The 70,020-nt window shown below is 36.8% G+C and overlaps 5 protein-coding genes and 2 pseudogenes across 13 annotated transcripts in view; 2 read left to right on the plus strand and 5 right to left on the minus strand.

Moving 5' to 3' along the window:
- LOC142607286 (uncharacterized) overlaps positions 1 to 3,292 on the plus strand; it is a 3,975-nt gene extending 683 nt beyond the window's left edge. Inside the window, exons 2-8 of one of the 9 annotated variants that reach the window (XR_012839283.1) lie at positions 1,146 to 1,168; positions 1,270 to 1,359; positions 1,492 to 1,609; positions 1,730 to 1,879; positions 2,037 to 2,139; positions 2,323 to 2,386; positions 2,490 to 3,292. Coding sequence is in view for 2 of the 9 variants with exons in the window: in XM_075778730.1 (XP_075634845.1) it covers positions 1,146 to 1,168; positions 1,270 to 1,359; positions 1,492 to 1,609; positions 1,730 to 1,879; positions 2,323 to 2,386; positions 2,490 to 3,145 (1,101 nt within the window). In the remaining 7 variants the exon portion in view is untranslated. Of the gene's footprint in view, positions 1 to 1,145; positions 1,169 to 1,269; positions 1,360 to 1,491; positions 1,610 to 1,729; positions 1,880 to 2,036; positions 2,387 to 2,489 lie in introns of all 9 variants that reach the window. The other 8 variants (XR_012839282.1, XR_012839286.1, XR_012839284.1 and 5 more) reach the window with 8 other exon arrangements.
- A 362-nt stretch (positions 3,293 to 3,654) lies between these two features.
- On the minus strand, positions 3,655 to 7,902 carry LOC142606175 (alpha-glucan phosphorylase, H isozyme-like; annotated as a pseudogene).
- Positions 7,903 to 18,455: 10,553 nt separating this feature from the next.
- On the minus strand, positions 18,456 to 22,740 carry LOC142608273 (auxin efflux carrier component 2-like). The gene is made up of 6 exons (XM_075780019.1): positions 21,705 to 22,740; positions 21,089 to 21,242; positions 20,208 to 20,293; positions 19,929 to 20,086; positions 18,744 to 18,820; positions 18,456 to 18,605 (listed from the first exon to the last, which is right to left on the minus strand). Exons 1-6 carry the CDS (start codon positions 22,738 to 22,740, stop codon positions 18,539 to 18,541), a joined length of 1,578 nt encoding a protein of 525 aa, XP_075636134.1. The 3' UTR covers positions 18,456 to 18,538.
- Positions 22,741 to 33,045: 10,305 nt separating this feature from the next.
- Positions 33,046 to 38,521, plus strand: LOC142606177 (putative glycosyltransferase At5g11130; annotated as a pseudogene).
- A 4,394-nt stretch (positions 38,522 to 42,915) lies between these two features.
- LOC142607477 (alpha-glucan phosphorylase, H isozyme) lies at positions 42,916 to 51,885 on the minus strand. Its single transcript, XM_075778986.1, has 15 exons — positions 51,271 to 51,885; positions 50,233 to 50,412; positions 49,548 to 49,724; positions 49,385 to 49,470; positions 48,874 to 49,063; positions 48,402 to 48,494; positions 47,731 to 47,915; positions 47,475 to 47,592; positions 47,205 to 47,333; positions 46,617 to 46,835; positions 46,189 to 46,392; positions 45,927 to 46,085; positions 44,798 to 45,061; positions 44,209 to 44,399; positions 42,916 to 43,259 (listed from the first exon to the last, which is right to left on the minus strand). Exons 1-15 carry the CDS (start codon positions 51,478 to 51,480, stop codon positions 43,133 to 43,135), a joined length of 2,532 nt encoding a protein of 843 aa, XP_075635101.1. The 5' UTR covers positions 51,481 to 51,885; the 3' UTR covers positions 42,916 to 43,132.
- Positions 51,886 to 54,087: 2,202 nt separating this feature from the next.
- On the minus strand, positions 54,088 to 60,556 carry LOC142606663 (calmodulin-binding receptor-like cytoplasmic kinase 1). Its single transcript, XM_075777993.1, has 7 exons — positions 60,257 to 60,556; positions 60,035 to 60,114; positions 59,259 to 59,482; positions 58,890 to 59,058; positions 58,242 to 58,331; positions 57,692 to 57,990; positions 54,088 to 54,722 (listed from the first exon to the last, which is right to left on the minus strand). Exons 1-7 carry the CDS (start codon positions 60,433 to 60,435, stop codon positions 54,405 to 54,407), a joined length of 1,359 nt encoding a protein of 452 aa, XP_075634108.1. The 5' UTR covers positions 60,436 to 60,556; the 3' UTR covers positions 54,088 to 54,404.
- A 1,732-nt stretch (positions 60,557 to 62,288) lies between these two features.
- Positions 62,289 to 68,182, minus strand: LOC142605489 (putative anion transporter 4, chloroplastic). Its single transcript, XM_075776886.1, has 9 exons — positions 67,680 to 68,182; positions 66,230 to 66,456; positions 65,669 to 66,035; positions 65,141 to 65,185; positions 64,896 to 65,042; positions 64,145 to 64,282; positions 64,020 to 64,053; positions 63,031 to 63,210; positions 62,289 to 62,639 (listed from the first exon to the last, which is right to left on the minus strand). Exons 1-9 carry the CDS (start codon positions 68,142 to 68,144, stop codon positions 62,632 to 62,634), a joined length of 1,611 nt encoding a protein of 536 aa, XP_075633001.1. The 5' UTR covers positions 68,145 to 68,182; the 3' UTR covers positions 62,289 to 62,631.
- Positions 68,183 to 70,020: the final 1,838 nt, after the last annotated feature.

Raw genomic sequence — 70,020 nt, forward strand, 5'->3', positions numbered from 1 at the left:
AATATAAATGGTTCACTTTTATATAATTTGGTTAGATAAAGAAAATCATTCTATCTAATTAGCTAAAATAATATAATTCTAACTATAATTATTTTTATTTTTTAGTAGAGATTTGTGAGGACTAAAAAAATTTAGTCAAAAAGAATAAGTTAACTTTAACCAAGCAGATCAGCTTTGTTTAAAATAAAATTAAATGAAAAGTCCGGAACTTTTAATACTTGGTCCGTTTACCGCCCTAAATTGATGTCATGAAAAATATAATTCTTTGAGAAAAAAGTTAAATGATTACTCTTTCTGTAAAATATATTTTCTTTTGTAGGAAGAGAATTGAATTGATTCTCTTCTATATCATATTACTCTCTTTTTGAAAAAAAAGAAAAGGAGAGAAGATTCTCTCTTTTGCTCAAGAAGATAATGCAATGTAGAAGTTTAAGATTTATAAGTTATTATTCACTTTAAGTTGTCGACAATTTGTCATGAAATTTTGAATTCATACGGCTTTGATTGTTCTAAGCTTTTCTCTACTGGATTGGCCACCACCTTTTGAGTGGCCAATGGATTGATCGGATAACTGGACAGTGGACACCCAAAATGGCTTGTTAAAAACCCCTGGCTACCATTATCCACCACCATAGAATTGCTCTATCAATAAACTCTCACAAATCCACTACAGGATCAAATAACTGTACATCGCCACAACACCATCCCAAACACAACCCACATGTCCATTCTTGACAGAGTTGTGGGAGGATAAAAGGAGGGGAGGGAATTCTGGGTAAAATGAAAAATGTGAGATAGAGGGAAGATAAGGGATTAAGAATAATTCATTGGGAATGTGTCAACATCAGGTGGAAAGTAAATTTTAATAACCAATGCATTCGTGACATGTTGAACCTATTAAGTGTAACAGTGCTGCTATTAAGAAAAGATGTCATTGTAAATATTAGGGGAAAAGAATTTTTTTTTTGAAACAAATTTCCAGGAATTATCTGGACTTATTTTTGCTGAATTTGATATTTGGGAGGGTTATATTCATTGGTTATGGATGCATGTGTTTGTAATTTCTGTTCTTTTCTTTGGTAGTATTTTTTATTCATATTGTCCTCTTAGAACTAATTTTTGCTTTCTATTTAATGGTTTCACAGATGTCGTACTCCAGAAGGTCAAGGTATGTTTTGTTCTAATATGCGATTGTGGTTTTATTGATACGGTCTTGTTACTGTCTTGGTTTCTAATTGCTGTATATTTTACTTGTAACAAAATTTCTAGGTATTCTCACTCTCCTTCACCATACAGGCGATACAGGTCTGTCTCGAGGTCATTGTCAAGGTCAAGGTCAAGGTCAAGGAGCCGGTCAAGGTAGTTCCATAAGCACCCATTACCTTTGCTTGTGGATCCCATTGTGTTGCTCTTTTATTTTTATTTTTCTGGTTATTGTTTTATATGATCATGATCTGACTGACAGGACTCCTTTTTTATTTTTTGGGCTAGGTATGGTAGGAGTCCTTCAAGTGATGTGGAAAATCCTGGCAACAATCTCTATGTGACAGGATTGTCACCTCGGGTCACAAAGAGAGAACTTGAAAAGCACTTTGCAATTGAGGGAACGGTATGATCGAAGCTAAACTTACTAAGGAATTGTTATGTTTTTGTATGCGGTCCTATTTTGTTGGGTATAGAATGTTGTGAATAATTTGTGGGATCTCACTTCTATGAGTGGCTATTTTAGGTTGTGGATGTTCATCTTGTAGTTGATCCCTGGACCAGAGAATCCCGTGGCTTTGGGTTTGTTACAATGGGCACCTTAGAGGAGGCTGATCGCTGCATTAAGCATTTGAACAATTCTGTTATTGAAGGCCGTGTGATTACGGTGGAAAAGGTAATAGTTCTTTACATTTTCTTTTCTGTTGACCACTTGTTGCTTCACTAATTCTTGGTCAAAGCACTCCATTCAACATTGTATCAGATTATTCAATATTAGATGGTTTCTACTGGTTCTTTGAGTTTGAAAGTTGTTTGCTTCTTTCCACTTGAAGTTTTTGTGGCAGCAGGTTAGCTGTGTGTAGCAGCTCTTCACCAAACTCAAACTACAACTAAACAAACAAATCAAACACTTCAACAAGTATCAGACATGGGGTTGTATGCCCTGCATTTCTCTCTTTTCTAGCAATTAAATCTTGCTGTGTTTCAATTTCTTATTATATTCTTATATCATCTCTTTCTGTCCACCACATTTTTTTATATACTATCTTGCTGTGTGCCTATATCTTGATTTGTCTTGTATTTCGCTGATCTAATGCTTTGATTTTTCATTTGTTGCAGGCTAGGAGGCGGAGAGGACGCACTCCTACTCCGGGGAGGTATCTTGGACTCAGAACAATCCGAGGTAAGAATCTTCTTACTCTGAATAAGTTTCTTAATGGATCTGTTTTGTCTTGTTTTGTGGTCTATCTTGGTCTTATTTTCTTCTGTGACTTGTCTTGGCATAGTGCGCCATCGAACACCTAGCCACTCTCCTCGGCGATCTCCAAGTTACTCTCCTTACCGAAGGGGCCGAAGTCGCTCTCCACGTTACTCATCTGAACGCAGTAGGAGCAGATCATACTCTCCTTATTATGTCAGGCAGAGGTCATACTCTCCGTACTACAGCCGGTGGTCAAACTCTCCTTACTACAGCAGGCGGTCATACTCAAGGCGCAGAACCAGATCTCCTTACTACAGCCGACGCAGGTCCTACTCTCGGTCTGCCTCTCCTTACAGTCAGTCACCTGTTAGCCTGCGTGATCAGTCTTACTCTCCTTATGATTCAAGGTACCGCTACCGATCTGTCTCTCGAAGCATGTCACCTAGGCCAAGAAGGTCAAGGCGGAGCTACTCACGCAGTGTCTCACCCAGGCCTAGGAGGAGCTCTAGGAGGAGCTACTCACGCAGTGTTTCCCCAAAAGGAAGGAGGACCTCCCGGAGTTATTCTAGAAGCATTTCACCTAAACCAAGGAGCACAAAGAGTCGATCGCACGGTGGTTCGGCCTGGCATGGATACTCTAGAAGCTACTCTAGGAGTCCAAGTGTGAGTGTGAGTCCAAGTTCTAGATCGATTTCAAGGTCAAGGTCTGCGTCTGCTAGTTCTAGGTCTCCTTCCCGGTGAAGAGTGAAATGTCCTGCATGTTCGCATTGAAATGTTGGCGTGGACAAACTAAGTTACTGTATATTGGGTAGTTTATGGTTTGTATGTTGACTTATGAGTTATATGACTCATTTTCTAAAAATAATCAGCAGCTTTTAGTTTTGCGAATGATGATCTTTGTTCAAATGGATGTGAAGTCCATTGATACAAAACTTATGCGACACCTTTGTTCCCTACTTGCCGTTGACATGTATCTTCATCTCACAATTTCCCACCTTGTTAGCGCGTTTACAATGTTTATAACGTCACAATATTTTTATAATAAATTTTAAGTGGTAAATTGTTACTAGTTGTTATTATTAGGGTAAAAAAGTAATCTTAGTGTTAAGTTCAAATTTGAACCAATAATAACTAGCAATATATGAATTATTGTGAAAATATTATAAAAATATTGTGAACGTAACACATCTCTTTTTAGAATATTGTTTCCCTATTTTTATTGGATCATATCCAATTGTCAAACCAGGACTTAGGTAGTGTTGGCTTGTTAGGTACATATCAAAAGGAATATTTAACTGGGTTTTACAATTACGGAACCGATTAGATTTAGTTTGGGACATCAACCTTCTCACTGTCATCCATATTTTACGATACGTATCCACATCAGACCAACCGAACCAGCTCATTTGGATCCCCCATCCACACATCAGACCAACCAAACCAGCTCATTTGGACCCCCGATCGCAGAGGAAAATCCATTGTCTGAAAAGGAGGGGAAATACATTTGGAAACTTAAGATACTGCATGAGAGGTTCAAAAAGCTCCTTTGGGAAATCTGCAGTGCTAATATGCCGTGACAGCTCACTTCCTGGAATAAGTATTTCTGCTCCAGCTACATTGTAATTTGGTACAAAAACTACCTGGAAAATGTTGCCAGTTATGAGCAGATTAGTTTAGAATAGACCTTGATAGCAATGTGTATGTATAAATAAACACCCATACAACATGCAGAACATAATAAGAAAGATTATAATATTAAATTAAGCGACATATGGCCTGCCAAAATTTTTGATAGCAACATGTCTTAAAATGTCTGATATTGCTTTACAAGGAATGCTCATTTATAGTTCAATTTTCACGTTAATTGACTTTCGCTGAGTTCTAAAATCCCAATGGAGAAGGTATTTGCTAATTTCCAAAAGGAAAAAAAAGAAGAAAAAAAAGGTGAGAACGAAGTGTACTGCAGCTGCTTCTATGCCAAACGCAGGTAAAGAGAGAATATTAGGGTCCGTTTAGTTAGAGGAGTGAAAAAGTGAGAGGATGGAAGAGAGAAGAGAGCTTGGACCGCTGGACGTTGGTGAAGGTAAGATGAGAAGAGGAAAGTGATACGGATGATTTGTGGGCAAAAGTCATTAGGTGGGGTAGATGAGAGGGTCATCAGGTCATGAATGAGGATAGGTGGGAGATGATATTTGTGTAAAAGTGTTGTGAAAGCACTTTTCTCCCTAGATTTTCCTCGGGAGGATAAAAAATGTGGGCCCGGGAGAGAAAACTTTCTCCCGGGTTTTCTCTCCTCCCTATTTTCCTTCTCCAACCAAACCGTGGAAAACAACATTTTCCACCCTATTTTTCTTTCTTTATTTTCCATCCTCCCTATTTTCACTTCAAACGAACACACCCTTAAGGGTTGTGAAAATCTGAGAGGATATTACACTTGTATTTTATAGATTTTGCACTCTACTTTCCAAATAAACCATTTGATTAAAAAAATCCAAAAGTGTAAGTGTTTGTGGAGTGAAGAGGGCAAGAGTTGGAGTTCAAGTCTCCAAAAGAGAGTTTCACACCTATGTACACTTAGATTAAACTAAAGTAGAATTTCTATCTTGTAAAAAAAAAAAAAAAAACTCCCCATGCCTTACATTGATATCAATGATCATCTTGACTATGAATGAGTAAGAAGCATCATAAGCATACCTTTAAGCAGGTTCATAACAAAGCTCTCTCTCTTTCTCTCACACACACAAATGGAAAAATGAAAAAAAAAAAAAAAAAAGCATGGCAGAACATCCCCTTCCAAAACATCTAAGCAGTAAATTCTCTTTCTGGAGCCATAGAAATGCTTATACATAGCAATCCCATCAACAGAAAGATCAAACCCTTTTTCCTAGACAATGCTAGGAATGAGTATATTCTGTATATTTTAACCATCCTTGTCAACAGTGCGGGAGTGATGATTTTATATGGAAATCAAATTTAAATAAAATTACCTTCAAGTAGCTATTGACCTCAGGATCATTGTTGACAACAGCACCAACATCATTCACCAGCTTGACTATTCTTTTAGTATTTGTATATGTTGCAAATGCCTTTCCATCAATCATGATGGTGCGTGAAGTTGTCTTTTTCCGCTCTTCAGGGCTCATCTCCTATCATATTCAGTTTCAATAAAGTTCTCAGAGATAGTACAAGAATTATGCTAAATCAAGAATGATAACTACATTCTATTTAATCATGAGATGTCTTTTATACCTTTTAAGTTCTTGTATCTATAAATTGCTCCCAGAATATTCAGCAACTCTCTTATATTCATGGATCCTCTTGACTTGTATGTCAAATAGACTATTTTGGTCAATGCTTACCCCTATTGCCCGTTCTATGTACTCTGCCAAACGCTGCTTATTAGCCATCTTGGCAGAGGCCCATTCAGCTTGGAATTCCGCATTTTCGGCAAACTATTGGAGAAAGCATTAGTAATGAAAGTGAAATTTTTGTGATTGGTAAATAGCATCCGCAACTAGTGGTTCGAACCCATGACCTCACCCTTTATCGCATTATTGTGGTAGTGGGTAGTGCCATTTGTGCTAGAGCTCATTGGTTATGAAATTTTTACAATACATGAAGCAGGGAGAAAATAAAAATATTTCAAACATTTCTAAAATATATATTTTAAACATACCTGTCGAAGACCTGCGAGGGGGTCAAGGTTGGTAATCCATTCTTCAGTTTTTAACCATTTGGTTATTATGCTACTGAGCTCAGGACTGCAGAATCGAAGCCATCCGCGAGGAGTAATGCCATTAGTTTTATTTTTGAACATTGTTGGCCATAGAGAAACATAGTCTGCAAATAACTCAGACTTCAAGATATCACTATGTAACTGGGCCACACCATTTACCTACAGAGAGAGACAACAAAAGGGTACAAAAATTCAAATAAATTCAATGCTTAAATAAATGAAAGCAGATGGGGTTTCCACGAAAAAAGGGAAAGAAATAGAGAAAAGAAAATCAAAAGATAAAGCATCTGAGTAACATTAACCAATAAAAAGTATCTCCAAATGTGATAAAAACAAGACTTATTTGGACAATCTCAAGGGTGCAAAGACAATGCAGCTTTTGGCAGATAGGGGAAGATGTATGAGTAATCCTAAATACCAATAGTTCTGCAGAAAACTAATAGACTCTGGCAAGTAAGCTACATGAGATGATCTCTATGTAGATTTTCCAAAGAATAGACCTCTTACCGTATGTGCAGACACCACACATAAATTTGCTATCCGCACAACTGGCTTTTGGGGATTGTTATACAAAATGTGCATGCTAGGAAGCTTACTTTCAAGGTTGGGTCGTGCCTTATGTATCATTGCAATGAACTGCATGACAAATACAATTTCGTACTTAAAACTCAAATACTATATACATGAGACATCATAGGTATTGTTTTTTTGTTTTTGGGGGGGGGGAGGGGGGGGGGGGGGAAGATAGGGGAAGAAGAAATGGGTAAGGAATATACTCTCTTGTCTATTTTTTCTATAATCTCCATATGGCGAGGAAGAAGCTTCCAAATCACAGCTTGTGACCATTTCTCAAGTGCTTCAGGAAGCACCGTGTGATTAGTGTAGGCAACAGTCCTGTTTCAATCATTTACATATGAATTGAGCTACTAAAAAATGCACAGCTAAGACATGCCGAAAGATCAATAAAGCAAGAATGTTCTGCTGCAACACCCTCAGTGAAAATGCTCTAACAAACATAAAACACAATGCACCTTGTGGTGATATCCCAAGCTTCATCCCATCCAAGCCCTTCCTCATCCATTAGTAATCGCATCTGCTCCTGGGATTGCAAGTGTAGGATGAGTATCATTCATTTGTACTGCAACCTTGCTAGGAAACTCCGACCATTGCCGTGATCCCTTCCCTAGTTTCCTCTCCTTATATCTGAATATAATGTCCTGTAATTGGTCCCATGATTAGAGCCCAAGATGGAAAGAATTGCATAATGGAAAAACAACTGTACATGGCTTTTTATCAGTGAATGAAAGGAAAATTAACTTGGCATAATGCAAGACAACTGTACATTATTTTAATAGATCCCCTGGAAGCATACTTTCAGTGTGATGACCACCATTGGTTCATATATTTAAGAGAGTTAAGGATGCTACATTATGCATCCTCGTGCACTGACCTTCATACGATTGGTTTGCAATTTTCCCTTCCACTAAATGGTGCTTTTGAGCTTCCAGATTGCATCACTGGAAGAAGTATTCTATGATATATGAGAATTTAGTACCATATCAGCATATTCTAAGTGAGAAAGTCATACTGAAAGAAAGAATGAAAAAAATGGAAAAAAAAAGAAAAATGGAAAAAAGGAAAGGAAGTAGACAACCTGAAGTGATGCACTAAATAGAAAGAATTGTTGTTTCAGCCGAAAGAGCTTTTCATTTTCTTTAGCATCCCCAGGATATAGAGCTGCACAAATCTGCAAATGCACCATTTTGTTCAATTTATTTAAGGAAAAAATGAACACGAATACGTGAACATATGTAATTGTATAAAAGTAAGTTCACCAGAATATTAACTAGTTAGATATCCAGTAATAGGCATAAATTTAATAAATAGAAAACCAAAATTTTTAGCAAGATGAGAAAGTTAATCATGAAATTTATTTTCATAAACTGAATGGTGCCTATTCTTTGATTCAAGGGGTAGGTCCACAAATGCTTGGCAGACTACTCTTTTCATTAAAAAGAATAACCATTAATCAATTCTCCTGATCACTATAGTATGTTTGTGCAACTACCTCTTCCTTGCTTCAAACAAAAAAGAGAATTGATAATGAATGAAGGATGAAGAGCCCAAAGCTTATGAATACATTGTTGGCCTATGTTTGAGACAAAGGGTTGAAAATCTATAAGCGCATTGTAATGAAAGCCAATGGGTGTAAGATGAGAGCATTATTGTAAATGGACCGAGCCCTATGAAACAAGGGGCAAGGCTCATGAGAGTGAAGGAAGTGACTTTGTATTTGGGCCTTCATTAAAATGGACATAAAGGTTCTCTTAGAACATCTAAATAAATGAAGCTTCTAATTTGGGACATGGAATTAACAAATGGGACTTCTTTTTAGGCACCATTGCACCATTGAGACTAAGTAAGCATGTCCCTACCTCAACTTGGGTTCGACAAAGTAACGGAAGGCGTTTGACTAAGGTTGATATCATACCTCAAGAAGAGATGACTCCTCCCAGTGATGCTGCACTTGCCGAAAAGATATACAAGATGATAGAAGATCAAGGCAAGGTACTTGAAAAGATGGGGAACTTGTCTCACTACGTTGGAAGAAAGTAAATTCAAGAATCCCGTAGTGGTAGATGGGAATGAGGAAGAGGATAAGGAAGAGTGGGATGATAAGGATAATGCCGATTATGAGAGGAACAAGCAATTTGAGAAGCTTACCGCCGGAAACTTGTCCGTGAAAGTGAAAATGGGTAGATGCAACTAGCCTTTCGCAAGGCTCAAGGGATTGATGGTTGTCTCTACAACATGGGTGGCCTAGGTTCCGAAACCCCTATTCCATTGCTTCCTAAGTTCAAGATTTCTGATGCGGAAAAGTTTGATGGAACTGGGGATACTAAGCAACATGTTAGGAGATATATAAGCATAGCTGAGATGAAGGGCTTGGATGAGAAGAAAAATTTGCATGCATTCCCTCTCTCATTAACGGGAGGTGCATTGAGATCGTACTATAGTTTGTATCCAAGCAAGACCAAGGTATGGAATAAGCTAGTGGAGTTGTTCGTAGACCAATTCATTTTCAACACCATGATTGATGTGGCTTTAAGAGGCTTGGATACTTCCAAGTAAGGTGTTAGAGAGACTTTTTCTAAATACATATCAAGGTGGAAGGGGAAGGCTTCCAAGATTGTCAATAGGCCAAATGAAAAAGACTAAATCAACATGATCATCAAGAATTTTCTTCCGGTATACAATATTAGGCTGCTGTCATTGCCTATTAGTTCTTTTGGAGAATTGTGTGATTGCGGGACTAGGATCGAAAATGCCATTAAAAATGTACAATTGGAGAAAGGAGAGAGCAAGTCTCTGGTCAATAAGACTTATGGGGGGGGGGGGATCATCTAATACCAAATCACCCAATCTAGGAATGACCCTTACCCAAGCATATGAAAACTTGACCTCAAAGGATTTCTCAAGCCTTTAGATCCTACACCTATGCCTAATCTCGTACCTCCTACTTGGAACCTCAATGAGTATTGTCACTTCTATCAGAAATCTGGCCATAAGACAGACAATTGCTTCTGTCTTAAGCATGAGATACAAAACTTGATAGATAATAGAACTTTCCCAAAGAATCCAAGTATTGTCACCAAGCCTAACATTAGGAAGAAACCCCTACCTGATTATCATCGAGCTCCTCCCCTCATATTAGAATTGTGTTGAGGTTGAAGGGATTGATTGGGATTGTTCTAAGTTGATAGAAGTTGTGGAGATTAACATGGTTGAAATACAAGGAATTTGGGATGAAGATGATTAAAAGTTGAAAAGTGCCATAGTTGTATGGCGGATTGCCCCCAAAGATGTCTAAATTGAAGAAAAGAATCTAAGAGGATGATGTGGCCAGTGTTAATAGGAGTGGAAAACATTGCAAGCTGTCCTTTTTGGAGAATGATCATCTTGGTAGAAACTTGGGAGAAGGATCAAGGCCTGTTGGTATCAATGGGAATGAGGAGAAAGAGGAGGATAGAGTCTAAGCCCAACTAAAAAAATACTTAAGCACATGTGTTTGTATGGGGTTTGTAATAGCCTCTCATAAGCACCGAAATGCAGTCTTAGAAGCTTTGAATGGGAAAAAAGTACCTATAGAGATTATGCCTCAAGAGGTTTTGTCCATCATGAGGTTCTGATGAAGAACTTCCTCCTGAAGGAGCTACTCATATTAAGCCTCTACAAATCACCATCCAATGCATGGGTGCTAAGGTTCCAATAGTACTTATTGACAATTGATTCGCTTTGAATGTATGCCCATTTGGGACCGCTCTCAAGTTTGTTCTAGACTTGGAGACCATCATCCTTCTCCTCTAACTGTTAGGGCTTATGACAACACCTCTAGAAAAGTTATGAGAACTTTTAAGGCTCCTTGCAAAATTGATCCTTTGACAATTGTGTTATTTCATGTGATGAATATCACCCCTAGCTATAATCTCCTCTTAGGAAGATCATGACTTCACCCTATTCGAGCTATCCCCTTCACTCTGCATCAAAAGATGAAGATCCCATGGAAGGGAGGAGTTGCTGTGGTACTTGGGGATGGAGAAATCTTGGCTCCCTTTTGTGGACTTGAAGGTGAGGATAACGAGTTTCAAATGAGTGGCCTTGAGTTAGTGAACATGATTGATTATGGGTTTGAAGGATGAGAAGTATACTATGAATTTGCTTCGTTATTGTAGACACGAGATGATCGCAATGATGAAGAAAATGGAGTACATGCCCGGTATGGATCTTAGAAAGGAAGGAAAAGGGGTTGCTGAATTCTTCGATTTCAAGACTCAACTGACTAGGGAAGGTGTAGGATTCTTTGATGGCTGCGATGGAATCAAGAAAAACCTTGGTACTTTCAATGAGAACTTTGTTAGGGAATGAGGATAATTTCCTTTTTGTGGCTTTCTTGAGCTATGGGTAGGCAAGGATGGAAAGTATATCCTAGTTGGGAGATTTTCTTTAAAGAAAAGCTCACCTTCAAGGAGGAATCTATTGTTGTGATTAAAGAAGTTCAAGAGGAAGTCGATTGGGTGGACTACATGGATGCTGAAGTAATGAAAGCAATGCTGAAAGTTGAGGGGGACATGTTTGCCATCGCATTTGAAGAGCCAAGTGATCCTTCTACATTTATCATGCCTATTGATGGGCACCTTAGCATTTCGACTTGGCGGTTTTTCTAAAGTCAGGGAAAATGTCCTATAACGTAAGTTCTGATGTACTTTTCAACATTTCTAATAAGATGAATTTTGATTTGGCTTAATTTGATGCGTCCCATAACATTGAAATTTTGCACTTAAATGATTTCAATGAATTTGAAAATGAAATAATAAAAAATTGGAAAAGAAAATGGAACTTATGGAACCAATTCTTGAAACTCTTAATTTGGGCAATGATGAGAATCCACGCTTAATTAAAATTGGCTCTACTTTAAATGAACAAGAAAAGAAATATCTCTAATAACTTCTCACTAAATTCCAAGAAGTATTTGCATGGTCTTATGAAGATATGCCAGGCATTGATCCAGAGATAGCACAACACCATATTGATACTCTTTCTCATAGTGCTTGTCAAGTAGAAATTGAGGCACATGAGAATCGAATGGCTTCTTAAGATCAAAGAAGAGGTGACCAAATAGTTAAGCTGAGTGGATAGCTAATGTTGTGTCTGTATCCAAGAAGGATGAAAAAATAAGAATGTGTGTGGACTTTAGAGACCTGAACAAGGCTTGTCTCAAGGACGATTTCCTTTACCCCACATAGATGTCTTGGTAGACAACACTGCCAGTAGTGGATTGATTTCTTTCATGGATGGTTTTTCTAGGTACAACCAAATCAAGATGGCTCTCAAGGATATGACTAAGACCACTTTCACCATAGATTGGGGAATCTATTGCTATACAATGATGTCGTTTGGGCTTAAGAATGCAACAACGACTTATCAAAAGATGGCCACAACCGTGTTACATGATATGATCCGCAATGAAGTAGAGGTATATGTTGATGACATGATAGTGAAATCCAAAGATAGAGAGGGCCACATAACCAACTTGAGGAATTTCTTCGAAAGGATTAAGGAGTACAAGTTTAGGTTGACCTTGCAAAAGTACACCTTTGGAGTGACTGTAGAAAAATTACTAGGCGATAGGGTGATAGAAGTTGACCCATCAAAAATCAAAGCCATCCTGGACATGCCTCCACCCAAGAGTGAAAAAAAGATAAGAGGGTTCCTAGGTTGACTATAGTACACTAGCCGATTCATCACTAAGCTCACCTCCACTTGTGAACCTATTTTCAAACTTCTGGGGAAGAACGAACCCCAGACATGGAACGAGGAGTGTCAAAAAGCTTTTGGACCATTAAGGAGTATCTTCTCAACCCACCTATCTTGACACCTCCAGAGAATGGAAAACCCTTACTTCTCCACCTTTCAATCATAGAGGATGCCGTAGGAAGTGTGTTGGCTCAAGAGAATGATGATAAAAGCTAGAAAGACATGTACTATTTGAGTAAGAGGTTGCATGATTGTGAGACTAGATACACACCCATAGAGAAATATTGTTTTGCTCTTGTGTGGGCTGTATAGAAGTTGAGGTACATCATTCTACCATTCCAAGTATGGAAAGATGCTAGAATGGATCATTTGAAGTAATTATTAGAGAAACCCGCTTTGAGTGGAAGATTGTCAAGATGATTAATCTTATTGGCTGAGTTTGATTTGAAATATGTGGCTAGGAAGACCATTAAAGGGAGTGCCATAATAGACTTTTGTGCCAGAACCCCATAGAGGGAGAGGGTAATAGAGAAGATTTTCTTGATGAGAACACATTGAATATAGAACTTGGAGCATGGAAAATGTATTTCGATGGAGCGGTGAACCAATATGGAAATGGGATAGAAGTATTTTTTGATTACCCCCGACAGATCCCACATACCTATGGTTGTTAAGTTAAACTTTGAAACAACCAATAACATGACAGAATATGAGGCTTGTATTGCTGGAATGGAAGCCCTACAGGAACAAGTGGCAAAAGAAGCCGAGGTTTTTGGAGAGTTAACTTTGCTCATAGCACAAGTACAAAGTTGTGGAAGGTGAAAGAGGAACACCTAAAGCCCTACCAACAATACTTGAAGGAGTTGACAAGAACTTTTGATAGGATTGAATACACTGTCATCCCAAAAGCTCAGAATTATTTTGCAGATGCGTTGGCTACTTTGGCCTCCATGGTTGAGATACTTGAAAGAGTATGGACACGACATTTGGAGTTTGAACAGAAATACCAAATAGCGCACAAGGAGAAAGAAGATTTAGCCATCTTGGCCAAAGAAGAGTAAGGTGTCCCTTGGTATTACGACATCTTAAAGTTCCTAAAGTTGGGAATATATCCCGATAATGCTGGCAAGAAAGAATGTCGTTCGGTGAGGATGATGGCAATGCAATACATTTTGTGTGGAGATCAACTCTATAAGAGTTCCTATGGTGGGGTACACTTTCGTTATTTGAAGAAAGAGGAAGCTGAAAGGATCATGGAAGAAGTTCAATAAGGAATTTGTGGCCCTCATATGAATGGGAAGATGCTAGCAAAGAAGATTTTGAGGATGAGCTACTACTAGACTACAATGGAGACTGATTGCATAAACTTTGTGAAGCGTTGTCATGACTGCCAGACACATGCCAATCTAAACCATGTACCACCTAGTGAGCTATATAGCATGACTTCTCCATGGCCTTTTTTCCGTATGGAGCATAGATGTGATTGAAAGAATAGCACCTAAAGCCTTGAATGGACACTAGTACATTTTGGTTTCCATCAATGACTTCACTAAGTGGGTGGAGGTGACCTCTTATTTTGTGTCAAAAGGCAAGCATGTGGCCCAATTTATAGAGAGCAACATTATTTGTCGATTTGGAGTGCCATAAGAGATCATCTCTAACGATGGGTCTCACTTGAAAGGGAAGTCCAAAGGATCGTGGAATTATACAAGATTGAGCATCACAAGTCGTCACAATACAGACCGCAGACTAATGGAGCCATAGAAGCAGCCAATAAGAATGTCAAGAACATCCTAGCCAAGATGGTGGTAACATATAAGGATTGGGCCAAAAAGCTCCCATTTGCTTTATAGGGGTACATGATATCCATTCGAGCATCAACTAGGGCAACCCCCTACTTTTTGGTGTATGAGAATGAGGCAGTACTTTCCATTGAGATGGAAATACAATCTTTGAGAGTATTGGTGGAGACCAAAGCCCAAGCAGGGGATTGGATGAGAGAGAGATATGAACAATTATCTTTGATAGATGTCTGCAGAAGTTAAGATGCTTCAAGAGTTCAGTGAGTGCAATAGGTTCCATCTCTTTCACCTTAAGCTTATGATCACGATTATGCTTTGGTTGGTACCAATTGAATGAAGTGAGGGGATGATGAATCAGTTTGAGCTTCTCATACAATCATATCCGAGGGAGAAAAAAGAGAGCATGAGTGTTGAGTGGAAAAAGAAAAAAAAGGGAAAAAAGAGAGAGAGATATTCAGAGACGATATAAAGAGACTTGATGGGTTGAAAACCGAAAGGTAATCCGTGTAAAAATTAGAGGAATCCCGCTAGGTTAGGAAAACTTAAGCAATAAATTTGGGATCTTACCTGAAGAAGGAGAAGACTTCCCGCAAAGAAAGTTGCTTCCTCCTTATGAACGACATCCAAACCATTAAGACTTTCAGCCAAGATGATGGCTACTAGATTTTCGCTTCCTAAGAATTCCAGGATCCACTTAAGGTGTCTCATGCATAAAGAAAAACCTTGCAAGAATGCAAAGACAAAAGGCATTGAGATGATGAGAATGCCCTATTCCAATCAAAGGAACATCTTTCTTGGAAAATTACTTGAAAACTATAGACACATTCAACTTGTTGGACTTACACCACCTCTTGGCCATAAATAGATGGACTCCTAAAAGTTGGTGAGCTGATTCAGAAAGATCCTCCTCAAGAGTAGGAAGTATGATGGCACCAAAATCATACTTACCCATGATTGCACCAAATTCTTTAATAGTAGGGCAGAACTCTATGACATTGAATTGAAAAACATGCTGAGTAGGAACCTAAAACTTAGGCACAACACGCAGAAGAGGCTCATCCACTTTGGTTTGATAGATGTGAGAAGTGCAAGAAAGACCGAGGGGAATGAGAGCATCCTTGAAATTGAGATTGAGTTTGTTGATCCACAAAGAGACCTCAAAAGGAGTGAATTCTACCATTGGGAACCTTGTAGAAGGCTTTGTAGGCTTAAAACACGTTTTTATAAAGGTTTAGGAGCTCTTACGACTATTTTATAGTGAAAAAAGTTGGCTAGGGCTTTCTGCCTACAATTATTCGTGTGCATAGTCGAAGTACTCGTGCGTACAGTCCAAGTATGCGTGCGTATGGTCACTAGGGTTTTTAGATTCCTTTTCCTTTTTGGAGTGTGTTTCCAACATCAAGTCTTTATTTTTTTATTTTTTTATATGTTTCCTATGGTCTAAAGGATTGCCCGAGACAGATTCAGACTCAAAATTTCATCCAAGAGTGCAAAGAGAGAAGAAGGAGCAAAAATGAAAGAGAGGAGAAGGGAAACTATAGCATGCATACGTGGCGCGTGCACATCGTGTGTCCAAAACAGAGGGTAAGCTAAAGAGCTTTTGGTGCTTGTGTACTTTGTGTTTGTGTCTAGGTGAGCATATAACAGAGAAAAGAAACAGTCCATTGTAGAGATTAGAATTACAAAGATTTTTCCAGAGACAGTCAAGTCTTCCTCGTTAGCCTGATCCTTATCAGTGTAAGACCGGCCTTGACTTGTAAGTAGAGCAGTTTCCGCACAAAATTTGGGGCAAAAAAAAAAAAATGCAAAATCGCATTCTTTATCCAACAACTCTCACTCCAATTGAGATATTAGATAAAGAAGGGGTAGCTGTTGATATTGTATTCTATCTGCCCTCGATTTATGTGCTAGACCTCGAAAATTTCAAAATAATCATTTTTCACCAGAGGATCACGAGAGCATCTAGATTATCATGGTTTAACCCGTTTGGGCATCAGAGCACTCAGAGTGCCATTTTAGGTTAAAAAGACCAAAATGCCCATAGTCAACTTATAGTTGACCGAATGTCAAAATTGGTCAAAACCCTACCAAAATGAAATTTTCTACATTTTTACATCAAACCCGAGGCTATCGGAAATTTTTATCAACTTTGACCAAATTTGACTTAATGTTGACTCCTAGCAGCAACCAAAAATGGAATTTAGATCTGATCGTCCAATTGGTATAAAAGCAAGACCATTACAAAAAATATTATTAGAATTAGTTTTTGTTGTCTGGAAGTAGTAGTAGTAGTAGTAGTAAGTTGTTTTTATATGACTTTGTGTGTCATTTCTTGTGTCTACGAGATTATGCGTATAATTATGTGGTCATTGTGTGTTAAGTTGTTTTGATATATAGCTTTTTGTTATTAGGCAGCTCCAAATTTTTTTTTCTTAATTTAAAAAAACTAATTATTTTTAATGCAAAACTGACCTTCTAACTTTCAGCTTTTTTCATTTTAGTCCTTTAATTTTCAGTTTTGTTAATTCAGTTCTCTAACTTTCAATTTTTGTCAATGCAGGATTCCGTTAAACCCCAGTTATGGGCTGCCGTTAATGTCACTGAAACGACGCCTTTTTTTTTTTTTTTTTAAATTCGGAATTAAAAGAAAAAAGAAAAATCTTAAAAAAAGAAAAGAAAAAGAAAACATTTAAGGGGAACGACGATGTTGTTCCCCTTCCCCTGAAATCAAAATAAAGAAACATTGAGAGAGAGAGAGAGAGAGACCGAGTATGAGAAATTTGTTTAATATTGACGACGACAAAGATCTTGCTACGTTTGGAGTAAAGCGAAGATGCATCAGCGGCTACAGAGAGATCGGCAACGATTCCTTAGAGTGTAGTGAGTTTGGCGGCGGGGAGAGACTCAGGTGAAGGGGACGAGCGGAGGAGCTATTGGAGAATGAACTAGAGACGGCTTGCGTAGGAGCGGAAACGCTGAGGGTTGTCGAAGTAGAATCGAGGTTGGTGGTCCTCGGTGGGGCAGAGATTAGAGACCGATTGCTGGATAGAGTTAATCGCGGCTGAAAATGACGCCGACGAAGGCGTTGGAGGTGCTGACGTCATTTTACAGTGAGAGTGGCATGGTGGTCAAAGAGTGAAAGTGAAAGGCACGACGAGAGTTGGTTGAAATTAACTGAACTCGATCGCTGATATAGAAGAGAAGAAGATAATGTGATTTAGGATAACGCTGGGTTTGATTTTCTACATTAGGCTACTCAATTTTGTCTCTCAAATGGACTCGGTCGCTCTCTCCCAAACCGCCGACTAGCTTAATCGTTTCCCCAATTTCTCTAAGTTAGGGATTTGGGTGTGGAGTGATTCCTCTGTTTTGATTTCAGGTAAGGGGAATGACGAACCCCTAAATGTTTTTTTATTTTTTATTTTAATAGTAGTTTTTTTTATATAAAATTTTTCTTTAAATTCTGCAATTTATTAATAAAAAAGAGCCAAAACGATGCTTTTTTGGCACAATTAATGGCAGGACATTACTGGGGTTTAATGGAGTAACAAATTGACAGCAATTGAAAGTTAGAGGACTGAAATGACAAAATTGAAAGTTAGAAAACTGAAATGAAAAAGACTAAAAGTTAGAGAGTTAGTTTTGTATTTTTGCCTTAAAATAATATTGAACTTATAATGAAATAATTAGTGTCTTTTATTTGATTGGTAGACTATGAGAAAGCCAACTACAATATTTGACTTTTTAAAAGGAAATATACAAAATATTTTAGAAGCCAATACTAGTGATACAGTATTACAAATCTCTAATGGCGATATTCCAATTTTTGAAAATCCTCAAATAAAATTTCATAAATAAATCTTTGATTATGAAAGGTGGTTTTTTATCAGGTTCTTTAATTCATGGAAAGGTAAAGATGGTTGCTAAATTTAGTAATGATAAATCATAAATAAGTTTTACAAGTTAAAAGATTATCAATTTCCATTTTCATAGATGATTTAGTTCAAATGTATTTGAAAAAAATGTTGTGTTTCCATTTTTTGATTTTCAAATGTTTTGCTAACTAGTTTGGATTCTCATGAAAAAAAAAAAATTTATTCACTTTTGGCACCCGAAATTTAAATCTGGGTTCTGTCCCTGATGTTGCACATTTGGTCCAAAAGTATTTACTCTTATAAATTTCATTGTTCATCACTAGAAGCCTGACTTTGTTTTAAACAAGTTTGCCTTGCCAGATTCCTTCCTCTGATCCTTCCTCTCCCTGAAGTTCAAACCTCACAGTCACAGGCCGAGAAGCACATAGTAGAGAATTGCTATGGGCAAGGCAACCACCATTCCAAAGGTAACCCTGAGAAAATTGAAAGATGAGAAATAAATATAAGTTTTTTTTTAATAAAAAAATTCAATTTCATCTGTCATTTCATAATTTTCTATTTAAATTTTGTGATGATTAATCTTTCTTAAAAGGGAAGACCAATAAACTTACGAAGTGCTAAGTATGTCTGCATGGACATTGTACTCCTTGGCAAATACAAAGGAAACGATTGCTTGTGGAAGGGCAGCCTGCATACCAGAAAATATGATTAAATAATTATAGTGTATAAATGGAAAACTATAAAAGCACAAAGCTAATATATGTTTACCACAAAAAAAAAAAAAACTTTTTTATTTTTTATTTTTCAGATAGCTATAATATACTGCTAATCAACCGCCCAAACTCTTTCATTTTAGACCTCCAAACTCTTTACATATAAAGAAGTGTCAATTAAATTACAAGTCTTTTGATAAATAAAACTAATATATGTGCTATAAATATTTTTGTTTGGTGGGTATATATGTGCTATAGATTAGCTACTGGTTAATTAACTAGCACCTTTTTAGATTCTTTTATGAACTAATGGCAGAACTTTCTTTGATAAAATGTTACTTGAGAAATAACGCATATCAAAACGCATGAATGCAAATTATTTGTCCCAATTTTTATTATGTACTACTTCATACTCCACCAATCATGGTTTGTTATATATTTCATTTTTTTTTTCCATTTTAAATTTTGGTTACTTTATAAGGAAAGTGAAATAATTACATGACAAATTATGCTTAGTAAAAAAAAAGTGTTACATAAAAAATGGCACAAAGAATTTGTATTCCTAATACACATTATATATTGGGGAAAAAATATCTGCATATAAACCTAATAAGTGCAGAAATTAAAATAAATAAATAAAACTCCAAGGGTTTGTTAGTGGTTTCTAAAGCTTTATGATATTTCAAGATTTTAGATTTAAAATTTCTTACCAACATCTTAGGGCCACTCCAAAAAATTTATTCATTGTAATAACCTAGTGTGTAGAACGGGAGGAAGTCATATATTAAATGGAATTGTCAGATATTTGAAGAGGTCTAAATATATTCGTTTTCAATATATATATAAGAAAAACGTTAAAATTATAACCAATTTTACAAAAAAAATTACAAATTGACATGACTAGTAATGTGATTGGTATCATATCAATAACATTATAAAAAAAATATTAAATTTACATTTGTTTTGATACATTTGTTTGTAATGGTTATGTATGTAGTTAAATTTGTATCTCCTTGTTAATCCTAAACAAAATAAATAAATAAATAAATAAAATCATTTAAGATGAGATTTGGGATGGTCTACCTGAATGATTGCAACTTGCAATAGAACTCCACGAAGACCAACGGCTATAGAGGTTACAGCAATCACTGCTGGGCCTACCAGGAACCGAACAGCCATTGAAAATACTGCCAAAGATTTCCCACAAGCAATGATCTTTGGTTGTAAAGCCATGAATAAACCTACCAATCATGTACAAAGGTTCCATAAATTATTAATTAGCTAGCAAGAAATTAGTGTCTCATGTTGTAGAGTACGAATTACACATTGATGATTATATTAGTTTTTGAGAGAAATATATACCTAGAGCAAACATAGACATCCCCAGACCAGTATCAGATATTATCCAAATGGATCCACTAATAATAGACGGCATTTTGATGTGAAATCTAATAGAAAATAAAAGATGAAATATTTGATTAGTCAATAGTAGTGGAATTAGCTACTATTTGAATTATGTGACTATTAATTTACAAAGAATGAAAAGAAAGTAACGATAGTTTCACAATATTTATTATACAATACACATCCAAAGGGAACTAAAATTATATCTGAAATTATATATGGCATTGCCACATAGCCAATTATAAGGGATTGAAAATAGAAAATGTATAATAAATCGTTCTATTAAAAAGAATTGAAATTTTCTGGACTAGCATGATAACCGGTAATGATTTTATTTTTTATATAAAAAACATGGCAACAATTGAATTCAGGGACGAAATCAATAAATTAATTTTAAGTAAAAGAATATTCTTCCACGTTTCTTACCTAGTTTGGAAGAATATTCTTACCTAGTTTTCAAAACCGCTAGAAATAAAACGCTGATGTAGGACGAGTTTTTTATGGTGCGTTTCAATCATATAATCAATATTTAGACTTTATAGTTTTTTCTTTGATACACAGACTTTATAGTTAAACTAAATAATAATAATAATGATAATAATAATAATAATAATAATGATAATAATAATATTATTCAAACCTTATCATGACATGAGATTATAACAACAAACTTACAAAGTTAGTGATTCTCAAAAAAAAAAAAAAAACTTACAAAGTTAGTAATAATAATTACAAAAGTAGTTTCTTTGGAGACTTTAGTGAGCTTCATTTGAGAGGAAAATTCTTTGAGAAGTATGAAGGGCACATGCTTATAGCTAGAATAGAGACTCTTGGAGTACCTGGGAGATATGAGAGACCATGCAATGCCTAAAACACTTGAATAGGTGTTAGGGTTTCGAATGAGCTTCCTCCAAACCATGATGAATATGAGCTTTGTCATGACACTTGCGGGAGGCATTTGCTGGTTCTTTTCGCCATTTACTTCATCCATACCTTTTTCTCCACATTTAATGATAAATAATTCAGAAATACAAGCAATTACTAAAGATTTCCTTACCAAGAGGATCAATGAGAACATTGGTACACATGAACAAATTTCTACTTATTATATCTGTGCAAGGAATAATAGTAGGGACACAACATTTTACATATTTTATGTTATAACTATTAACATGATCTTTTGTTATTGGGGTAATATTATTTTCATTTATGTCTGAAATTGACACTACTTTTGTTTTGCACCAATCATAATGGACAATTTTCGTAGTTTTGTATAAAATGTTATGTAACTAAAATTATTGATTTACTAAAGACAGCTAAATTGAAGGTAGTATATGTAATTTCACATATTAATACCTTAATCTCGACAGTAAAGTGATTACCTTCAATTTCAAATGCAAATTAAATTAATTAGTAGAAGACAAATATGGTGGAAGGGTTGGACTGTGAATGCACCTATTGAAGGAGTTTTTGCCTGCTCAATTTCAGCCTTTGAGTTCTCGATTTTGAACCCAAAGTCTGTGGAGCTGTCAGTTCCGTAGTTGAGAGGAGATGATGCAGTTGGGCTCCATGCAAACATGTGAAGCTGATCCTTATAATGCACTGAACTCTCTCTCCTTATCTTCCCAGTTTTCAACATCTCGTCCTCAAAATTCAAAGAAGTTCTTGGTGTCACTCCTCTTGAAGATGGCAAGGAAAAAATATCATCAAGAGGTCCAACTTGAGAACCATTTGCATATCCACGGGAGGAAAAATCTGCTTGGTTAAAGCTTGGAGCCCTTGTTGATTGTTCTCGGAATGATTGTAGTGAATATATCTCAACACCAGATAGGTTAGAGGCTCTTGGAGGCATAGAAGATGCAGATGATTTCCTCACCACTACATGAAGCTTACCATCCTCACGGATCTCAGCATCAGCTTGTAGTGGTTCAAGACCATCTAATGAAACAACATCAGAGTCAACTTGGAGGGAAGCAATGGACCCTGCAGTGTTGGGGAACTTCTCAGTGATGAGAATCTTTGCTCCTCTGTATTCAAACAAAATGAGCAAGAGAGTATTCCACACTACACCCTGAAATACTACAATTTGGACCATTAAAGAGGCTGAGAAATCTCCATACATGGCCTTCAGGAGGGGGATGCCCATGACTAGAGTGTTTGGAAGAGTAGAGAGAGAAAAGAGAGTAATCGTCCACTCAAGGCTACTTTTCTTGCTAACGATTTTCCACAGAAAGAGGATAACAAGAATTACTACTTTTTGTAGAGAGTCAGCCGCAATGAATTGATAGTGCATTTTGTAAGGGTTATTGGAAGCAATGAGTTTGAAGGAAAGAAATGGAATAGCAAAGACAGCAACAAACCTGTTAATGCCCGCGCACTGTTCCGGTGTGAAGAGTTTCCACCACCTTACAGAGGCGTAGGCTAATGTCATAGCAACATACAATGGCACAAGTGCCGCAAGAACTTCATAAACATCCTCGCCGGTGATCATTGGCACTAGATTAGTTGTTAATGATCAAAGATACGATGTGTGGATGTCTCACTGTGTGTTTGTTCATATTTTAAACTGGAAGAGGAGACAAAGTTGAAGAGGTACTCTTTGTGCTCTGAAAACAAGAACAATGTGACGAGTGCAATGATTTCATTGTCCTCTAACAAATTGGTTCATTGAATTCAATCAACACTGAGAAAATGCTTCATTTAATTTGATAGTTCTTATATCTTGCCAAATGTAGTTAGATGCATGAAAAACGTTGACAGTAAAAAACTAATCCTTTCAAAATTTATAACGTGTCAGTAGAAAGTGTTGTCGTGTTGATATAGTTCACAGTGCTTCCCTCATCATTTCAACACTGCTGACCGGTTGACCTCTGATCTGACTTAAATAATATCAGACACACTACTCCGATTTTTGTTATATATATATATATATATATATATATATATTAAAAAAAAAAAAAAAAAACAATGGCTTCTCCGTTTTGTTTTGTTTTTTGTTTTTAAATGTTAAAGTCATGATTTTAAAAAATTGATATCATATTCATACATACTATATAATAAAAATTGGTTTAGAAACCGTAGTTACGCCAAGTGACTTCACCAAATTGTAAATTTTTTTTTTTAATTTTTAAAAATATTATATATATATATATATATTTATTCTTATCTTCTTCTCCTGTAATTTTCAAGTTGATAAAATTTTTGATTTGATTACAATTCAAATTCTTCAACTAATCCTTCTCTTATTATAATTTATAAATCGATAAGTAGAACACTTAAAACAAAATTCAGCTGGTTCTAAAAAAAAACAAAACAAAATTAAGCTTTACACTTCCATAATTTTTTACTACACGTAAAAAATTGTAGATTTTTTTATAGAATTTATATAATATATATATATATATATATATATATATATATAGATTTTTAGATTTTAAGTGTGTGTGTGTATATATATATATATATATATATAGATTTTTATATTTTTTGTGTGTGTGTGTCTATATATATATATATATATATATATATATATATATATATATATAGATTTTTAGATTTTAAGTGTGTGTGTGTGTGTATATATATATATAGATTTTTAGATTTTAAGTGTGTGTGTGTGTGTGTATATATATATATATATATAGATTTTTAGATTTTAAGTGTGTGTGTGTGTGTGTATATATATATATAATTTTTCTTCTCCTATAGTTTCTAAGTTGATAAAAATCTTAACTTGATTACAATCCAACTTTTTAATCTAATCCATCTACTATAATTTCTAAGTTGATAAAAATCTTAATTTGATTACAATCTAAATTCTTCATCTAATCCTTTTTTTTGTAAGTGTAGTGTATTATAATCCAAATTCTTCATCTAATCTTTATTTTTACTTGTAGGGTATTATAAAAAAACAATTTTAACAAAACATGCAACCTACATCCAACAAAGAGTAAAATTTTAAAAAGAGATTAAATTTAGTTGGCTTTCTTCTTTGAGAAGTAAATTTAGTTCGTTGGTGCCATACAACTATAACCTACAATTGTGTCTATCTAAATATTATCAATAGTGTCACGTGTCATATCCGAGGCCGAGGAGGTTGATATGGTTTCGAGGTGACCATACCCTCGGACGGCAAGGCTGGGGAGGCGAGCCTTGACCACGTCAACGACATACTACCAAAGGAGGTCACACTATAGAAAGATAGTTTCAGAGAGGGGGTTAGTCCTGACACGTCTAAAGGGATGATAGCTGCCATCACATTTAATGTGCCCTACTAAACCCCCTAACCGCATTTATGTGGAGAAGATCTCTTAATAGTGCTATCTTGGTTGCTGCAACTCACAGAAGATTTGGGAAGGCGTCTGATGGGACAAGCACTTGAGTAGTGGCCTACATGATTAACAAATGGAGGGCGAAGATCAGCTAAAAGAGGCTATATAATGTAAGAGATCCTCCTGAAATAGTGGTTCATTTAAATTCCCAGAGAGAGAGAAATACAGTAGCAAATCTTACTTGAGATTAATCTAGTATAAGTATTTGTCCTCGGATCTTGGCCGAGGACCAGTATTCTTCATTTTTCCTTGTCTTTTTCTTCTTCTTCAACTGTGCTAGGTTATTTGATTCAAGTTCTCGTCTCTACAAATTCATTGTATTGCGTCAGCTCATATGTGACACTTACAATTGGCGCCGTCTGTGGGAAACTTCACTTAATCTACATGCCTTCAAGGAGAACACCAAAGGATGTCTAGTAGTGAAGGATCCGTGAGTTCTCATCCTGGGCGGCAGGACCAGTTTGTAAACCTGGAAAACCACCGGGACCATGAGTTAGCTAGGTCTGAGTCTAGGAGCTCGAGACCAGCCCGTTCCGGTCAAAGTAGCCATAGTCATTCGAGATCGTGGAGCTATCTCTCAAATGAGACCGTTCGCCTAAGACGGGAGGCAAACCATGGACACATGCGAGTAAGGCAGAACCAGAGAAACCGATGAAGTAGGAGCCTCACTACGAGCTCAGGCTCTAGTTCGGAGCCAGAGTGGGGCCGGCGTAGGAGAAGTAGGACGCCTCCCAGCGAAACGGAAATTGATCCGTTCAAAGATTCGCACAGAGAAAGGCGGCATCGCAGGCAACATAGGCCCATCCCTCAGGGAGATAGGGGTAGGGACGCCATGAGCAAGGCCCTTTCCCAGATATCTAAGTTGCCCTTCACGAGGCGGATTGAGAGGGTTGAGCTGCCCAAACGCTTCATGCAACCCACCTTCATCGTTTACAATGGGAGGACTGACCACATAGAGCATGTTAGCCACTTCAATCAGAAGATGACCATATACATTAGAAACGAGGCTTTGATGTGCAAGGTGTTCCCCTCCAGCCTTGGCCCCATGGCTATGAGGTGGTTCGATGGATTACATGAAAGGTCCATTGATTCCTACGAGGAGCTCACCAAAGCTTTTGGGGCGAGGTTCGTTATGTGCAGTAGGGTTCTGAGGACATTGGACTCCCTGCTAGCTCTGTCGATGAGAGAGGGAGAAACCTTTGAGACTTACTCGAATAGGTATTGGGAGCTGTACAACAAATTGGACGGGGGCTTTGAGGACGTTGCAGTATGCACTTTCAAGAGCAGGCTACCCACCGAGTCTGACCTATGGGAGTCCCTCACCACGAAACTGTTGAAAAATCTGGTTTTGCATCTCATACAAAACACACAGCGAAAACAACAATCACGAATCTACTTCATTCATGAGAGATAACATGTAACCTTGAATTCTAGAACAAATAATAGAAAGCGTACCTTGATGCAGTGAAATTCAAAACCAAGACTTGGAAATACCTTTAATCTTCATCTCAATTCTACATGGTGCCCAAGATGAGTGGTCTCTTAATCAGTCTTTATGTACGTTGATTCTCAAAGAAAAATCCTTTTTCTTCTCCTTGTAGAGAAAAACTGTTTTCTTTCTTTTCATCATACGTACATGCTAACTACCTTGGTAGTTACTTTATTTAATAACTCTTATTAAATAAAATCTGATTATCTAATTGGGTTAGTCTTTTGGGCCTACTCAATTGGGCTTAAATTTGTGGTTTGAGATGAGACCAAAGGGAACAAATAAGACTCTAGCTCCAATGGGTCTTGGGCTTTTCTATCAACTCTTGACAAGTCCAAAGTTACCATTAATTATATTTAATACCACTATATAAATATAATTGCACTCTAGGACTTATTAATAAATTATATCCCAAGACTCTAATGATATCATTTGACCCCTCCATGAAATATCCATAGTGAACAAAGTTATAATAAACCATCACTTTGTAAACAACTATTTTATCCTTGAATACCCGGTTTAATCTTTTAGTTATTCACATTTATTGAAATTCAATTCCAATAAATATAAGCTTTAGTAACTCCTTACTATAGTGGGCGCCCTGAATAACTAGTTCCCATTAAACTTATCTCAAGGAGATATTTTGTGTCTCTACTAAAAGAGATTATGGACTCCATTTTGAGAATATGTGTTCCCTCAACACTACGTGAGGTTACCTAACATATTGAGGTTTTGACCGTGAATATTAGATCTCACTCCTGATATATCAAAGTATTTCATGATCGGGTTCACTACCCTCTCAGGATTAAGAGTCTATGAAATTAGAAGTCGTGGGATTAATTATTTGGGTGACAGTTGTTGATTGAATAATTAATCTTGCAGCAGTCCAGTTTAATATGTCTTAACTTTTAAGACTCATCAACACATCAACTAGAAGTCTCCACTTCCATGATCAAGAAAAATTATCTTAGTTGATGTGTTATAGTTTTCGCAGATGAAACACCCAATTTCATCACCGACTACGAACTACAATTTGAGTTTACAAGGAACTTATGATTTACATCTTTTGTGACTTTTCACATAAATCACATACAATGCATCTCATGGACTATGATAATGTCCCATTAGCTCATTTATAAATAGTCTCATATAATTAAACAATTTAATTATTTATGACATGCCAATAAATTGGATTTCTTGGGCACAAACCCTAACAGAAACCTGCTCGGATCATGAAATAGTTGATGGACCGGATAGACGAGCATAAAAGGGTAAAAGATGACCGAGCACAAATTAAGGAAAAGGCGAAGGGCTTCCACGATCGGAAGGATAACCGCTTTGTAGAGTTTATTTAGACCCCTTAAACCACAATTGGATTAACCTAGTTAACAAGCCAAGTTATTACATAGTCCAAATTTCAGATCTAGGTTAACATAATCATATAATCATATCAATATAAAGTGCGGAATATAAAAACACAAAGATATGATGACCTAGGAAAACCAAACCGGTAAAAAATCTGGGGAGGATTTAACCTAGCTATCCTTAAGGTAAACCTGAATCCACTATGAAAGAATCGAAGTTGTACAATAGCGACTTAGACCACTAACATCCTATTACTACCCACCAGTAGAACTTACTGATACGACCACGTGCAAGCTTCGAGACCACGGACTCCTTCTTTCTTGGATTCTCCAGCAAGTACAAGCACTCCCGCTTGTGTATCTTTAAGCTCTTATGGTAGCAACTGAACGATCATCAAGTTCTTGAAATAATCTCCTTCTTGATAATTGTAAACTTGTGTGAAGGCAAGCACCTCTCTGATGTCACAAGAGATTCACACAAACAGCAATATGAGCAACAAAGACTCTAGAGAGTTTTTGGGTACAAACCCTAAAAACAAAAAGAGGCACACTCTTCTCTCTCTTAGAAGTCTTTAAAAACGTGCTTAGGGTTTCCTTTATATAGTGGGAGAAGTAGATCTGAAACCCTAATTCTTAATGGGCTTGAACTATGTTTGGGCCGACTTAAAATTCTGCAGAAAATTCCTGATACACGATTCTCGATCGGTCGAGTCTATTCTTCGATCGATCGAGCCGTGCAGAAATAGAACAGTAATTTCTTGCAACTACTCGATTTCAAACTTACATTAAACCAAACTTTGAGCAAGTCTAAACCTAGACTAAATGTTTTGATCATAGTTTGCCAACACACTACACATTGAAGTTTTAATACATTAGTCCCTAAGGTCGTAGAACTTAACACTCTTCAGTAAGACAGTGGAAAATTGGCCCAAGGCAAACTTCTGCAATCAGGGACAGCCGAGCAAGGTCCAACCGGTCAACTTGGTGTTCAAGGTCCCAATCCACCAAGCACTGCAGAAGATTCGGAAAGAGCCTTACTTCATTTGGCCACATAAGATGGGTGGAGACCCAACCCGAAGAAATCAGTCAGTGTATTGCCAATATCATCAGGATAAGGGGCATGCCATTAAGGAGTGCAAAACCTTATGGTCGAACTTGAACCGTCTACTTAGGGAAGGAAAGTTAGGTGAGTTCACGAATGGGACCTTGCACAAAGAGGAGCCCCACATCAGGGATATTAGAAAGGGTAAGCACCACGGCCCCCCTTGGGGGCTATTCATTTTGTCCTCGCCGAACTTGAACAGACGCTGGCCATGTCAACAGGGGTAATGTTCGTGTCTCCCCCAATTACCAACTTCAGCCGAGAAGATCTCTGCAAGAGGGCCAGGACAGGACCTAGTCTAGTCATCGATTTTTTTGATGAAGACCTGGTAAGCACTACCCAAGCCCATGTTGACGCTCTAGTTGTCATGGTGCGTATTGGGGGCTTCAACGTGCATAAGGTAATGGTCGACGGGGGAAGTGGGACTGAAATCATGTACCTCGATCTGTTTAGAGGACTGGGGCTAAAGGAGACAGAACTGGAGAGTTATGGAGCTCCATTCATGGGATTCGATGGGAAAATGGCAATCCCAAAGGGAATAATCAAGCTACCAGTCCAAGTAGAGAAGGAATTCTAGCTCGGCCGTGGCCACACGCTCTTGGAGCCGTATCATCCACTTTACACCAAAAGGTGAAATTCCCGACTGAAGGTCGGATCGGAGAGATACAAGGATGCCAAGCCTCGACGAGACAATGCCTCATTGCAACAATCAACCACCAAACCCTTTCGGAAGGAATGGACAAGGCATTACCAAAATTATAGCAGTTAATGCTTACCGCGGCCGAGGGTGAAGGTGATAGGTTTGGTGCGGCAGAGGCCTGTGAGAGCCTCACCAAGGTGGCTATTAGGAGCAATCTTGACAAATACTTTCAAAGTAGAAGCGTATCTATCACTGGCAGAAAGCGATGAGTTGGTGGTTTTCCTCAAGCAGCATATTAATGTGTTCGCTTGGGACCCATACGAAGCGCTAGGGATTGATCTAGACTTTATATGCCATTTGTTGAATGTGAACCCCGAAGCTCGGCTAAATAAATAGCCACCTCAAAGATCCTCCGATGAGCATTCCAATGCAGTGAAAGAAGAAGTCAACAAGTTGTAACAAGCTGGGGCAATAAAGGAAATTTTTTATCCAGATTGGCTGGCTAACACTGTGGTAGTGAAAAAGAAGAATGAGAAGTGGAGAGTCTGTGTGGACTTCATTAATCTCAATAAGGCTTGTCCCAAAGACCCCTTCCTTGTCCCAAGGATAGACCAGCTAGTAGATGCCACCTTCAGACACCCTCGGATAAGCTTTCTTGATGCTTTCCATGGATACCACTAGATCCCTTTAGCACTTGCCGACTAGGGAAAAATAGCCTTTAGGACTCCCCTCGTCAACTACCACTACCGGGTAATGCCTTTTGGGTTGAAAAACGTAGGGTCCACCTACCAGAGGATGGTGACAAGAATGTTCGAGGCCTAGCTGGGTAAGAATATGGAAGCCTATATAGATGACATGGTGATAAAAAAGCAAAGTTGAGTCCGAGCACATACAAGACTTGGAGGTAGCTTTTTCAATGCTCAGGAAACACCAACTACGGCTGAACGATTCAAAGTGTTCGTTTCAGGTGAGCTTGGGGAAATTCCTGGGCTTTATGATAACACACCATGGCATTGAGGTCAATCTGGGTCAGATCAAGGCCATAAGCGACCTACACCCACCTCGGAACCTCTAAGAGGTGTAGTGGTTGACGGGTATGACAGTAGCCCTGAACAAGTTCATATCGCTGTCGACTAACTGATGCAGACCATTCTTCCAACTTCTGCACAAATGGAAGGATTTCTCCTGGATCAAGGAGTGTGATCGAGCCTTTTGAGAACTGAAGGAGTATTTGTCAAATCCGCTGGTGTTATCCTGTCCTGGGATGGAGGAGGTCCTTTATGCCTACCTAGCTGTCACGAACCACGCGGTCAGCCTCATTTTTGATTCGGGTGGATTCTGGGGTTCAAAAGCTAGTGTACTACGTCAACAAATCTCTGCAAGATGCCGAGATGAGGTACTCTCACGTAGAAAAAGCCATCCTAGCCCTCATCCATGCTACCAAAAAGTTGCCACACTACTTTCAGGCACATACAGCGGTGGTCTTGACTTAGCTTTCCCTGCAAGCAGTATTACAGAAATCAGACTATTCTCGAAGGGTGGTGCAGTAGGGAACTATGCTAGGGGCTTTTGACATCAAGTACCAGCCAAAAGACCAAAATGCGCTTGGTCAACCCAAGGTTTACTGAAAGTAAAACTTGGTCAAAATCCCTTCAAACCCACTATTTTCATGTTTCCATGACAAACCCAAGCTATTTAGAGATTTTTGTCACATTTGACCAAGTTTGACCTAGAGTTGACTCTCGAGAGCCCTAGAAACCCTAATTTTGATCCAACTATTAGAACGGGTTGAAACCAGTGCCATTGCAAAGATTATTGAATTTCCTTTCCAATGACTGTTCTTGTGTCAAAATTGGAGGTAAAACGGTTGAGATATCTTGAAAACCATGCTAGGTGAGTTAGCTTGCTTCCTAAGGCCATAACTTTTGATCCAATCGTTGGAATTTCATTTTCTTTAGTGTTTTGGAAACTAGAAATCCATACCCTTCTAGGGACACCAAGATCAGCTCAATCAGAGTCGGGGATGGCATTCAAATATTCGTTTGAAGTTGAACATGGGAAATGACAAGATTGTTGACGTTAGCATTAGCCCCAACGCACCCTAAAGGGCCACTAGAGTTGGCCAGCGACCCCAAAGGGTGTGTCGGCAGCTGAAGAGTCCCAAATTCATTGTAAATACCCTCTGACCCCCCTGTGGACACAACAGAGGGAGTCGCTACCTAGTTTTTGCAATGGTTTAGGAACCATATATATAGCATCCTCTTGAGGAAAGACCTTTTTGATCTTACTATTAGAGATATGGGTTTGGAGTAAAGGTACGATCTTGGGAAGGTGATAGGTACCCAAAATCGTCCAACCCTAAGGTTGGCTTCCTCTCATTGTGTCTTATGTCTTAACCCTATTAAAGGCACACTCAATATTGTATCATAACTCATACACACATTAGCATTCATCTAACAATCAACATGGCATCAAACATCCTTAACCATACATCTATCATGCTTGTCATCACATCACAAACCCTAGTATATATCTAATCATGGCATCTCCTAACATTCATCTAGCATACATGTTAAATTCACCTAGCATTTATCTAGCATGACATAACATAAACTATAGCATGTTACTATCAACATGTCATCATGTCACATCCAAGGCAGAAGCATTAAATCAAGGTAGAAACTCCAGTATAAAATGATTCAAGCAAACATGTGATTAAGCATAACTCTTCCAAACAAATATGTTCAATTCTATCATTAAACAATATCATATTCAAAGATGCATGTTCATGTGAATGCATGACTTACCTCATTTACCTTGTAGCAAATCAGCACCTATAGCATTCATGCATGAACATGTGAATATGTGTTCATGACATTAAAACAAGGAAATACAAGATAAACCCTCATTTAAAACATGTGAAAAGTAAACGAACAAAAAAACATGTGAAATAGAAGCTCAAAAGCTATGAATATAAAAAGAAAGACCTAAAATAGAAACATTACATATGAAAACAAATTCAAAAGGGAAAAACTAGGGTTAGGGTTTCTGGGTAGGTTCATGTGCATGCATGAACAAGCCTACGTGTGCATAATCCAGCATGTGTACATGGGGTTCAACCCAGAAACCTTAGAAACATAGAAAACAGAGCAGAACTTCTAAACAAGAATTCTAACAACTTAACATGCTTTTAAAACATAAAACTACAGAAACCTAAACTACAGAAACATATTAAAACATATAATAAAAAAGAGTGATTAGTAATCTTAAACTCAAAGATCAAGACCAGAAAAGGCCTTAATCAAAAGAAAGTTGACTTAAAGATGTTTTGTGAAAAACTCCTTCTTTGAATCACTATTTCTAGTGAATTTTAGTGTTTTCCCTTAGGGTTTCTGTGTGTTTTGAAAATTTACCATGTACGACTATTTTTATTGAGAAAATAGGGGTTTGAAACGACTCTTAGACGATGTTGGATTCGTTCCAAACCTCAACATTAATGTAGAAAACTTGCCTTCTTTAGTTTCTAGAAACCTACATGCGAGCGCAAGATCGTGCTTGCGTGCGCATGCATCATGGTTGCGCATGCCGGCTGATTCCTACATGCGCATGTCGAGGGTTTCTTTGGCTTTACTTTTCCAAAAATAGATTTATTTGCTCATTAAAAGTTATATTTTTCATTTTAACATTTCTCAAGTCAATTTAACATTTAATTGGGCTCTAAACCAACTTTGGGTCTTAGAATTTCAGCACCATTGGGGAATGGGGGCTTGAGTTGTAAGGGGTACAAAATGTGGTGTCTACAACCGTATTACACAACCTAGCGCTAAAAAAGGGAGCACAGTTGCAAGATGAATAATGACAGTTTGTAAGATGACGATTTGTAAGATGATAGTTTGTAAGATGACAGTTTGCAAGATAACAATATGCAAGAAAAGCGAGTACAGTTTTCAAGGTACATATGTAAGTAGTTTGCAAGGTGATAGTGTGCAAGATGAAGACATAGATGCGGTTTGCAAGAACATGAGGTACAATTTTTTTAAGCCTAAATGACATATGGATGAACATAATTGCAAGAGTGGGAAATACATGAGCTACAAAAGAAAAGAAGAAGAAACTAACCTTAAGGAGCTTCTAAGGCCCTACTAGCTGACGCAGAGTCCCTCGACTAAGTGTGTCCAAGGATGGATACAAGTAGGTGAGACATGCTTGACCCCAGTTGGCACCCCAAGTCGTCCAAAAGTCACGGAAGAGGGCTAGCCACCTCAAAGATACTGTTTGCCCTCCGTTGGTAAAGAGATATGCCCCTAGGAGGTACAACAATAAGTCCCTATTCATTTTGGCACAATTGCCAGCCATCACCTATAGGAGAGGCTTGTAATCTGCCTTAAGGTCATAGTAGCGGATCCTCCCGAGCAAGTCTATGGCTTGCTGAATGCACGACTTGCCCTCCAAGTTTCTAACCGCCCTGTCATACTTGAGGTTGGACATTTGGTGGAAGTCATGGGGAGTCAAAGTCATCTCCCTGTTAGTAATATGGAAGGTGTGGGTAGTGTCCTACCACCTCTAATCCAAGGATTACACCAAAATGGCGCAAGTGGATCTCTTAGTTAGTAAGTTGTTAATTGGCTTAAAGCTTGCCGCGCAATGTAGGCCTTTACATCCGTGGTAAGAGCCCTATACCATACAAACACTCTGTTCATACTTCCCCTACTAGAAAACAAGGGCAAAACTTGCAAAAATGATGAGAAAAGGGATGTTAGATTTGCAATTTTATGGAAAACATATCCTAAGGGAATTGAATATGCAGGCACAAACCCCATACAAGTCAGAAGAGAAGAACACATAACTTGTGTACATATCCTAAGGGAATTGAATATGTAGGCACAAACTCTATACAAGCTAGAATTTGTGCACATATCCTAAGGGAATTGAACATGCAAGCGCAATAGAAAAGATAGACATAGAGATATAGACCAAGGTCAACCTGAGGCAAGAACCTTACCAAAGCAGGTAGAGATGGAGATAAAAGACAAGTATTACCCAGAGGCGAAAGCCACCCGGAGAGGTTTAAGGCAAGAGCCCCAGATGGACACCACATATATGTATCCTTTTAAGCTCGAAGATCACCTTGTTTGTTTAGTTGATGGTTGCGGTCGTTGGCCATGTTTGTTTTTCTATTTAACTGACCCTAGGATAGTGAGTCACTCGCCTTTTGCTCACAATTGGCAAAATAGGTTTTAGGATAGTGAACCTGTTGTTGCTTATTTCCTGAGCAATAAAGGTGGGAATTCGAACATACGAATCCCATGCAACTCTACGAACTTGCACCCCACCCCATGTATACGTGTTGTGTGCCGTGTGTAAGGGTTGGGCACGACCCGTACGTCAAATTATTTTGATTCCGTTAGTGGAGCACACAAATAAAAAATGGGGCATTTCGTACCCCTTACGACTCGGGCCCCCATTCCCAATGATGCTGAAATTCTAAAACCCAAGATTGGTTTAAGACCCGATCAGATGTTAAATTGACTTGAGGAAGGTTTTTATGAAGAATATAACTCTTTATGAACAAAATAAAGCTATTTTTGGAAAATAAAGACCACAGAAATGGGCATGCATACACATACACGCATATGCGTATGCAGGTTTAATGTATGTGATAGACCAAGAATGTATTGACCCATTGTGATGAATTAATTGATTAATCACCCAAATGTATTAATTAATCAAATTAACATGCAATATACGTGGCAGCACAAACAAATCACCAACAAAAATATAATGCAGGGAAAAATAAAGTTGACACGGTGATTTGTTTACGAATGGAGAAAACCTTCGAGGCAAAAACCCCACTGGGTTATTTTAAGGTCACCACTCCCGAGAATTTACTATTATCACAACAAACGGTTACAAGTGAAGGAATCTTAGTACCTTATACCAACCTACAGTTGAACCCTTACCCCAATACCTAATTGGACTTGTTTTGTAGTGACAATCTCTCCTTGTATTGCACGGCTCCTAGTACGTGACTAACCAAAAGATGCGCGGATCCCAATACACGACTTGATCACCAACTTGAGAAGGACGTTGGCTGCAAAGTTCTTTAGTTCATCACTCGATGAAGATCACAAAGTTGCTTGGTTACAAAACCCTACGGTGTTCAAACACAATAGCTTCGTCAAGGTGAACTTGGGTAAACTAGGTTTCCGGTCACAATTTGCATGAACAATACTTTGCTCCACACTTGTGCAATTGTGCTCTCTGTGATAGCCCTTAAAATAATCCATATATATGTTTAGGTTTGTGAAAAAAGAATGCCTAAACACATACTCACGGTTTGGATGAAAATCAGAACTGAAAATCTGTTTTTCATTAATCTCGACAGATACCCTATCTGTCGAGCAGCTATCAAGCCACGGGCTAAAACAGCTTTTTAAGCCTCAATAGATACTAGCTATTGAGCTTTAATGAACAACACTTCTTTACTTGTTTCTTGAACAGACTTGCATAGTTTTAACACTTGAACTTGAAACCTTGTTTCTTGAAGCATTAAACACATCCTAGATCTACCCAAATACAAGTAAAATACGTTTTGTCAACGGATTAGCCAATTATATAAAATATTGACATATGTTTCTAACATGAATCACATATGTCCTAATAGTATGCACACACATACACAGGTCTGCGTACGCAGTAAGGGTTCCACAAGCTATGAAAGGAAGGTTTTTCTGCATTAAAGTTGAGGTTTGGAATGAATCGTCTGGGAACCATTCGAAACCCCCATTTTCAACTATATAAAGCTTTACATGGTATATTTCAAGAACAAACAGAAAATCCTAAGGAAATACTTAAGATTCACTAGAAATAGTGAATCAAAAAGGGAGTTTTTCACAAAACATCCTCAAGTCAATTTTCTTTTGATTGTGACCTTTTCTAGTCTTGATCTTCAAGCTTTGAAGTATACTAATAAATTTCGTTTGGTTGTGAATAGATTTGAATAAGGGGAATAGTCAAAATCTAGCCAAAGAGCTTTTGTTTTTGAGGTATTAGTTCTAAACTTTCTTTATCTCATTTCTTTGCTTTTCCACGTTTTAATCTTTCTGTTTTTTTTTTCTTGTTCATTTGTGATAAAACATGTTTGTTTAAGTTTAGGTTTTCTCTGTTTTTTTGTTTTAAAGCATGTTAGGTTGCTAGATTTATATTTTTAAATTCTACTTTGTTTTTCTGTGTTTCTAGTTTTTGGGTTAGGGTTCTTCAAGCATGTATGTATACGCATGCTTCTGCATGCGTACGCATACAACTAGCCTGCATACACAGGCTTATGTATGTGCATGCATACTCGTGCCAGGAAACCCTAATCTAAGTTTTCTACTTCTGTTTTTATTTCTTTCACTTAAAATGCTTACTTGTCCTCTCCAATAATACCTCTAACATAGCTTATTCTCCTTTTCTAAATGACTGCAGGTTCCTTCTTAGCCAGTTTTAGCGTTTCAAGGTCAACCATGTGTACCGAGAAGCTAACAGATGCGCAAACAAGCTTGCCAAGGAAGGCTGCTCTTATCCTTCTAATTTTGTTATTTTAGATAATCCTCATTTTGCTAATTTATGTAATATTTTGGACTCAGATGCTTCTGGCTTGTACTCCTTAAGGTGCTCAGCCATAACTCTGCCCGCTTTGGCTAGTTAATTTTATGCACTTTCCCCTTTAAACCAAAAAAAAAAAAAAAAGAAAAGAAAAAAGAAAAGAAAAGAAAAGAAGAGATTCAAGGAGTGGGCCTACAGGGAAGGAGAGTAACCCCTAGTCCATTGTAGGCCTATGAGTTACACGTACTCCATTGAGGGCCAATTCATCGACGAGATGGAAAGTGAGAAAGCCACTTCATGGCTCGCCATCCTAGTGAGGAATACAAACCCTGGCACTTTCCGTTGCTGCCAATCTTCACAGATTATGTTAATGTGGTAGAAAAATACCCCTATTGGAATAGAAGCCATGGAGCAGACCATTTCATGCTCTCTTGTCATGATTTGGTAATGCTTATTTTTCAATTACTTTAGAGTTTAATATTGATCCTTAACCCTTTCTTATGGTATCTCCAGAAAAACTCATTGTGTATCGATTATAATGTAAATATCTTCTCACAAGAGTTATAGGCGGCTCTATGAGTTTTTTTTAAAGTAGTCATTAAAAAACTTGAATTATAAAAAATCTAATAAAAGAGAATTTAAACTACTGACATAACCAAAAAAAAAACACGTAAATAATATATGAAATTTTACAATTTCCTTCTACTAACAAAATGACAAAAGTAAAAAGTGACTGATAAAAGATAAAATAAAAGTGAACTTATCACATTAATTACAACAATAAATCTAGAGACATAATTTCTCATAACTACTGACATGATATTTGGTATATAATAGAAGTAGTGTCAATGATAGTTAAGGTTATATGAAAATGATTTTCTAATCGTGTCTTCACACACATATACACTTAGATTAGGTTAGAGTAGAAATTCTATCTTGTATAAAAAAAAAATTATGAAAATATTGTGTCCCTAACATTGTCTCGACATTTATAGACATCACACCAAATCCTTTATTAAACTATATTCTATTGGATTTTTTCAGGTACCAGAAGTCATAAAAGAGAAACGAAAGTACTTCAAGCACTTGATAAGGGTGTTATGCAATGCTAACACATATGAAGGATTCATACCCACGTACAAGAGATGTCTCATTGCCAGAATTTTACTTAAAAGGTAAGCCTGAGTATAGCCTTGGACAATGGAGTGATGGACCTCCAAGTAACCGCACTATCCTTGCCTTATTCGCTGGTGTTCCACATGGAGAGGTTAGAAAACGTTTATTTGAGTATATTGGGTAGGTAAAGATATTGAAGTTCTAGTATATGAATATGAGAGACTAGTTCCCAAAGGGAAAAACTACCACAAAATGATGTCAGAAACCAAATTTTGCTTGTGCCCAAGTGGATCAGAAGTAGCTAGTCCTAGAGGGTGGAAGCAATGTATCGTACTTGTGTCCTTTTGATCATTTCTGATTATTATATATTACCTTTTAGTGAGGTTCTTGTTTGGAGAAAATTTGCAGTATTTATTCCCCCCAAAAATATTCCCGAAATTAAGACGATCCTGAGAGAGGAATTTCACAAACAAGGTACTTGACATTGCAGAAGAGATTGACACAAGTTGCAAGACATTTTGAGCTGAACCGACCTGCTAAACCCATTGATGCTAAACCCATTGATGTATATCATATGGTGCTTCATTCAGTGTGGCATAGAAGGCTGAACATTCAGCTTCCACAGAATAGTAATGTATATTAGTTTTAATAATGGATACCTTACATCTTTCTTTTTCTTTTTTGATGAACAATTGATACCTTTCATCTTTGTAATTGAATTGAACGTATTGTACTTGGTTTTTAGGTGCACCGCTTTTATAGTAACTGGCAGAGTCATTCTTTTTCTTTGGTAAATAGATTAGGATTTAGGCCCGCTCGGATATACTCTTTTTTTGTACCCAGAAATATAAACTAGAAAACTAACAGTATCAATTGAACTACAGTTTTGCTATTCGATTTCTTAAATGGATGTTTAGTCAAGTAAAAACTTTTAGTTCGAGAATTGAGATGCTCTTTTTCAAGTCGAAAAATACAGCTCCTGAATGAAATTTTGAGTTATGCTGTACATATTTGATGTGGTGAGTCATGGGGCACATTGCAAGTCTACAATTTTATTTTTTCTATTAGGAAAAGAAGGAAGAAAAATTATAGCACACGTAAATAAATTCAATAAGAATGTGGTATAAAAGCTTATCTTTATACCCTCCAATAAGATTTTATTTTTTATTTTTTTGAAATAAAAGAATAAGAATTTACAAACATGATCAGAATCCCATAAATCCCTATGTAGCGAGCTGGACCAAAGTCAGTGCAAAAGATGAAAGCAACTAATAATTGGCTTTCGAATGTGAACGCCACAAAATTAATTAAGAAATAAAGCCATGGAGATGGAGGCACAAAATTGTCTGTGTGTGTCTGTGGTATGTGGTGGGCATTGTTTAACAAGAAACCAAAAACTTTGACAAAACGGCAATGGAAGCACAAAATGTCTAAGAATCAATTCTGGGCCGGCCCCGATTCTTGGTACAATACTTTTCGCACCAATTTCAAGACATCTCAGGGCACAACGCCATTTGTTTCTTTAAATAAAAGATTTTTTTTTTTTGGAGAGAAACAGGACTCAAAACTTTATTACGAAATAGATAAATCTGCCTGATAAGTAGCAAAAGTATATGATGGGACATCCTCTATCTACACTGAAAAACTAGTGACATATCGTGCATGTCTAACTACACAATTTTCATTCCTATGAACATGTGAAAAACTAATACAATGAAAATAGTTTGCAATATTCTTGACATCTTGAATAAGTAAACCAAATGACACCAAAGATTGCGAGTTTTCATTCAAAGCATTTATAACCATCTCCGAATCTCCTTCTAGGATGACTTTACTCAACCCCAAATCAATAGCAAACTATAATGCCTTCGCCGCTGCCAATGTTTCAAGCTCCACAATAGTTAGAGGTAAAGGAATGATTTGAGACGTTGATGCCAAGACCAGCCCTTGACAATGTCGAATAACCACTCCAATTCCTGCCTTGTCTTCTTCTTTAAACATTGCCCCATCAAAGTTTACTTTTGAGAACTCACTTGAAGGAGCTTTCCACCTCGTTCTTGTTCTGACCTCTGCTTCCTAAACTGGAGGAGTAGCTGCCCGATACTCCATTAAGGCTGCAACCGCTCGCTGCATTACTTGATCACTTGGGAAACCTGGTGGGGGAAAGCGTACCTTGTTTCGCCTTGACTAGACTGTCCATGTGATCATAGCGAATAATTCCGATGAATAATCCGAACCCAAAACATACTCCAGCAGTTGTGCAAAGTCTAAGAGTGTTGAAGCATTCCTGAAATTCCATTGTGGATCTTCTTCCCAGACCATTGACAAACTCAGACAAGACCAGAGGCAATGGAGTACGTTCTCTTCATGGTTATTGTAGACACAGCATCTCGGATCAGTCATTACAAAACGCCAGACTAGATTTGTATTTGTTGGCAATGAATTTTGGCAAGCTCTCCATAAGGAATTCTTTATTTTGCTCGGCACAGCTAGCTTCCATATCTGCTTCCACACGGGCTTTGTGCGTTCTGAAGAGGATTCGATTTCAGTAGAGCTGTTTCTTGGTTCGGTCTTAAGGAAGAAGTATCCAGACTTGACCGTGTACTCACCAGATTGCACAAAAGGCCAGAATAGGACATCATTTGCTTCTCTGCGACTTAAGGGAGTTCTTTGGACCTAGTCTGCATCTGTGGGGCTGAGAGCAGAGGTTAGCAAATTTTTATCCCAGCTGCGTGTGATGGGTTTATGAGTGTACTTATAGTGGCTTCTTGGAATTGTGAATTTAGGGGGCCTTGTGCTCACGGAGATGAAATTGAGGGCAGCCAATTATCGCCCCAAATTTTGATGGTTTCCCCGATTCCAACTCTCCACTTGGCCTACGAACTCTGATTGGCTGGGCTAAGTATAACACCTTCTCATATTTGAAGGACAGAATTTGGAAGAAGCTCCAAGGATGGAAGGGCATGTTGTTGTTTAGGGCTGACAAGGAAATCCTCATCAAGGTTGTGGCACAGTCCACACCCACATACACTGTGAGTGTATTTCAAATCTCTCTGAAATTGTGCATTGAATTGGATGCCTTGTGTGCAAAATTTTGGTGGGGTCAAATTGGCAATGAACGGAAAATTCATTGGAAGAGTTGGGATAAGCTAACGGCATCAAAAAAAGAGGGTGGAATGGGGTTTCGATATTTGAGAGCCTTTAATTTGGCTATGCTGGCCAAGCAAGGTTGGAGGATGGTTCAAGGCAGGAATTCGTTACTCTATCAATGCTTTAAGGCAAGGTACTTTCCGAGATCATCATTCCTAGAGGCTAAAGAATCCCCTAATTGCTCATATGTGTGGAGGAGCTTGATGGTAGCACAACCAATTATTCAATCCGGTCACTGTTGGAGGGTTGGTAATGGACACTCAATCAATGCATTGACGGACAGGTGGCTGCCAAATTTCCCAACAAACAGAGTTCTTAATTCAGTTCAGGAAAATTGGGATGAGTTGATGGTGGCCGATTTGATTAATCCGGAGCTGAACATATGGAAATATGAGGATATTATGGCTATATTTCATAGGGATGAAGCTGAAGCGATCTGCCAAATTCCATTGAGTCGAAGAAATGTTCCTGACTCTGTTTTTTGGCTGCATAACTCAAGGGGTCTGTTCACTGTTAAGTCTGCATATCATGTAGCTAGGAGGCTCTTAACTGATGCGAATCGGGGTGGATCATTGAGGGAAGGTGCTGCAAAAAATGTCTGGACTGCAATTTGGCTCCCAAACAAAATAAAAGTATTCGCTTGGAGAGCTTGCCACGAGATCCTCCCAACTGCAGCGAATCTGACCAGAAGAAAGGTGGTTATTAAGGATAAATGCTCGGTCTGTACAAGGGAAACGGAGTCCACCATTCATGCACTTTGGGATTGTGTAGTGGTCCAAGATATCTGGGCTGGAAGTTCTCGGAAGTTGCAGAAAGCTAGACACGGCCAGCTTGATATGATGCACCTGATGGAGGAGTTTTTGGAGCGCCTTAATAAAGATGAGCTTGAGTTATTTTGGACCCAAGCGTGGATAATTTGGAACCAGCGTAATTGCTTGCTGCATGGAGGAAAAATGAAGGTACCAAGCAACTTGACTAACCGGGCTGAGGAGTACATTGCAGAATTCAAGATTGCGCAAACCCGGCTGGATGCACAATTGACACAGCAACCAAACGGAGATACATGGAAGCCACCACCAACAGGGGAGTACAAACTGAACTTTGATGCAGCTGTATTTTCGAATTTGGGCAGAACAAGTTACAGTGCAATTGTTTGAAATGAAAAAGGAGAGGTAATGGCTGCTATGACTGCTAGTGGTCAGATGGTGCGCACAAGTGATGAAGCAGAATTTCTTGCCTGCCGAAGAGCCATAGAATTTGCAGTGGATGCTGGATTTTCGAGGATGATAATTGAAGGGGATAATATAATGTTATTCATGCCATTGCATCTTCTTTGGAAAACTCTTCACCATTTGGTAATGTTGTGGATGATATTCGACATTTGATGCGGGGTTTGCAATGGGTTAACGTTTGCTGTATTAGGAGGGGTGGGAATAGAGTAGCACATGCCTTGGCACAATATGCTAGATATACTTTAGATGAGGATGTATACTGGATGGAGGACTCTCCCCCACCAGCACTTGATGCTTTGTATCATGACATTTCACGTTGTTAATTGAATGAACATTCCCCTTTCAAAAAAAAAAAAAAAAACATTATGTATTACAAACATGAAAGTGATACCACATCAATCACTTAATAACCAAATTGTCATCACAACCCTCAATTTATTTTTTCGTTAGTGTTAAATGGAAGAAAAAAAAATGTGATTCTCTTTAGTTAAAATTATTAAAACTGTTTTGTTAAATTCTAAAGCACGAAAAAAAAATTACAGTATCAACAAAAAACTAACAATCCAACCAAACAGAGCTGACTTTGAAGTTTCCCAGGGTCTGATTGGATGAAGGGGGAAGGAAGAAGAGTAAAGGAGAAAAGCATAAAACATCATTCAAAAAGAAAATTACTGACCTCTTACCATATTTTTTAAATAATACCATGATAAAGTGATTCGTAAAACAAATGTTTATTTTTAAAGTAAAACAACAAGATGGCGAATTTAATTGGCAAGCGCCTGGTAACTTATTGGTTCTTTCCTTCTTGCACATCTTATTTCTTATGCACATTAGATTATACGAGGACGTTACCAACAGAATTGTTGTTGCAATTATGGTACACGGCATTCCTCTATGTTCCAGATTTCTTTGGCATACTGAGCAATTGTCCGGTCACTGCTGAATTTGCCACTCCCAGCGGTGCTTAGTATAGACATTTTTAGCCATCTTTTCCTATCCCTGCAGGCAAATATGTATTGTAACATTTATTACGACCTAGATGTCAAAGTCCAGTGACATGTAAGAGCTAGCCGCTAAGTTTATCTAGAACCAGAATCAGCTTAATTTGTTAAATAAGGATCAAACTTGTAGTTAACTTGATGGACCCACCGCATTATGCTTTGGCCGTGTTCTATATTCTCAGTTCTGTCATTAGCATATCATTTTAAAAGACTGAGTTGAAAAATGAATGCAAATAATCAATCGTTGTATGCAATATTATATCAAAGGGGATATCTATAGCTCAAGTGATATAAAATTAATAGTGATATAAAATTAATAATGTGCAGAATCCCAGCGATGCCCCAATTTGATTGATTCTATGATGTGTGTGGGTGTGTGATGAGTCCCACATTGGGTATTTACTAGGTAGATCTGGGCTTTATTAACAACTACAAGAAATCTCAATTGTGACTAGTCATTTTAAGGTATAGCGCAGATGTGGCTAGCGCTTTTCCTTGGGTCATTACAGTCCCTCATATGGTGCTTGGGTGTATTATAGTTTATAGGGGCATTTAATTCCAATGACTACACAGGCATGCGATTTCCAGGAAGGGTTTATGCTTTTGTCTCGGCTCATGCTTGACTCTTGAGCTTCACTTGATTAGGCTGGTGAGGGGGCTGTCTAAGCATCCTAGCTTGAGCAGTTCACCATTAATTTTTCTGTTCAGCAAATTGGATGAAGTTCACATATTTTATCTTAATCTACAAATGGTAGCTGCTTAGTTTAACAACCCAGACAAAGGTTGTAGTTCCAGTCTACAGATGAGCTTGATTTATTTAGGCTGGTGCCTGGTGGAGCTGTCTAACTACTAAGCTTAAGCTTACATGTCAACAAGCCTAAGTTATAGTCTAGTAGGTCTAGTAGCATGCAGCATGATTTTAAAATTTAGAGGTGCTGATATCTTACTTGTAAGCTTCATCTACTTTAGCCTGAGCATCCATGTAGCCTGGAAAGTCTTGACCGACAAGAAAATAATCACCACGACCAAAACCAGAGTTGCCCTCTAGAGAGTCAAGGAGTGGGTTGAAATCATAGCTTCCAAATGCTCCGCTCCTAATAAACTCCTTAGCCTCCTCAAACCGAGGGTCTGGTTTGAACTGTGTGATTCATAATAAGGGCCAATTTAGATCAAGAAAATATCACAGTTCACTATTAAACCAAAATATTCAAATATAAACAGGAAGATAAATAGTAGAATTGTAGTAAAATTACTATAAGAAAAAACCATTCTGTCATGAAATAATGTGCATTTCCTGCGGTAATTATCTGTTTATGGAACTCAGCCTATCATAAGTTTGGCTTTACTTAACCATAGTAACGCTTTGCTTGAATCTATATCAATTAGGCTTTGGCATGTCTTTCAGCCACTCTAAGCTCTGAAGAACTAATGCTATTTCTCTAATAGGATAAGATATAAAAATTTGTGTGATGACTTGCCTTTTTTAAGATAAAACCCTTTTTTTAACCAAATTTAAAGAAATTGCAAACTTTGTACCTTTCCATTCTCTCTTTCCTTGCGCAGCCTAGGGACTTCATCTGCTGTTGCACCAAAGAGGAAAAAGTTCTCCTCCCCAATTTCCTCCCTGATTTCTACATTAGCCCCATCCAGTGTACCTATAATGAGGCAACCATTGAGTGCAAATTTCATGTTGCTTGTGCCGCTTGCTTCCATGCCTGCAGTGCTAATATGCTGTGACAGCTCACTTCCTGGAATAAGTATTTCTGCAACTGATACATTGTAATTTGGTACAAAAACTACCTGGAAATGTTGCCAGTTAAGAGCAGATTAGTTTAGAATAGACCTTGATAGCAATGTGTAATTATAAATAAACACCCATACAACATGCACAACATAAGATGAAAGATTATAATATTAAATTGAGCGGCATATGGCACGCCAAAGTTTTTGACAGCAACATAGGTCTTAAAATGTCTGATATTGCTTTACAAGGAATGCTCATTTATAGTTCAATTTTCACGTTAAGTTTTGCTGAGTCCTAAAATCCCAATGGACAAGGTATTTACTAATTTTCCAAAAGAAAAAAAAAAAGAATAAAAAAAAAGGTGAGAATGAAGTGTACTGCATGCTGCTTCTATGCCATACACAGGTACGGAGAAAGGATATTAAGGGTTATGAAAATCTGAGAGCTTACTACACTTATTCCTATTCTGTAGATTCTGTACTCTACTTTCCAAATAAACCAATTGATCAAAAACATTCAACCAGGGTCTTAACACCCCATGCCTTGCATTGATTCAAAGATCATCTTGACTATGAATGAGTAAGAAGCATCATAAGCCTACCTTTAAGCAGGTTCATAATAAATCTCTCTCTCTCTCTCTCTCTCTCTCTCTCTCTCACGCACACACGCACACACACACAAAAATGGAAAAATGAAAAAAAAAAAAATGCATGGCAGACCATCCCTTCCAAAACATCTAAGCAGTAAATTCTCTTTCTGGAGCCATAGAAATGCTTATACATAGCAATCCCATCAAAAAAAGGATCAAACCCTTTTTCCTAGACAATGCCAGGAATGAACATAATCTGTATGTTTTAATTATTCCTGTCAACAGTGTAGGTATGATAATTTTATATGGAAATCAAATTTTAATAAAATTACCTTCAGGTAGCTATTGACCTCAGGATCATTGTTGACAATAGCACCAACATCATTCACCAGCTTGACTATTCGTTTAGCATTTGTATATGTTGCAAATGCCTTTCCACCAATCATGATGGTGCGTGAAGTTGTCTTTTTCCGCTCTTCAGGACTCATCTCCTGTCATATTCAGTTTCAAGAAAGTTCTCAAAGATAGTAAAAGAATTATGCTAAATCAAGGGTGATCACTACATTCTATTTAATCATAAGATGTCTTTTATACCTTTAATTTCTTGTATCTGTAAATTGCTCCCAGAATATTCAGCAACTGTCTCTTATATTCATGGATCCTCTTGACTTGTATGTCAAATAGGCTATTTGGGTCAATGCTCACTCCTGTGGCCCGTTCTATGTACTCTGCCAAACGCTGCTTATTAGCCATCTTGGCAGAGGCCCATTCAGCTTGGAGGTCCGCATTGTTGGCAAACTATTGGAGAAAGCATTAGTAATGAATGTGAAATTTTGTGATTGGTAAATAGAACCTGCACCCAATGGTTCTTGAACCCATGACCTCACTCTCTATGACATTATTGTGGGAGCGGGTAGTGCCATTTGTGCTAGAGATCAATGGTTATGAAATTTTTACAGTACAAGAAGCATGGAGAAAATAAAAATATTTCAAACATTTCTAAAATATATTTTTAAACATACCTGTCGAAGACCTGTGAGGAGGTCAAGGTTGGTAATCCATTCTTCAGTTTTTAACCATTTAGTTATTATGCTACTGAGCTCAGGACTGCAGAATCGGAGCCATCGGCGAGGAGTAATGCCATTAGTTTTATTTTGGAACTTTGTTGGCCATAGAGAAACATAGTCTGCAAATAACTCAGACTTCAAGATATCACTATGTAACTGGGCCACACCATTTACCTACAAAGAGATAGACAACAAAAGATTACTAAAATTCAAATAAATTCAACGTTTAAATAAATAGAAGCAGATGGGGTTTCCACAAAAAAAGGGAAAGAAGTGGAGAAAAGAAAATCAAAAGATAAAGCATCTGAGTAACATTAACCAATAAAAAGTATCTCCAAATGTGATAAACACAAGACTTATTTGGACAATCTCAAGGGTGCAAAGGCATTGCAGCTTTTGGCAGTACTATCATAAATGGATGACACTTAGACAAGATGTATGAATAATCCTTAATACCAATAGTTCTGTAGAAAACTAAAAGACTGCCAAGTAAGCTGCATGAGATGCTCTCTATGCAGATTTTCCAAAGAATAGACCTCTTACCGTATGTGCAGACACCACACATAAATTTGCCATCCGCACAACTGACTTTTGGGGATTGTTATCCAAAATGCACATGCTAGGAAGCTTAATTTCAAGGTCAGGTCGTGCCTTACGTATCATTGCAATGAACTGCATGACATATACAATTTCATACTTAAAACTCAAATACTATATACATGAAACATCATAGATATATATATATATATTTTTTTTTTTTTTGGGGGAGGGGGGGGGGGAGATAGGGGAAGAAGAAATGGGTAAGGAATATACTCTCTTGTCTATTTCTTCTATAATCTCCATATGGCGAGGAAGAAGCTTCCACATCACAGCTTGTGACCATTTCTCAAGTGCTTCAGGAAGCACTGTGTGATTAGTGTAGGCAACAGTCCTGGTTCAATCATTAACATATGAAATTGAGCTACTAAAAAATGCACAGCTAAAACATGCCGAAAGACCAATAAAGCAAGAATGTTCTGCTGCAACACCCTCAGTGAAAATGCTCTAAAAAACATAAAACAAAATGCACCTTGTTGTGATATCCCAAGCTTCATCCCATCCAAGTCCTTCCTCATCCATTAGTAATCGCATCAGCTCTGGGATTGCAAGTGTAGGATGAGTATCATTCATTTGTACTGCAACCTTGCTAGGAAACTCAGACCATTGCCGCGATCCCTTCCCTAGTTTCCTCTCCTTAAATCTGAATATAATGTCCTGTAATTGGTCCCATGATTACAGCCAAAGATGGTAAGAATTGCATAATGGAAAAACAACTGTACACGGCTTTTTATCAGTGAATGAAAGGAAAATCTTGAAATAATTCCAATAATCAACAAACAAAGTGTTAAGTACTCGACTTAGGACAAACATAATGCAAGACGACTGTACATTATTTTAATAGATCCCCTGGAAGCATAATTTCAGTGTGATGACCTCCCTTGGCTCTTATATTTAAGAGAGTTAAGGATACTACATTATGCATCCTCATGCACTGACATTCATACGATTGGTTTGCAATTTTCCCTTACATTAAATGGTTTTTTTTGTGCTTCCAGATTACATCACTAGAAGAAGCATTCTATGATATATGAGAATTTAGTACCACATCAGCATATTCTAAGTGAGAAAGTCATACTGAAAGAAAGAATGAAAAAAGAAAAAGGGAAAAAAAAAAGAAAGAAAGATAAGGAATTAGACAACCTGAAGTGATGCACTACATAGAAAGAATTGTTGTTTCAGCCGTAGGAGCTTTCCATTTTCTTTAACATCCCCAGGATATAGAACTGCACAAATCTGCAAATGCACCATTTTGTTCAATTGTTTTCAGGAAAAACTCAACATGAATACGCAAACATATGTAATTGTATAAAAGTAAAGTTCACCAGAATATTATCTAGTTGGATATCCAGTAATAGGCATAAATTTAATAAATAGAAAACCAAAATTTTTAGCAAGATGAGAAAGTTAATTATGAAATTTATTTTTTCATAAACTGAATGGTGCCTATTCTTTGATTCAAGGGGTAGGCCCACACTTGCTTGGCAGACTACTCTTTTCATTAAAAAGAATAACCATTAATCAATTCTCCTGATCACTATAGTATGTTTGTGCAACTACCTCTTCCTTGGCTGAGTAACCATATTTTTCATGGTTACAGTAATTGATAACCAACCTGTTGAGCACGAGAATGAAGTTCTGCAGCAGATTCGTATTGTGAATCATTAAATTGGAATAGGTCAAAATCCTCAGCGCAAGCTTTTGCTTCCCAGAGGCGAAGACTAATGGTGTTCTTAGTTTTGTATCCTGGAATTGGCACATCATAAGCCAAAGCTTGCACCACCTCTCCACCAACCCAATTTCGGCTGTAATACACAGGGAAGCATTATCAGTGGTCTTGGTTTGAAATGGCACATTATTAATGAAAAGGTATAAATATATTGATCCTCCTAAAAATTCCTTTATGTTACAGGTGTTACGACTAAGTTCTTTGTTTGCTTTTTGGAAAAAGAAGAAGAAGAGTACTATAAAAAATTGAAGTAAGAACTTCCACCTTTAGATCATGCACATGTATTTTGGGATGTCCCAAAAAAGAAGCAAGAAATTTAAATTGGGATGACAGGGAATATTAAGTACCACATAGTGAATATATAAAACTAAATGACAGATCTTCAATTGGCACTTACGATCCATTGGGATTAACCTCAACAGAACCGAAGAATCTGACAGGATATATTATGTCATGCCTAACAACTTCCCAAGGACTAAACTTCTGCATAATTTCCACAAACATCATTAGTATTCCATAAATAACACAGTATTTGACAGACATTTTGGGTGAAATCAAACCTCAAGCCAATCCTCGGCAATTTCTTCTTGGCCTTCTTTGGTGATCCGCTGCTTGAATAGCCCATATTTGTATCTCAAACCATACCCCCACGCAGGCAAACTTAATGTAGCCATTGAGTCTAGAAAACACGAAGCAAGCCTTCCCAGACCACCATTTCCTAGAGCAGCATCTTTCTCCTACAATGAGAAACTGAATAAAACCACTGTCGAGATCCATTTGAAAGTGAAACAAACAAAAATCCAATAAAGTAAAAATAATTAGTTCTTATCAAGCCAATAACAGGATGAGATAGTGGAATCAGATTTACGTTTTTGAATGAGGCACAATGATTATTGACGGCTCATGTCCGCTGCATGGTAGTGCCAGTTCATGTATGTGGAAAGTGAAATCCATTTTAATCATGTGAAAAAATATGGACTCAAATCTTCATAAGAAAAGTATCAGAACAGGACTACATCTTTTTACGCCTAAAAAATTATACATAGCTTGACAAGACCAGTTGCATATCATTCAACTAACTAGAATTATCATAATTGAACACTTGCGTTAGATTTTGCACAAGTGAAAAGTGTAAAATCCTCCATTTTGTTGATTAAGTTACACAGACAAAGGCTCCATAAAACAAGTCTTAAATGACTTCTTTAGACCATGAAAGCTTAGTTACTGGAGAAAAAGGAGGGCTACCTGCTCAGTAATTTCCTCAAGTTCATGTCCCAACTTTTTCAAAGCATCACCATATGCATCTTGAACGTTAAGATTCCCAATTGCATTGGTCAAAGCTCTTCCTTGAAGAAACTCCATTGACATGTAGTATGTTTGTTTGGGATCAACATTGTGAAAATGACGGTAGGTCTCATTCCATTGCTGCAACCAATAATGAACAGTAACAACATTAGTCTAGCTCCAATGAACAATGAAATACAAGTAATCTAATACTTGACAGCTGAGAATGGGCATAATCATTATATGAAATCAAAACCATGCACCAACTTGCTTCATTGTTATTTCCCAATTCCCATTGAAATTTTGACAGTCTTATTCTGCTAAGAATTCAGACCATCCCTTAATTAATAGTAGTCGGTCCACATACTAATAGCACTGCAGTTTAATACTCAATGCGCCTATAATTGTACAGACCGCTATTCCTAAAACCTTTACAAACTGAACTTAAGATCACCAAGTCATGTATATATATCTGTAAATAAAAAAATAAAAAAATAAATCCGTTCGTTTGATTTTGTGAATGATCACAACATGTATTCATATTATTAAGCATTTTGCCGCCTATATCAGCATAAAGTAAACAACACAAAATGAGCACAGATCGAATCGGAGACGAGGATTTCACACTACAATTCTCCAAGACTACCAATATGTACACAAAAGGAAGCAAATTAGGTTGTAATTAGCAAGAAATTAAAGCTAAATTTAACTTCAATGGTCAAATTTGTTCTTAAAGATTCACATTTTGTCAGTTTAGTCCCTCAGTTTGGCAAAATAAATCAATCTGGTCCTTCCGTCCAAATTTGCCGGCAAATGGAGCTGTTTAAACTTTATTTATTTTTAAATAATACTTATTAAACGATAGTCGTTTGTTAACAGACGTGCACAGAAGGACTAGATAGACTCATTTTCACTAAGCGAGGGACTGAATTGAGAAAAAGCAAAACCTTAAGGACTAGTTTGAGTAAACTGAATTATAGTGATGAGAAGAAATGGTACATGGATGAGGCGATCGCGAACGCTCTCAGCGGTGGCGTAGTAGGCTTGCTCAGGCTCGAACTTGAAAGGCGAGAAATGAGGGCTGAATTGTGCGTGGTAATTGATGTTCGACGCAATCTCCGATGGCTTCTCCGCCAGTGGATGCGCCACCGCCGGAACTTTATGAGCAGCAGAAATGCCACAACCTTTAATGTTAGCTTCTTCTGCCATCTCTCAAGTAGCAATCAACAATCAATCTGCTCTGTATGTAAAACAAAGAATCAAACTACTATATGTACATATAATAATAAATTAATAATAATAATAATAATAATATGAGTACAGTGAAGTGAGAGAGAAGATATTTTGTTACGTAAAGTCCAAAAGAGAAAGGGAGGAACGTGCGAGGGGATACTGATATATCTTTAAGGGAGATTGGACAAAGAGAGACGAACAAGAAAGAGAGAGAGAGAGAGAGATTTTTTATGAAAATATCTGAGATTGGAGGAGAGGATGGGTTATGAAGGGAAGGGATTGATTTGATATTGAATGTGAGGATCACAATGATGTTCACATGGAAATTGGGGAAATTGAGATGAAAGCAAGCAAAGCCAAAAAGCCAAAAAGTGTGTGACTGTGGAGTGTGGAGTGTGGAGTGTGGGTTGAGACTGACTGTGAATTTTTTGTAATATTTTAAAAAAGGAGAGGTGGAGGACACGTGGTCGCTTTCAAGTTTCAACCAATAGCGCGCGAACCACGAGAGTGAATCTGAGCCTGAGCCTCAGCTGACGGTTATTATTTATTGAATGTATAAAGTGTGTTTCACTTCACGGATACATCTGACTCAGCTGAGATTGAGAGATTCTTCTGTAACTGGATGGAACGCGCGATTCCGATCTTGGGCCGGACCACCCTACAGATCTCAATAAAGATTATAATACAATACACGAATTGGGCCTGGCTCTTAAGCTAGAGCCCAGCATTAGCAACAAGGATCTGGACTACGGACTACCCATACCATAGGCCTGTTCGGTAAGAAATTTTTAAGAGCATCCATATCAGATGTTGCAAAAAAAATATCATTTTGATACACTAAAAGCCTACTTTATTATTTTATTACATCATTTTATAACATTTCATTTATTAGATGTTTTATCTTTCAATTCTATACATTAAAATAATATTTACTATACATTAAAATAATATATTCTCTCATCCCTATTATCATCAACAATAGCAACACCAACAACACCAACAACACTAGCAAATTCCAAATCCAAAAACCTCAAAAAAAGAGGGGAAAAAAAAACTCAAATAGACCCAAACTCAAACAACGATCGGCCTAAACTCAAACAACGATCTGAAGTCGGTGGTGAGGGCTGTGGATGTCAGTGGCGAGCGCTGGAGCATGAGGCGACGAGATCAGCAGCGAGCTGTGGAGAATGAGGCGGCGAGATCAGCGGCGAGGACTGGCGAGATCGGTGGCGAGGACTGGAAAGTGAGGCGGCAAGATCAAGATCGACAGGGAGGAGCTGACAGAGGCGAGATCGAGATCGAGATCGAGACCAGTAGGGATCGAGACCGAGATTGGCGAGATCGAGATCGGCAAGAAAGATTTTTGGGTTTGATTTGAGGTGCAAAGAGAGAGAAGACGTTTGAGGTTGAGGGAGGAGTTGGGAATCTAATCTGAAGAGGGAGAGAGAGACCGGTTGGGAGAGAAAGAGTGAGAGACAAATTGTGAGGAGAGAGAAAAAAAATCAATTAAAGAAGTGAGAGGAGAGAGAAAAGTCGAATAAAAAAAAATAAACGCATTTTGCAACTTCCATCCGTACCATGGCAAAAATGCAACGTTACTGTTCAATGTTGCAAAAATATGGCACATTTGACACATTTGATAATGCTTCGTTTTTGTGTTTGGTGTGCCAAATATTTGGCATTTGGCACATTTAGCACATCTGCTGTGGATGCTCTAATAACATTATTTAAGTTTTGTGAAAATACATGTAAGTGAAAAAGAGTGTAGAAATACGTGTTAAAGTGTTTAAACAACGAAAACTGTTGTTTAAACACTATTATCAAACATGACCTAAAACACTAATTATTGTTGCATATGATATTTCAGCTTAAAATACGATTTCAATTATAATTGTGAAATGGTGAAATCATATTTCCAGCTACGTACTATTACTACTCAAACTTAAAATTCAACATATTAAAAGCCAAATGACTTGTAGCACAACCCTTTGCATCTTCTTTTTTCATATGGGTAAAACCTTGGCTGCTGTAACTAAAATTTGTGGCCATTTCTTAAAAAGTAGAGTGTCAACTTATATAAAAAAAATAAAGTCTATTTTATAAAGTTAATGGAAAACTATCTACTCCATTACAATCTACAATTATGTACTTGTTCTATCTTCCTTATTAGCTTATATTTGTCTTTATTTACTACTCATAAAAAGAGAAAAACTCTTTCTGTAAGAACCAATGCAAGATAACTCTTCTCTACAAAACCTAAGGTTTCTCTTTCTTTGTCACCACCCAACAATCCATTGGGTTATTTTAACCCTTTAATTGAAAGTTTGGATTCAACAATCTAGTACTAGCATTGCATGTCTTTCATGTGAAGTGGGGAGTATCCATTTAGTAGTGGAGATTTAGTTTTTCATGGATCTAACAATATACATTATGCCACGTCATTTAAAATCTCAACATAATCCCTCTCCCATTCTCCAAAAACAAAGCGGGGAGGGGAACCATGAGATCATCATTCTAATCTATGATACCATATATGATTTGCTAGAAATCTCAATGTACAAATCTAACTTCTTCAGATCAAACTTTCAAATAGTCCACATTGTACATATGTCTCACTTTTCTATTATAATCAAACGAAGGTTTATATGTTATATCATTAGAAGTACACGTTGTCTTCTTCCTCATGCTATATCATTAGAAGTACAAACAATTTGGCATCTGCATTACATATCCTCTTAGACTCAAAAAGAATGAACAGACTCTTTGAACTAATAAATTTGATTTTTTTTTTTTTTAAAGCTTGCTTTGCCCTAAGCTAACCTCTGGGTTTATACACAAAAGAACAAATTGCAAAGATGCAGTATAACACTGTTTATCTTAAATTCACACTTGCCACTTGATCAGGCAGAATCAAATTTGATGTTCTCACCATCTTCAATACTAAAAGATCCCAGGGCATCTCTCTCAGGAAAGTTATCAGAATGACGAGATATAAGAGGAGGAGGAGAAGGAGAAACAAATCTTTCTTTAAATTCTTTTCGTATGTCCCATAATTCCTCAGCACATTTTTTCATGGAAGGTCTTGATTTTCTCAAAGGTGCAAGGCATGTGTGAGCTAATTTGAGTACCTTCTCCACTACCATGTTTGATGCCGGGCACCTTTTCAGTCTTGGATCCATGGCAAGTACCACCTCTCCATCTTTCAATTTCTGAATTGCCTGCAAACATGAATTTGTTTATCTCATTCTGAGTTTCTTCGACATGTCATATATCATAATATTAAGCGAGTCTCTGACATTAAAAGAATTTCCATTACTAATTCAGTTATTATAATAATAAATGTTCGAAGATATAGTGCAATGCTATGCAAGTTTACTCCTTATTGACTAACATGATAAGGCCCTTTTATCCTTCAAAACAAAATGCGTATATATTTTCTATTGTTTTCATAACTAATGCCATTTGATGTTGTTCATAATAGGAACTGAAAAAATATCACTTTCTTACCAACATAAGCTAATAGGTTTAATATTTGAGTTTAAAATGATTATAAAGTAAAACTTAAGTTGTCTGTCAGCGTAAAGAGTGAAGAAGCTGCATTAAATGGCTCTCAGTTGATGGCAGAGGATTGGTTGCACCCTTGAGCCGAAAAGATACAGAGAGTATTGAATTTTTTTTTTTGGAGGTGAGGCTCTGAAGCTTTTGCACAAAACAAATAGAGAGCAGAGACATAATGCTGTGCAAGTGTGCATTTGAGAAAAAGCTCAGCCATTCTTATTCGAGCATAGAGGGGGTTGGTTTTTTGCTTCAGCTATTATTTGAAGCAAGCAACACAGAAGTTTGAGCTGAGGTCAAGCTCTTAAGCTCTGTAACCAAATTTGTGAAGAAAACCAAAAGTGAGATTTTGCTAGTTTATCCCACTTCTCTCTCAATTTGGTTCTTGATCTCATGCATTTGTTCTTGCATCCCCATGATATACCCAATATCCTAAAAGAATCGTGCCTAGTGCTTCAGAGAAATACCCGTTTTATTAGCCTAATCATATTTCATTCCCATAGAGAGTGCTTGAGAAATTGAAACCATAGAGCCAAATATCTAGTGAGGTTCAGTGCAGTCAAATCTTCAGGGAGGTTTCTTGGAGTGCCAGAGGTTTTGGGTTGGAGGAATTCAACATATAAGGATTACAGAGGTTCTGGGTTCTGGGACCATCAAGGTAGAAAAGCAAGTGGAGTGTTGGCAGAGGTTGCATAGAGTTTAGGCTACAAAGGATTTGTTAGTCACTGACTATTGTAACTGTTTCTTATATAGTGGATTTTCTTTGAGAATGTTTGTTTTGCCATAGTGGTTTTTCCATTGGAAATGTTTTACTTTCATTTTTCTCTTTGTAAGCAAACCAGGTATATATATTGTGATACCTGATGATTGTCTCTAAGACACAGGAGCAGGACATATGAAGGGGTAGATGAGACTGGTCATGGCAACTATAATGAGTTCATGTGATGAATGTCCCATATGCAATACTAGAAAAAAGGTGGATGACAGCAGAGCTTGAATGATGCGACTCCAGGTTTATGTAGGAAGTTCCATGTGACAAATGTCTACAAAAAGTGACCGGAAAAGTTTGATCTTTTCATCTTGATGATATAATAACTTAATAAGTCAAATGTATTATTATTTTCTTCTGGTAACTAAGACTGTGTCAAACAGATATCCCAGACTTGATCTGGTCAACCTTGAGTTTAGATTTGGTCAAGAGCAGTTTTTAAACTTGAAAGAAGTCAAAAGGGAAAATTTATAAATAATTCATCATCATGAAGATGAATGCACCTGACAAGCCAGTTTATAATTGCATGAGCAATGGATTGTGACTGCCAGGGCATATCCAACCTTTGGGCATTTTGATTTTAGGCCTTATTTTCAACTAGTAAAAAGTAAAAACAGGACTAAGACTGTTATGTGCATTTTTTTGCTTCTAGATTGGTTTCTACCCTCCCTTGCTTTTCCATCTAGGCATTGCTAAACAAACTTCCTATATTTTGTTTTGAATAGAACGCTTTTTTATGATATTTTAGCATTTCCATCAATTCTCTAATTAACCAGGGTACATGTGTAATATATGAATCAGCAGTTAACACAAAAAACACAAACTACTGGTACTGCATATTGATTATACAAAGTGAAATCATATATTATATCATAAAAAGTGTGTTCAGTCGTACATGCAGTTGTGTCTTACACGCTGTGATTGCACCAAAGGATGCCCTCTCTCTTTTTCTTTATATTTTATATATATATATATATATATATATATATATATATATTGTCCTTTCACCTATGTGCCACACTATGAGTATATTAAAATTATTAACAAAGTTTATTCTAAATGAAACTCTATAGTAAATGTTTAAGGAAGTGAAAAGATATTACTTCCATTAGAATTATATTACCAAAAGTTTCTAAAAATTTAAAAGAGTTTTCTTTATTATTTTAAATTATTTTAATAATCTACCATGTGTCTCAATGAAAGAAATACATGTCGATGTTCTTTTGCTATATAGTGCACTATAAGTACAAATTAATTATTAAATAATTTGCTCTAAGTAAAACTCTACCACAAAATTTTCAAGAAATTTAAGATGTTACTTCATTTAAAACTTATTTATCAAAAGTTTTGAGAAATTTAAAAAGTTCTGTTATTTTTTTGGAAGTTAATTAATATTTTTATTATAATTCTTGGTTTTGAAAAAAGCTCGGTCTTACACATTGTGCTATACTATGTAATTTAAAGCAATATTTGTTGTTTCAATTTTATTATCCATTTTATTGTTCAATTTAAATTTTATTATTGAATTATTTTGTTTAGTTTACATATAGTTTTTATTATGCATGGTACAAAATCAGTAGTATCAACTATCAAATCTACTTATATGTGACTTTAAACATTATATGGTCTTAATTAAATTATTTTCAACTCTTAAAATCATATAACTAGGCATGGCTTTGGATTTTGTACTTAAATAAAGAAAAATAAAAAAAGGCATGGCTCACATTGTGTTTAAAGCAATAGTTATGCTGTAACTAATTCATTAGATACTTGGAAAATTTGGCACATCTTGATGCAAATAAAGCTACTTCAGAAAATTACTAGGTAGTATTTGTAGTATTTGTGGAATGACAGAATACTTACCCATCTTATTGTTACTCGCTCAAGCGTTGGTCTCTTTGATTCAATGGGTTGTCTTCCAGTCATCATTTCTACAAGCAATACACCAAAGGAGTAAACATCACTCTTGTCAGTGAGTTGATTTGTCCTGAGGTAGTCAGGATCCAAGTAGCCTACTGTTCCTTTGATTTGAGTTGAAATATGACTTGTATCAGGATCTTTTGCAGCCAATCGTGCAAACCCAAAGTCTGCCACTTTGGCACGCAGTTTCTCTGTTATGAGGATGTTTGACGCTTTTATATCTCTGTGGATTATTGGATGATCTGTTAATAACATGAAAGAAGTTCAGATATCCAAGTGCCGTCACCCAAAAAGAAAAGAAAAAAGGTCTCGCAAAGAGTTTTGGTGTTTACTAAGGAGTACACTTCTCAAAAGGCCTACATTTTACTTTTAAATGATTCTTTATTGTTCAAAATGTAACAAGTGGAAAATTCCCAAGGAATGAGTATGAAGTTGCTTAATGTTAATTTTTGGAGTTTAAGTGGCCCATGTTTCAATTAAATTCTATGCATACCTGTGTACATGTGAAGGTAGGTAATTGCATGGGCTATATCTATTGCAATCTCCAGCCGCTCTGCCATTTCAAGTCCGTTTCCCAGTTTACCTGCATAAAAAGATGATTAATCTTTTCAGTTTCTTTTCCTAGTTAACATTTCAGCTGTTAGTTGAGCAACTGCACTTTCTGCTCATAGGTAAACTGTTCAAGTAATTGTTACAAAAAAAAAAAGCTTCTACAATGAAGACGGTCTCTGATTTCTGACCAACCCATCATAAGATCCAACCAAATACTCAAGTATCAGATTCTAAATTTGCCGTTGGAAGTGAATTGGAGTTTTGGCATTGAGAGTGAAGCCAAAACTTAATCTCATGATTCTCTTCTTGCAAAAAACAAAGATTTTCCAGTCAACAAGAATGAAAGAAAGAGCCGGTTCTTTAGTGTAGAACCATACTCTTAGAATGAATTTTCTTTCATTTCTTATTTTCATTTGATTTATACTGTTCTTCAGCTTCATGGAATTGGACAAAAGCTCAACAGGAATTAGTTGTGAACTATTTAGTTTTCCACATGCAGCACACATATATTCTTGACTTCTGCTTATGCTTTCCTTGATTCTTCTCACAATTAATCTTCAGAGTTATAAATAGTTGTTGCTTGACTTACCATCTAAATGTTCCCGAAGTGTTCCGTTGCTGATGTATTCAACCAGAATCATCTGCTCATCTCCATGCTCCAGATATCCATATAACCTTACCAAATTTAGATGCTCAATCATTGACAAGGTAAGTATTTCATTCTTGAACTCCAATGATAAACGCTTGTCATACTTGTTCTGCACATATTTTCATGTTGTTATGCACACCAATGGCAAATGATTTATATTTATACTTCTAATACATTTTTGTCCCTTAATCACATCAAATCATTAGCTTTAAATATGACAATTCAAGTGATATTTTATAGTTAGGTTTTACATTGTGTCTAGTATTACAACATTATCAATCAAAGGCACCACTATTAATCTTAGTATACCTGTTTCATGCGCTTTATCGCAACTAGTCTTCCATCTTTGAGCCTCCCCTTGTACACTGTTCCAAACGCACCTTCCCCAATTTTATTAGCCGGAGAGAATTTTTCGGTTGCCTTAATAATCTCTTCCAAGGAGAAATTCCCAACCTGGCCATTGGAAACAACAGAAGAAGAAGTAGAGGATGCGTATGTTGATGAACTTTTAAGGCTGCTTTCTGAAGAGAAATCTGTTGAAACAGCAAAGCATAGGAAATACGAGTGAATTGGTGCCCATTTACAAGAGATATTATTAGTTAAGAAATTCTAGCTTCTTTAATAATGGTAATGCTTTCATTCTAGTTTCATGAATCGACAAGACTGTTATAATAATGATTAAATAATCAAATTTACCAATTTCCAACCTCTAAAGCTTTTGGGACAAATAGAAATATATCATATTAAGATCCTCTCCACTTGAAATTGATCCATTTCATGATTCTAATTAAATTTTGAACAAATCTAAATATGCATCCAGTACCACTTCATTAAAAATTTTAAATGACGCTACACTTTGTAAACTGTTAGATCCAACAAATATATTTATCATGGTATAAGAGTAGGCAATCTGAGTTCGAACCCTGACTTGCTATAAAATACTGGTGCTGAAGTTGTAACTTATATATAAAGCTATACAGGTAGGACTAAGGAGGTGTTGGTTTGACCAATGTAGATGACTATAAGATGTTTTCCCTGAGGCTCCAATACTATAATTTAGAACAAAATGAAATCAGAAAACTTACAGGAAGTTCCTCTTATTGGAGCTGTATTTCTGCTGGAATCAGGGACAAGAATCTCTTCTGGGTGGTTTTGCTTTCTCCTCCTGAAGGGCCTGTTTGGATGGAGGGGGGAAGGAGGGGGAGTAGAGGGGAGTAGAGTAGAATTGGCTAAAAATAGGCTAATTTTGGGCTAAATCTACTCTACTCTACTCTACTCCCCCTCCTTCTCCCTCAATCCAAACGGACCAGAAAAGAAGTTTGGTGAAAACTCCAGCAACTTTTTTGGCTGCGCCTTTGACATAATCCAAGACAGAGCTGTGAGTTGTATGATTGTGCTTGTTTGTGTAACCATGTTGCATGTTCAAGTTCTGTCTTCTTTGGTTTGAGGGTGAGGGAAAATTGAAGGGGCTTGGAGTTTTCTTCATCTGTAGAGGAAATGGACTTTTGGGTTTTTGTGAGTTTGCCCAAGATTTGAGGTGGAATGGTCTTGTTGTTGGCTTGGCTGGTTGCTCATGTTATTGTCATATTTAATGTGAGTGAGACTGGTTCAAGCAACTCATGCCATGGTTGTTATTTACTTGTTTATAAATTTTACAGTAACGTTGAAATGTAAACTATGACATGGCCGCACGACAGACATATAAATTAGAAAATTTTGAATTAATCAATGAAGTTTTAAGTTCTGAATTCGTCCTGGTTTCTGTAGTTGAAGGTTCCAATTTTGGGGGGCTGACTTTGATGACACTGCAGTTAAAATTCAAAGTTGGTGACTTTGTATCCATTTGCGCTATGGGCTGGGCTGGTTTGTCCGACTGTACATTACAAGCCCATTATAATCAACATTAAACAATATATGTGGATAACTAGATAAACGCTGGAAGGACAATGTCACGTCACATGTGCCAAATGGGTTTTATTTTGTTTTGCGCTTTTGCTTACGAGAGTCAAGAAGTGAGTGAGGAATTTAATTCCAGGTTGTCCCTCATGACTGAGTTATGAATTCTTAGCATACACTAGAATAAATAATTAAATGAAACTTGGTTATTGAGTAGCATAATTAAAATTTAAGTACAGTACCATCAATGCTTCAATACATTAGATACTCTAATTGAATCTTCAATACATTAGATACTCTAATTGAATTTAAATGCTTAATTAGATTGAATTTAACTATCTTTGAACAGACAACATTGTTTGTGTTTTATTAGTTAATGTAACCAGGTATTTGAATTTATTTGACTAACCTAATATACTGCATCTAAAGTAATGAATCAATTTTTCTTTTTTAATTGTTATGGACATGAATATAATAATAACTTATTTTAATTGTTATGAGCATGAATATAATAATAACTTATTACCTCTCAAAGAATTAATGCTTTGGGGGACCTATACGGTAAAAGAGATGTAAACGCTTCTTTAGGTGAATCAAGCACTTAAACCTAAAACGCTTCTTTAGGTTAGTTTTTTTTTCTTTTTTTCTTTTTTGGGAAGCTTCTTTAGATTAGGTGAATTAAGCATTTCAATCCGAAAAGCTGTAAACGAGCTGTAAACGCTTAGGTTAGGTGAGTTGAGCAATAGCCTAACTTAAAACCCATCCAGAATCCAGTGATTTCAAGCCATGGAAGTTTCAAGCAATGGGAAGCAAGCACATGCTTGCGTTGAACTAATTCCACACTGTCGGGACAATGAGGGTTTGAATTCAGGACCTATTATTCCACACCTGAGGCTGAGTGGTTGTGCATGTGCTTATTTGTTAATTCTTACTTTTAATCTAATAGCCGGACTAATTCCTTCATATATCGTATATTATATGCAGTAAATCACAGCTCGGTGTGTGATATTATGGCGTTGAGTATTGAGCCCCAAAATCTTTAATTCTCTGCTCTTTTCGGCCATTGCTTATGCTTAAAGCCAATACGAAACTCCATTTTCATGTTTATTTTCATTCTCCACGAACCTCTTCCCCCTCTAGAGAATTTTTAGGAAGAGGGGACTGAAGCCTGTCCTCATCTTCCCATTTTATGGTTGATCCATGATACCTGATGAAATGAATTTTCCAGAACCAGCCCAGAATTTCGTGGGAGTGTAAGATGCTTAATAAAATTTTAACCGTTATTACTTATTAGCTAACTGAATCAGGAATAAAATTTTCAATCGCACCAACTCCTGTTGCTTGTCTTTTGGGTTCATCACCTTAAAACATTGTGAAACACTTTTAAACAAAAATTTCTACGGTTCTTCTGAGAAAGCTGGTTGAGATAGTGGAAGATCTGCCTTCTCCAAATAAATTGAGAATCTTTATTTGAATATGGGGACAAGCAAGGAAAAATAACTGTGGATGATCCCAGTACAATACCTCCTTGGAAGATCTACATTTGGTAGAATCAAGGGGAAAAAAAGAAGTAAAGAAATTAAGAAAGAAAAAACCCAGATGCACCTGAAACACAGACCCTTGCTGCATGACAAGAGTAAATCCATCCACTGTACATCACTTTGAACCTGCACGCTGCACCCACCTCCTGCTTGGAGAAAGGGGGAGGGGGAGGAGGAAAAATCCCACTTTTCAACATTTTTAACCATCCTTCAGGTCCAATCCTTACAGTTGACCACACAAACAATCAACCACCTATGGGGTGTAGCAAGAGTCTTAGGATTTCAGCATCTCACAAAAGAAACTGTTTAGCAATAATATAATATAGAGTCTGCTAGGAACATAAAAAAACGTGAGTGAGAGTATTTAACTAGCATAAGAAAACTAGAACATAGTGGTAACACATTTTGTTAATGCTGCATTAGTTTTTACATAGAATGTACTTAAGTATGAGAATATAATGGAATTAAAGTTCTTTCATATATCATCTGAACGCTAATAAGTTTGCCAGTGAAACTATTAATAGTGTCCATAAGATATTATGTTTAAGTAACACTATCTGGAAATAACTAAAACATAAATTTAGAACCCCAGGGGGAAAAATAAGAAAGTTCAAAGAATTGACATAACCAAGTACGAAACTGACCTGTTTCATCAAAATTAACTCTCTCTCCTGTAGAAAACAGGATGTAGAAAAGGGCAGAAAGAAAATATAAGATTGATGTGAGCAACAGAAATCCTTGGAAAGAACCCACCAGCTCAACAAAGAAACCGGTTCCAACTGTCCCAAGAATAGCAGCAAATGTTCCGGCTGTATTCGAAATTCCTAAAACCACAATGAAGTTGTTATCATATATCACACCCTTATAATGCTCAGAGACACTCAATACTTGATTTCTAGTCAGGTTCAAAGGCAAATCAGATTTTTTGAATATTTAGTCCATCTCTCTATATCTTACATCAAAAGCTCATGCATCAAGGAGGGGACTTGAGATATTGTCAGTGGTAAAAGCCAAGCAGTACACTTCACTCATGCACAGCATGTAGAAGCTACTCTTTAGTATACATAATTGAGTTCAAAACAGGGGTGACTCCAGTATAATACCACAACTACAAAGTCTTAAGTCCCATACTTTGATGTGCCTATGGATTCTGAACAGATTAATCAGGGTTGGGCCATATGTATTCTTTTCTGCATACTATCCTATCCAAAATTACACTCTCCATCACATTCTTAATTAACATGACCTTCTTTTATTAAGTGTGTGTTTGGAAGCTTTTATTTTGCTGCCAGCTCATTTGCCTAAAGGTTACATAAAAAGTAACTTTAAGCAAATAAGTTGGCTTAGTTGCTTAAAGTCACTTTTGTCTCGCCACATGCTTTGTTCTCTCTACTTGAATCGAGTCACTCTTTCTTACAATGCATTCAACCATTTTTATACAATGTTTTTGTACTTCTTTCACAGAGTGGAATTTTTAGAATATGTAATTTCACACTATCAAGAAGTTTTCAAAGGAGGTGTGATTCTGTAACAAAGCCTTTCAAATGAATAGATTAGATCACATGTGAAGAACAGAAAAAGAATAAATTAGATCAAACAAATTAGATATTGATGAGGTATAAGATTAAAGTACCATGCAGTACACCAGAATATTGTGGAGCGATCTCCTGGTAACAAATAGTCAAAGTGGAAGGTTAGAGGGAAGTGAAACATCCATTCTAGCTTAAAATTAAAATTAAGAGTATTCATTGCATCAACCTGAAGATTCACAAGAAAGCCAGAATGACTGAAAGATTTCAGTCCAACAGCTAAAGTAAGCCAAGCAGAAGCGATTGATGGACTTTTTGCTGAAATTAAACCAATAAGAGCGATCCCAGGACCAACAAAACCTATTGACTGCAGAGAAGAAGCAGACTTAATATACTTTAACACAAAGTAAGGAAAAAAATGGGCACTGGTTAATATACACAAAAGATAAAATAGAAAGATGAAATATGCCATCAACAACCAATTTTCCATCTTCAGTATCACTAGAAACGGGGAAAAGACAAAGAAAGGCAACCATAACCAAGAAAGATATTGATGTTGCAACATGCCCATTTGTCCATTTCATTAGCTGTGACCAGAAATTTAATTCATGTTGAAGAAAATAAGTATTCAGGAAAGTTCCCTTCTAAAAGAAGTTCTAGTTTCACAGACTCGCTTCCATGATATAGTAACTTGATTTTGATCAATATAAACTTTGGATCACAAAAGTTTTCCACGTCACGAGATTAATTTAACATGCAACTCATATATATATATATAAAAGATCTTACGAGAGAAATTAATTATTTTTTTGATATTTGCTTCTTCATTTTGATCTAATTTTCAAAGAAATACTAGTAGATATTACTTATTCCCTTGATTTCTTAATCAGATTAAAAGCAAGAACTTTTCAAATTAAGCATAAGAGTAAAAACTGACCCTGGATTGCAAATTAAAGTAAGGATACAGAAAAATGCTGCACCTGAAAGATCTTGCGAGTTAAAGTGACACTTGTACCACTTTGTATCAACATATCTGACCACAGACCACCAAAGTATCCCATGATAGCCATCACACTCCATGGAACAGCACTAAACCATGCTGCTTGCCTGAGGTCAACGTGATATATCTGCAGATGAAATTGTAGTACATAGTAGGTAACATTCAAATAGGCATTGACCACCCTCAATAAAGAACCATATATCATAGCCAATTATTTGGACTTACTGAGTTAAAATAAATGGGCATCCAGGAAAGAATAACAAAAAAGCCCTGCAGAAAAAAAGAAGAAAGATGAAACTTTGCAAAAACACGCATAATCTACAAATAACAGTAATGAGATTGCATAGACATAGGGTGCATAAGAGATAGATGTATGCACAACACAAATACACCCACACACACTCAATAATCATTTTTTCCCAGTTAGACTTTGCACTGTAACAAGGTAGTCAGCGCTTCCCTCTGCACCTGCTTAAACTAGTACTTCTGGGATTTATTCTTCAGATGTTGCGGGAAGAGGTGGAAACAAAGTTGGGACACACCTAAATGAACTTCTTCACCTTTCTTTGGGCACATACAATGGGCAGCAACATTAGGAAAAGGCTACTTTTAGGGCTGAGGAGACTCTTATCCAGGGCGGAGAACAATAGCTACCAGACAATACAATCATACCAAACAACTTATTTAGCATATATTAATAACATTCACAACATGATCCTTAGCAGAAACTAGTGCAAGATATGAATGCATTACCCAGCTATGCATGGCATTTGCAACAATTAGGGACCATGTTGGCAGTTTAGAAAGCAAGCGCCTGAAAGGAGGGATCACTTTTGTTGTCTTAGTTTTATTCTCCGTTGGAAAAGATTTCTGCCCCTTGCCCAATATGTACTCCAATTCATATTTGGATATCTGAGGGTTTCGTTCAGGAGTACTTGATGTTGCAGATAACCATACCAAAACCCACAGAAATCCAGATAATCCAAAAATCACAAACGGTCCAAATATTCCACCTTGTGACATGAGGATTGGAGAAAGTGTGAGTCCTATAGCACTTCCAAGCTGAAAACCAGCCATTGCAAGTCCAACAGCCCTGGCTCGTTCTGTTTTAGGGAACCATCTATAAGACAAAGTTTAAACTTTTTTCAACATTTTAGCTTGACCAACTTCTTAAAACTACCAAATTGGTCTGTTCAGGAACATATTATGTACATTGTTAAAATACTTTTTATATTTTTATTTTTAATAAGTAAATAAACATTGTCAATATATTGTTAACCATTGTGAAGAATTCAGTTTGTCAACTATCTATACCTTGAGACCATGTTGTTCATGCAAGGAAGAGCCACTCCTTCAGCAATGCCAAGCAGAGCTCGCATAGCAAGCAGGGCCCACAAAGAAGTCTCCGCGGCCCAGGGAGTTAGAAAAGTTGCTAGCGACCACAAAGCCACACCCCATGCCATGACTGCCTTACCTCCGTAATAATCCACTAGAGTTCCTCCAGCTATTGGTGAAATCAGGTAACCCCACAAGAAAGATGACTGCCATAAATGTTTATCAATGAGTCAGGGGCAATTAAAATTTAAAAGAAGAAAAAATGTTATGGAAAAAATAATAATAATAATAATAATAATAATAACAACTATTCACTTTCAGAACCCATCAGCCAAGTCTGGACATTTAGTTCAATCACTTCATTGTGGAGTATAATCTATGAAGCACGGATGCGTTTCGGGATTCGGGTGCGGGTGCGGGAGCGGGTGCGGGACTCGGCAATTTTTGAAAAAGTAGGGTGCGGGTGCGGCGATTAAAAAATTATTAAAAATATTTTTATTTTTATTTTTAATATATTGCTAAACATACTTTTTTCACATTGTATAAATATATACCAAATTTAAGAGCAATGGTAAATAATAACTAGAATACAGAGAATAGGAGAGAGCCTAGCTGAAGAGTGAAGGTAGAGAGGCTCAAGAAAATGAAGAGGGAGAGGGTTGGGTCTTGGTTTTTTTCCAAACGGTGCGTTTGCACTTCTTTTTTTTTTTTTTTTTTTTTCCCAGCCATATGCACCCGTTGTTGTTTTTGTTTTTTTTTTGTTTTTTTTTTTTGAATTTCAGCCGGTATCGGCTGGTATCGGCCGATTTAGCCGGTATCGGTTGATTTCGGCCGGACCGATTTCACCCGATTCGGGCCGAATCGGCCCGATTTCGCGCGCGTCGGCCCGAATCGGCGCCGTATCGGCGTGAATCGCGCGCGTGCTTCATAGAGTTTAATCGGCATGGTAAACTAAAAATTATCTGTTGAAATTTTCATCAACACATAAGCTACTTAGTTTTTTAAACCTATCATTTCATTCATCTATCAACTTTGTTCCCTCTCCCGCCACACCCCCCCCAAAAAAAAAAATAATAAAATCTAACACTGAAGCCATGAAACAAAACAAATAAACACGCACACACACACAAACTAATGTTTCATAATTTCTAGTTACCAATCCAAAATTTTCAATTATTATCTAGATTTTACGAATTTGAACTTATAGCATCCACTCGAGGATGGTTGCTCTTTATCATTATGCTAAGACACTTAGGATTCGAACCTAAGTCCATTACTGGACGAGCTAACTAGAACCCACAATAACCAATTCAGTTAATCACTTCCAATTTATTCTAAAAAGTTTACACATTTAACATGCAAAAATATATAATCGAAATTTCCAATAACGAACGAAATATTAGTTTCTCAGCAACCAAACAGAAACCACCTGAACAATACCAGAGAAGGATCGGCTCCATCCGCGAGAGAGCGATAACGGTACAATCGCCACAGACATGACAACTCGGTCGGCATTGCAAAGCGCCAGAGCCAAGCCAAGCATCGCCACCACTTTCACTCTCTCCGAAGTGATGAACTCGGCGAAGCTCGACGGAGGCAAAGTTCCCTCCTCCTCCGGCGACGAATCGAGCCGGGCGGCATCGTCGAATGAAACCCTAACTCGGAACGAGCGAGTTTGACTTCTGAGCCGAGGCGAAGAAGAAGAAGAAGTAGTAGAAGGAGGAAGAGGAGTAGTAGTAGTAGTTAAAGAAACGTTTCTGAGGCATGCATGTGAGTTTGGCAATTCGGCGAAACGCGAAGAGTTTTGGAATTTCGGAAATTCGGGGGGTTTGGTTGTTTTATTGAGATGAGTGTTTGGGAAAGCTGTGCGATGAAGAGGTATTGTAATGTTCATGGCGAGTCTTTGAGTCCTCTCTGGGAGAGAGGCATAGAGAAATGCTTTGTGTTAGTGCAGACACACTGGATTAATATACGCCTAAAATTAGTTCTTTCTTTAATTTTCTAATTTTACTTTTATCCTATCGTCTTTGCTAAAAATTTTTTTTACTTTTATCTAATTGAGTTGTATATTTATTTAATTTAAGTCATTTGTCTAATTCTGTATAAAAAAAAATTGTGGATAAGTATGCAAATAATTATTAAAAATATTCTCACATAAAAATTCTATAAAATATTTTTATTAATTTTATAGATTTTTTTTATGTGAATAATAATTTTTTATTGGTAAATTTTTTTATCAAAATTAGACCGTAGATTTAAATTGAATAAATTTTCAAAAATTCAATTAAATTAAAATTAAAGTATTAAAATGAATTTCAGTCAAATTTAGAATGTGTAATTTGCATTATACTCTTAAAATAATTGTGATGGTTTATCCAAAAAATTTTATAAATAATTTGATAATTTTGAGTGGAGGATTTAAAGTTGTTTATTAAATACAATATCAGTGAAGTACCCTTTTTTTTTTTTCTTTTCTCACCTTTAAAATAATAGTTATCATTTAACCCATGATAATATAGTTAAAAAAAATTATGATAATATAATTATAATGTTTGGCCTCTAATCTGCCCCTCACGTGCAGGGACGGAGCCAGGATTTTAAGTTAAGGGGGGCGACTTTGACCTCTAGTTTGGCAGCTTCTTAGTCGTGGAGGTTTTTTTTTTTTAATTTTTAATGTGTGCATTTGCTAGGTAAAGACAAAATTGTTCTATTTAAAACTTTTTAAAGGGCAATTATTTATTTGAGTAAAATTGGTTAATTAGACTTAATTTTTTTTAGCTTTGCTATTGGTGATTTTTGTTGTTGCACAAATGTTTTTGGGCTAGTATATGTTGTTTTAGATTTTAGATCTATAAAATTTCAATGGCCTTTAAAATGAGAAAAATGCTAGAAGTATATTGATGATATAGTGAGTGATTATTGATAAGTAAAAAAGTTATGCAAGTAATAAACTCAGATGCGAACCAATAAGAATTTGTACCTCAACAGTTTATAAAAATATTGTAAATAAGTTTGTATCTTTAACGTTACTCTAAAAAGATTCAATAATATTGTTAATAGGGTAAAATGTAATTTTATAGAACAAAATTGCTAAAATTAATGCATATATATATAATTTTTTTTTTTAAATTAGGGGGGGCCACTGCCCCCCTTGGTCAATGAATGCCTCCGTCCCTGCTCACGTGTGTCCAAAGTTAGATAATCCCCACTTACGGATAAATAAATATATATATTTTGAGAGACTAAAAAAAATTTAAAATTTAAAGAACAGGTCGGATTAAAACTTTTTAAAATTAAGGGACTAAAATGGTATAGTTGTATTTGAGTGACAAAAATGTAACTTAATCTTTAGGGAAAAATAAAATATACTCTCAAAAGTTCAAAACATGATTAAAACTCATATTAAAAAAAAAGCATGATTAAAACTGCGTCAAATCTAGGTTAAGAGGCCGATGGACCAGGTACCACAGTTTCTCATTCGTCCTTTGTGGGCCAACCACTGGGCTTTAACCTAAGCATATCCATTCCCCCCCGAATACGCACGTCAAATCATAAGAACATAGACATCTCACCAACTTTTCTTTATATAAGAGCATCCACAGCAGTGGAGCTAAAAATTTAGCAATTTAGCTCCACTAAAAGTTACTTTATCTATTTTACCTACACACATGCTGCAGCAGTGGATCTATTTTAGCTTTCAACACAATAAAATAATATAAACATCACAATAAAATAATATATCTACCACAATAAAATAATACATCTCACTA

This window comes from Castanea sativa, chromosome 8, assembly GCF_040712315.1.
Source record: "Castanea sativa cultivar Marrone di Chiusa Pesio chromosome 8, ASM4071231v1".
NCBI classification, from domain to species: domain Eukaryota; kingdom Viridiplantae; phylum Streptophyta; class Magnoliopsida; order Fagales; family Fagaceae; genus Castanea; species Castanea sativa.

Excerpts from the sequence above, each read along its gene's own strand:
- LOC142606663 (XM_075777993.1), bottom strand. The coding sequence starts at position 60,435 with ATGAAGAAAACTCCAAGCCCCTTCAATTTTCCCTCACCCTCAAACCAA. Across the intron at positions 58,332-58,889 it reads ACTTCGGGAACATTTAGATG|GTAAACTGGGAAACGGACTT; the intron begins GTAAGTCAAGCA and ends CTTTTTATGCAG. Across the intron at positions 57,991-58,241 it reads CTACCTTCACATGTACACAG|ATCATCCAATAATCCACAGA; the intron begins GTATGCATAGAA and ends TGTTATTAACAG.
- LOC142605489 (XM_075776886.1), bottom strand. The coding sequence starts at position 68,144 with ATGAACATTACAATACCTCTTCATCGCACAGCTTTCCCAAACACTCAT. Across the intron at positions 66,036-66,229 it reads ATGAACAACATGGTCTCAAG|ATGGTTCCCTAAAACAGAAC; the intron begins GTATAGATAGTT and ends TTTGTCTTATAG. Across the intron at positions 65,186-65,668 it reads CAAATGCCATGCATAGCTGG|GGCTTTTTTGTTATTCTTTC; the intron begins GTAATGCATTCA and ends TTTTTTCTGCAG.
- LOC142608273 (XM_075780019.1), bottom strand. The coding sequence starts at position 22,740 with ATGATCACCGGCGAGGATGTTTATGAAGTTCTTGCGGCACTTGTGCCA. Across the intron at positions 21,243-21,704 it reads GGCAAAAACTCCTTCAATAG|GTATGGATGAAGTAAATGGC; the intron begins GTGCATTCACAG and ends GTGGAGAAAAAG. Across the intron at positions 20,087-20,207 it reads GATGTCTATGTTTGCTCTAG|GTTTATTCATGGCTTTACAA; the intron begins GTATATATTTCT and ends CATGATTGGTAG.
- LOC142607477 (XM_075778986.1), bottom strand. The coding sequence starts at position 51,480 with ATGGCAGAAGAAGCTAACATTAAAGGTTGTGGCATTTCTGCTGCTCAT. Across the intron at positions 49,064-49,384 it reads GAGGTTAATCCCAATGGATC|CCGAAATTGGGTTGGTGGAG; the intron begins GTAAGTGCCAAT and ends TGTGTATTACAG. Across the intron at positions 47,593-47,730 it reads GCTTGGGATATCACAACAAG|GACTGTTGCCTACACTAATC; the intron begins GTGCATTTTGTT and ends TGATTGAACCAG.